This window comes from Strongylocentrotus purpuratus, unplaced genomic scaffold (assembly GCF_000002235.5).
Source record: "Strongylocentrotus purpuratus isolate Spur 01 unplaced genomic scaffold, Spur_5.0 spur5_scaffold_2, whole genome shotgun sequence".
NCBI lineage: Eukaryota > Metazoa > Echinodermata > Echinoidea > Camarodonta > Strongylocentrotidae > Strongylocentrotus > Strongylocentrotus purpuratus.
The window spans coordinates 3,508,961-3,581,049 of NW_022145605.1; the positions used below are offsets into that span (position 1 = coordinate 3,508,961).

The following is a 72,089-nucleotide window of genomic DNA, read 5'->3' on the forward strand; positions in this document are numbered from 1 at the left end:
TTTCTACATGACCTGTTGCACAAGCTTAACCCCTTTATGACTGAATTCTCTTATTAACATAGGCTTTCTACATGACCCGTTGCACAAGGTTAACCCATTGATGACTGGATTCTCTTATTTCACATAGTCCACCGAGTATTGAAAAATTAAGGCCGATATCTTTGACCGATCATTTTGCCAAAGTTATTGAAGGTTTTATGGCAAAATGGATATCTCAGGACATTGGACAACAAATTGACCCGTTTCAATTTGGTAATAGAAAATGTTTATCAACATCTCATTGTTTAATTAATATTCTTCATCATTTGTATTTAAATGCCGAAAACTCTAAAACGTCGTCAACAATTCTTTTAACTGACTTTAAGAAAGCTTTTGATCGAATTGACCACACTGTCGCTATAAGCAAGTTACATCTAATAGGGGTCCGATCCTCAGCAATCACTTGGATATGTGACTTCCTTTCTTGTCGTACTCAATGTGTTCGTTACCATGGTGTTTTATCTGATTCATGTACCATTAATGCTGGTGTCCCTCAGGGGACGAAACTGGGTCCTTTAATTTTCCTAGTTATGATTAATGACTTTCAATTAAATAATAACATTCACATTTTTAAATATGTTGATGACCTTACAATGATTGAGTGCCGCAAACTAGCCCAAGATTCTCAAATGCAGGAAGCTGCTGACAATCTATCTGTCTGGGCTAATGTTAATAACATGAAATTAAATCCTATAAAATGTTTGAAAATGGATATCTGTTTCTCTAGGGCACCCGTTAATCAAACTAGTATAATTTTAGAGAATTGTTTATTGGAAACAGTGAGTGGAATTAAATTGCTAGGAATTACTATACAGAATAATTTAAAGTGGGATGCTCACATAAAAGATATAGAAAAAAGGGCAAGTGCCAAACTATACATGCTACGTTCTCTGGTGAAATATGGTCTTCCAAAGGAAGACCTTATTACTGTTTTTGTGGGTTATATTCGCCCCTTACTTGAATATGCCAGTCCTGTGTGGAGTGGAGGACTCACGCAATACCAAAACGAGAGATTGGAGAGAGTTCAAAAGAGAGCGTTGCGGATAATTTTTCGGAGGGATTATGATAACTATACAATTTCACTCGCACAATCTCAATTACAAAGATTAGATGAAAGACGCCAATATTTATGTACTACTTTCTTTCAAAAAACATTATCACTCACTGATCAATTTAAACAATTTCTCCCACAAAAACATTGTACTAGAACACTTAGAAATTCAAAGAAAATTCCGGATTTTAAATGTAAAACCAGTCGCATGCAAAATAGTCCTATTCCAAATTTGATTCGCCTGTATAATAACAGTTAATTTGCTCATGTTTATATCTATTGTAATGATTTATCATTGAAATGACTCGATTCCTGTACATTCTTGTAATAATTTTGTATATCGTACCGGTATGTTTTAATGATATTGAATTGCTTTTTACTTTTAAATTTGAATAATTATTTCAAATATTACTAAATGTTCATACACCTGCTTTTGCCGCTATCATTGATTATTTTACCACCAAACCCACTACTGCAATATTGTAACATGACGAACTGTTGTATGATTTGTCTTAGTCCATGTTATGTTGGCATGTAATTATGTTTATACCTTTTTTCTTTTTTCTTTGGTAGAAATTATGTTTATTAAGTGTTTTTTAATTGTTTATGGTATTTAGGCAGTAGTAACGTGTCACGTTTTAATAATTTTTAACTAAATGTTATGTAAGTTTTTTTACAATGTATATATCCAATTCGTGTAACTCATGTGCAATTCAGTTGTGAAACTGCCATTCATGAAAGATGCAATAAAATACCATTTATCCATCTATCTATCTATCATAGGCTTTCTACATGACCTGTTGCACAAGGTTAACCCATTGATGACAGAATTCTCTTATTCCCATAGGCTTTCTACATGACCTGTTGCACAAGGTTAACCCATTGATGACTGAATTCTCTTATTCACATAGGCTTTCTACATGACCTGTTGCACAAGGTTAACCCATTGATGACAGAATTCTCTTATTCCCATAGGCTTTCTACATGACCTGTTGCACAAGGTTAACCCATTAATGACTGAATTCTCTTATTCACATAGGCTTTCTACATGACCTGTTGCACAAGGTTAACCCATTGATGACTGGATTCTCTTATTCACATAGGCTTTCTACATGACCTGTTGCACAAGGTTAACCCATTAATGACTGAATTCTCTTATTCACATAGGCTTTCTACATGACCTGTTGCACAAGGTTAACCCATTGATGACTGGATTCTCTTATTCACATAGGCTTTCTACATGACCTGTTGCACAAGGTTAACCCATTGATGACAGAATTCTCTTATTTACATAGGCTTTCTACATGACCTGTTGCACAAGGTTAACCCATTAATGACTGGATTCTCTTATTCCCATAGGCTTTCTACATGACCTGTTGCACAAGGTTAACCCATTAATGACTGGATTCTCTTATTCCCATAGGCTTTCTACATGACCTGTTGCACAAGGTTAACCCATTAATGACTGGATTCTCTTATTCACATAGGCTTTCTACATGACCTGTTGCACAAGGTTAACCCATTGACAGAATTCTCTTATTCACATATGCTTAACACAGGAAACACCCGGTACGCGTAGGCAATGGCTAACAAGGCTTGTTGCCCACACTTGCAACTTTGAAAAGAATCCTAATAATGGTTTGTATGAGAGTGATAGAATAATTAATATAAAATGAAGAATATATTCATTAATCTTTAATGTTTGTAACTTTATTCCCTGCATTTGCTATGATATATATACTAGGACTTGATAGACTGATTCTGGAATATAATACTCAAATTGAAAAGAAATTTAGGAAAAGACCATGTGATAGTCTTATCGAAAGCTATTAAAATTTTCCTCTGTCAAAAGAAATAGCCTAATGGGTGCTTAGAGGAAGTAAGAAAAATGATTGAAAATACAAAACAAGGGGAATAAGATGATGATAAAAGGGAATAAGAAAAAAATGAGGTTAAGAGAAAAAGTTGTACAGGTGAAAGTTGAGTTCTACATGTTATCTAAAATGCTTATTTCATCTTGGCAGAACCCAGTTTTAATGAAAATCCATTAGCTACAAGTTAACACAATTACGGCCTTTTTCCAAAGGAAACTGTTAACAAATTGTCCATTAGCAATAAACATTTACGATACAAGTGACAAGCAAAATGATATTGATATCTCTTGTAACAGGCAGAAGCACTAAATGTTCCAGTGGGAAATTAAAGGAAAACACTTAAAGCAACCTGGTTGTACAAAGCTTTATGACAGGCACAGCACACAAGGCCTTGAATCTAAATTGCAGTAACAACTAATTTTTATTATACATCTGCCTCTCCAAGAAAAGTCACTTAATATTTATAAGACATCTTTCAATAACAAAAGGAAACCTTTTAAAAGTAGACTGTACGCTAACCTGACTTCAGGAAGAAGTATTTGTTTATCTTCCCTCCCTCTTGGAAATGAATTCATCCAAATATAGGATTCAAGACAAGTTGAAACACACCATGAGGTATTACGTACAGCACAATTGTCACAGGCGATTTGGATGCGCAAAAAATTATACAAGGATTTTGAACAAAAACTCTATGGCTATGGGAAATTAAGTTTCTGTCTTGTATGAACAAGAAAATTGGATACAAGTTGGTGGACACCATAATGTCAGTATAATTCCCAGCCAATTAGACCCTTTTCCTAGTACTTACAAGGCTCATCTAGCACTCTGCTATTTCATTGATCCTATCTAACTAAGTAACTTCAAACATAGTCGCAAAGACTTCAGACGAAATCAACCCAAGATCAATATCAATACCCTATTGTATATCCCATATTTATAATTTCAGGGTGATATAACACTTCAGTGCAATGTTCCCACATTAAAAGAGGTGATGGAGGGGGCCACTGAGCATGGCTTGAATTGACTTTGATAGTATTTGCAATCGCGTTAAGAGTTATTACACTTTTAGTTCTTAAAAAATAGTATTTTAATTTTTAGCCGTCAATACAAAATATTAGACTATCTTCTGTAGATGTGAAAATATTAAGTTAACCCTTTCCAGACAGAATTTATTTTTAGGGCTAAATTGATCACATATTGCTCTTCAAATTGGCAACAATAACTTTTGTCTATTATAGATAGATTAAAATGCAATGTCTCTGAAAACACAGGCAAGAATGTTGTCAAAATGTTGAAAATGGTCATCTTTGATCGAAAAACAATTATTTTAATCTCTCAACCTGTTGCCAATTTAAGGTGTACTCCGTTTATGCATTCATACAGATACATTGTTCTGATGAATAGAAAAATAATTACTCAGTCAAGGTCAATGCACTCGTGACTCTGATGAAACAAGCAACCCTTTTTGAAATCTGCAATTCTAGCAAAATAATGAATGCAAGTTATTTCAGGAACAACAATTCAATGCACTATCTATCATCAATCAATGGCTTCTGTGTAACAAACACTGTGTGGGTGGTTAATTATTAATCTCTTTGATGGATTCTACTATGCTGTGTAAGGTGCTTTCAACCAGAAACAATGGCTCACTTCACATATGGTTTAAATATCACTGCACTTCTACTGAGCAAATACACCGGTTTCTTTTCATTACAAATCTCTAAGCCAGAGACATGTTTAGAACAGCTACAGACTTTTCATGCAAAAACCTTTCAGATGTTATTCTTTGACTATTTCCCCAAAGAGCAAACTACCAATTCAAATGAAAAGGAGCTGCTTCACACATTAATCCATGAAACCTGTTGAGCTGATATTCTTAAAGATTCACAAGGTACAGTTTCATGTAGTGGCTAAACCAAAACTTGTTTCAAAAGGGAGTAAACACCAAAGTCTTAAAACCGTGTTGCTTAACAAGCACCTCACATAAGGCGAAATATAGAGGATAAAATTTATTTACTTGTATCATACAAATGTGAATGGCCCAAACTGAAATTTAGCATCACTCACTGATGTTTGCATAAATGAATGATGATGTGTTGCTATAAAAGTCCCCTAGAGTGAAGACATCTTTCATAGTCCACAGAACAGCAACACATGAAATTATTAAACTTTGGTAGAACATTACATTTAAATAGGCCCCATCCCGAGAAAATATCAGATTCAGTCATCAACAGGTCAAAACATAATGACCATTTTAAAATTAGAAAATGGAAAGGTCCAACAGAAATTTTACCTCAAGTAAATGCTTGTAGAGCACTCTATGATCCTAAAATATTAAAGATGATGCACATCTGTCACTGGTATTGTGATCTTACACATCTCCTGTACTTAAGACGACATGTACATGCGTATGTTAGTTCGTGAAACCAGCAACGTATTTACAGGACAAGACAAAAATATAACCAGAGAAAACCAACACAGACACTTTGCGAAATCACTTTGCTAGATTTGAATTTTGATGAATTACTGCATGTTTCATTTTATATTATTTACCTCAATTTCATCTGCTGAGAACCAAAAGTGCATTGACCCTATGTAAAGTGCTAGTATGTGAAGGTTAACATCCTTCTTACTTTTAAAAGACAATTCGTCATTGTACAGAAAATCTAATATCATATCAATCATACACATACGTATCTATAAACGTTTTATTTTATACTATTTATGCACGAATACAGCAATAACTTCTTGGTCGCCATCTACTGTACTATTTATTTAATACCCCCTTTTTAAGTGGCTTTCCATGTTATTTCCAGCATTATGAAATATATTACCGTAATGTACAATTCACCACATGCTACATTAAAAATGTCAATTAGTTAATACCTTTTTGTTATCAATATATTCTTTGACATTACAAAGAGGATAGGAGTCTTCCACGGATAGATCATAATCCATAAAAATAGAAGATTTTCAATGAAGATTTCACCTAAAGGACATAAACAATGACTGTTATCCATAGCAACAGGTCTTAGGCTATGGAGTTTACACACAATCCAGAGATTCACTCATGCACTAAATCCCTTCCAACACGTACACCATTTAGATGCACTTACACAGCTATCAAAATTAAGAGTGAATCAACTTACATCCCGTGCTGTCACGATCTCCATGCATAAAACAATGAGCCATCAAATTCATTAAGCCTGCCAACACCACCAGCCAGACATTGTCATCCATGATCCAACTATCTGCTTTACTGCCTAATGCAGAGCACCTCGCGTGGAGGGGATGATTTGCCTTGTATTTACTCCATTGCCAGGCTGGAATACTCGTCAGTCATTAAATAAGAGTATGGAAGGTTAATAATTCTGTTAATGGTAGGAGGGAGAAGCAGGAGGCTGTGGACGGTCTATGCAGCGAGGAGAGTGATTTGATGCCGCCGTCCCTGCTAGCACTACAAGCATGTGCGCACTCATGGGCTTATACGCTGCTAACTGCGCTAATTGTGGTCGACGCTGGATTTACATGACATGCGGCACTCAATGAACAATATCATGCTGAATGAGATGTAAGATGTGGAAATGAGGAAGGGGAGGAGGAAGAGAGACAAAGAGAGAGAGAAAGAGAGAGACAGAGAGAGACAGAGAGACAGACAAAGACAAAGAGAGAGATGGAGGAGTGTAAGGGTGGTACAGATAGATAGAAAGATATACAAAGAGATGGAGAGAGAGGCAAAGAGAGACGGAGAGAGGCAGAGAGAGAGAGAGAGAGAGACAGAAATAAATATTTTGTTGTTAGATGAAGAATTATTATTCAAGTGTCTGTTGAGAGACGGAAGGGTGTGGCCTCATTGTAAAATTATACAAGTTAATGCATTTTTGACTATCACCGTATGAAATATAAATGTATCAATACTTTCAATGGAAATGATGCATTATCCAATGGATACAACTTGGCATCACAGGAGTATAAAGGACGGAAAGAAGAGCATTGCAAAAAGATGAAAAATGAGATATGAGATATTTAAGTATATACATGTAGATATAAAGAGAGAAGGAGAGAAGGAGAGGGGGAGGGGGAGAGAGAGAGAGAGAGAGTGTGTGTGACAGAGAGGGGAGAGATAGAGATAGATAGATAGAGAGAGAGAGAGAGAGAGAGAGAGTGTGTGTGTTTGTGTGACAGAGAGGGGAGGGATAGATATAGATAGATAGAGAGAGAGAGACATAGATAGAGAGATAGAGACAGAGAAGAAATAGATATGGGGAGTAGAACAGAGAAAAAAGAATAAGAAGAAGAAGAAAGAAGAGGAAAGGTAAATTTAGAATCAGAAAGGGAATATAATCATGGGAAAATATATATCATGTAACAGGACAACTGGTGGGGAGATGAGATTGAGGAAAACATCAGCAAGGAATACTTAGATGCAAGAAAGAGAAAAGCAGACATGTAATAGTCTGCATGTATAAGAATAACATTATGTTCAACAAATTGGAGAGGGAGGAGTGGGGGTCATGAAAAGAAGCATTGTAGGAGAATAAGAAATTAGGGGGAAGAGGAGAAACAAAGGGGAAGATAGAGATGATGAGAAAGAAAATTATACAGGCAGTAATATCATGGGATGAACTCAAGGTCAGAATGCAAAAATAAAAAGCAACAGTGTCAAACAGGCATGATAGTGGATAGAGAGATAGAAAAAAAGAGTACGAGGGAGAGACCAAGGTAGGAGGAGTAAGAGTTAAACTGACAAAAGGGAGGAGATGAATGGAGTAGGAGAGTATGAAAGACAGACAGGAGATGGAGAAAGAGGTTGAATGATGAGATTGTCCTTGGGAGGAGATGGGCGAAGATAAACGGAGAGAGAGAGAAAGAGAGAGAGAGAGAGAGAGAGAGATAGTGTGTGTGGGGGAGGGAATATAGGGTGTGTGTGTGTGTGTGTGGTACACACAGAGACAGAGACAGAGAGGTGGGGACATAGACAGAGAGAGAGAGAGAGAGAGAGAGAGAAAGAGATGGAGTAAGAGGGTGAGTTATGAGGGAGGAGGGAGATGGGAGAGGATATAAAGAGTAAGAAAGAGAGACAGGGAGAGAAAGAGGGAGAGAAAGAGAGAGATAGAGAGAGAGAGAGAGAGAGAGGCAAAAGAGAAAAAGACAAAGACAGAAACACTAAGATACCGTAGGGCATTGGTTGTTAGGCAATTAAACAGCAACACTGTATCCGTTGCGCAGAGGGTCAACTAAATAAGCAAATCAGAAAGCCCTCCTCATTCCTGCCTCGAGTGTCCGAGTGCCGGAGCGAACGAGCAATAAGCACTCCTGATGGACAAATCAATGAATGAGCCAGTGAAGTCGATGATGATGGAAAGAAAAAGAAAGAAGGAGAGAAAAAAAGGCCATTGAGATAGTTTGGTGAATTGTGTCAGCACAATATGGTGTGAGAGTGTGATGGTATTGCTTCAGATGTTATATCTCACACTATATGCATTAGATAGTGGCAGAGGTGTTTCATTGTGTTTGTGTTTTTCTTTTTTTTTCATTGCTATGGGCAATCAGAAAAGAAGAAATTTCTCTGGAAAATAAGAATAATGAGAACTCTAAAACTCTATAAAAAATCTAAAATTTTATCATAAATGTAATTTGGAAAAGAGCTCCATATCAACACTTGTATGTGCCTATTCTATTCTCTGATATTCATTGTCCGATAGATCAAGCAAATTATTCATGGAAATTTAGACATATTTTGATACTTTAATTTACCAGCAAAAATGTTTAAAATGCAGATGATCCATTCAGCAGATTTAATGGTTGACTAACTCAATATGATTTGAATGATGGTTGTTTACACCTTTATATACCTCCCTCCAAATACTCTACATAATATCTTTTCAAGATATCTTCAGAATCTTGTACGTCATAGCTGGCTTGTAACAATAATCACATTATCACATTTTTAGCACTTTCGTAGAACACTTTGGGATTTGAGCTACGCGGCCTAACAGTTTGTTGAAATACCATTGTAAAACACGATTAGTGATGGTACTTGAACTTGAAGCAGATGTTAACAAAATAAATGTAAAAGGTCACTGAGAAGAAACTAACACAAAAAAAATCATGCATGGTTCTTTGGCCATGATTTTCAGTGCCTTCATATAGGCATCTGTAAAAAAAAATTAAAAAATTCAAGTGGTAAAATGCAGGGTTAAGTACGTCACATACTCACAAAGCGTGAGTATTTGTGATTTACTGGCCTGTAAAATAACTAAGTGTCAACCCCACATATCGTAGATTAGAAAGCTTGTATCTACGAAGGGACTCATGCCTCTTTCGTCATAGCTGGTGAAATATTTGGCCTTCTCCTTATAACTTTTTAATCTCTTTCATCCTAATACAAGACATACCATGCCCTTTACTCTTACATACATTTCTCTCTGTCTCCCTAGCTTGCCCCTCATCTCTCTCTCTCTCCCTCTCTTTATCTCTCTCTCTCTCTCTCTCTTTATCTCTCTCTCTCTCTCTCTCTCTCTCTTGTATGTTTCCCTTCTCCATGTTCCTTTCACTCTTAAAATATAGCAGGAATCATTTGACATCACTCTCCTTTAATGTCAATCATCATTCAATTTCTTTCTCTTTTCCCAACTGTCTTTTGCCCCCCCCCCCCCCCACCCCCTCATGTGCTCTCACTGTCCCATTAATTGTCACTGTTGGTACACAAACACAATCTAGTATACCCACAACCTGATCATATCTGTGACGACGCCCTTCCACATGATATTCTTAAATCTACTCTGAGAAAGAAGCCACGGGATGCAATTCAATCTTATGTGGCTGCAAGAGAAATTTGAAAGAGGTAGAGAGAGAGAGAGAGAGAGAGGGGAAAAGAGAGAAAGAGGGGAAGGGGAGAGAGATGAAGAGAGAGAGAGAGAGAGAGACACACACACACACCAGACAGACAGAAACAGAGAAGGAGAGAAGAGAGTGACGGGGGGAGAAAGAGCAAAAGAGAGAGAATGGAATAGAGACAGAGACAGAGACAAAGACTGAGAGACAGAGATAGTGAGGGGATAAGAGAAAGAGAGAGAGGGGAGAGAGAGAGGGAGAGAGAAAGGGTAGAGGGTGTGTGAGAGAGCAAACAAGGGGAAGAGAAAGGAGAGATGAGAAACAGAGAGAAGATGAGTGAGAGAGAGAGAGAGAGAGAGAGCTAGAGGAGGCACCAGTGATGATGCCATTAGGTGTTGTCATGACAATGACCATAGCATCCACTTTCCATTCAAATACCTGTTTAGGTGTGATAAGAGGAAATAAGGAGGTCACTCCCTCTCTTACCAAATGTTCACGGTTGATCTATTTCATCCATCCTGTTTTCCCCTCTTTCCAATGTTTTACTTTAAAAAGGTTCACAGTTTTTATTGTAATCTAATATATTCTTAATCTTTTTTTGTCTTAAATTTTCACACTCTATCTATTTCATCCATCCTGTCTTCCCCTCTTTCAGCTAGATTTGACAATAACCCTGATACATAGATCAGTTTAAACATGATTATTACCTTAATGACATATCTATAATTATGTGGAACAATGTACCCCTTTGTTCCTTCATCTGTTTACTAGTACTATTAATGCTTAATCCAATATTTACGGGAGGAAAAACACACACACTTTATACTTAGAATTTGAAATGGATTCAGAGTTAGTGACTTTTGATTATCTCTTAATATCAAGGTGGACTTCCCCTCTGTATCAAGATACAGGAAAACAGTGACTTGATTGGAATGTCATCTCATGAATCCATATCTATGATCCATATTATGACTTGGCTGTGAAAGGGTTTGAGTAATTGAGAACATACAGTAATCATCATGGTTGGAAGCTGAGTCTTACCCCGTGTCCACACACAACATTTGTGATTAGTTATATCGTTTCGGGATAGTTATATGATGAAATTGTGTGTGTGGACGCTTACTAGTATAACTAGTCGAACTAGAACGGTATAACTCGGCGGGGCTTAACGTGACCTCGAGAGAAAGGAGACCTGACCTCTCATTCCTGCTTCCATTTCATGATCGCAGTAGCAAACTGCGCACCTATACGACATTTTGCTGTAGAGTTTCAGGATTACTTTCTTCTGTGTGTGGACATCCTGGGATTTATATGATGATTCTTTATACGACATTTCTTGTGTGTGGACACCCTATTAATATTACATCCTGAAGGCAAGATTAATAAATGGTCACCTTTTTAATGACTTTCATAAGACATGGGATTACTTTGTTGCTAGATTGAATATATTAAAGCTAATGAAATGAAAAGATCACATTGGTATACCTTAAAGGCTATTTCCATCATCTTGACTCTATCTCGATCACGCCAACTGATTATACCAAGCTGGTCTAACAAGACTTACAGATAGAGCCCGAAGGGTGTTAACTCATATCCAGGAACTAAGGTTTAACCTATATACTACTGAATTATGTCATATCCGTGGCATTAGTACAGGAAAAGCCAGGTTCCCATAGGCAATGTGTTAACTTACAAGTATGGATAATTTCTGAATATATTGAACTATTGAAACTATTTAATGTAAGCTGATGGCGTGTCTCAAGACCATACTTTGAAGCCATTTCAATTATTACTGTTTCTTCCTTCGCATACAGAGTAACCATACCACAATGACATATCTATATTCTATAAGTCTACACTCCAATCATAAACTCACAAGTGACACATTTGCAAGTAAGTGGATGGATTATGCACACATTTTGTAGATATAGTTGGGTGAAACACATTTGGAAAGTCTCAGGAAAATTATTTTGGTTAAAGGAGTAAAAGAGCAATCTGTCTTCTGTCTTCCACCTACCATATCAGGGTCTCAAACCTGACATCAACAACAAAGTATGAAAATTGCACTCTTTTCACATATTTTTAATATGTCAGTTCCTGGACTGCACCATATTATTTCAAAGAAAACATTTAACAGTCCCCTTAAGGCGAGATACACGAATGAAACAGTAGCAAGCTTCACTTGTTGAAGTACAAGGCTTCTTCACATCATTGATGCAAATAATAAATGATGCATGAAATTGATCTCATAAACAATTAAATGCCCTTGAATGCATCCGGACACATGCTTTATACTTGAAATTCAATTATTGTTTGCATGCTGTAATGTTTCTCTCATACATGTGCAAATAATAGATTATGACAGAGTGTACAAATTCTATCATGATATTTTATGTTTGAAATTGATTTCATGAACACATGCCTTTGACAGCATGCTGACATCTGACTGTCATGTAAGAATGAAAATAGTCCTGCGGCGGTTGACGAAAAAATAGACAAGTGAAGTAGAAATAATGAAACAACCGTGGAGATATACACATATACGTGTTTATGTTAAAAGCTATCTGCTTCTTCCATTTAAAACATTTTACTCATTAAAATGAAAATATAATTAATTAGTTCTTGGACATGATTCAAACCCAATGGTGTAGGATAAGTTAAGGGCCCACTCGAAGATGAATGTGCGAGACAGTCTATATGGTTCTCATCAGAGATAATTAGTATGGCATGACTGGCAGTTTATAAAAAACAAATTAAAAAACAAGGACCTTTGATAAGCCTACTTACATAATAAAGCCTCCTTATATGAACTAAGAGGATTGTGTGAAGATTATTAATGTTACAGTCATTTGAAGACAGATAAATAGAAAGATGAAACTGTTTGTCGCTGCTCTCAGTACATTTTTGTTGTTTCACAGAATTTATGTATTAATTGCATTATGAAAAGCTTAGAAATTGATTGAACAAAGTTATGATAATAAAAGAACAAAAGTTGTTTCCTGAAGGCAGAAAGTTGAATTCTTTTTGTATATTAGAAAGACGTTGTTTAAAGACATTTTTAACGACAATGTTCATGTTTTGTATAAGGGGGGGGGGGGGGACTAAAATCATGGTTTGGGAAAGGTACTCCAAGGTCACATTATTAACTAGAATTGTACGACTATGGTGGCTTAAAAATATACACCTCAAGAAAAGAAAAATGTGCTGAATGCAAAAAATTAAATTAAACATGATAAAATAAAACAACAAAAAAGCCTTAAGACAACCCATGTAACATGATAGTCTTCATACCAACAACCACTTCAGGAAATTTAGGAAAACAATCAACAAGAGTTCAGCTCCTCCTCAAGGCTAAATAGGGATTAGACCACCCAGCAAGGTCACTGACAGGTGGTTATCTCATCTATTCAGCTCTCAATTAACATAAAAAAAGAGGATCATGGGGGACCAACAGGCATCGCTTTGGCATTGTTTTCTATATAGAGGGAGCACGTAGCTACAAGTAGTACAGTGTGGCTTTAAAGCTTATGGATCCACATAAACATTTCTTATCTCACCAATAGACACATTCTGAAAAGGTGTGCTTGCATTTGAATCTTTTATCCAAAATCGTAAAAGCATACAACTATTGAATAAAAAACAATCAAACAATATACCTCTCATATTTACAACAGATATATCAATCACACAAGATAACAATCCATCTCAAAATCACAAACTATCACCAGGGGGGTATTTAGCAAAATTATAATAAAGCTAATAACCTCAATGCTATTCTATATTTTTACAGTGCTGTAAACTCTTTAATTTCTTTTTATCCATGTTATTAACCCCAAAATATAGTCTAACAAACATTTTTTTTAAAGCTTGTGTCTATCAATGATTATTGATTAATTTATCTATATACCCCTTTACCAAAATGTTGTAGTGATACAAACATAGATTAGTCCAAAGAGCCTTTCATCAAAATGTGACTTGGCAATAATCATTAATGATTTTGAGATGGACGGTTGGATATAAAAAAAATGTTTTTTCACTCACTTGTCAAATGGTCCGAATCCTTGTCTTCATCCAGTGATCTCCCTCTCCTCCTATGGATACCACGTTGCTATGCTCCATCCATCCACACAGAGCCGGTAGTAGACGTGATCTCATAAGAAGGTTTCTTGCTCCGTTATTGTGATGACGTCTGCTTTCTCCTCCGTGTTTCATCCAAATGACATCATTAAGAAGTGGATTCCTCGTTGAGGATTTATTTTTGATACTCTTCTCTGTCTCAAGTCTCCACCTTCATTTGAAGCATACTAGTCACTTGGCTGATGTAATTACAGCCAAGGGCTTTACACATATGGTATCTAGCTAAGAAATCAACTCAAATATAAACTGAAGACTTTGGAAGAAGACCTAGTATTTTGTTACCACCCACTTACCTTTTCACCTGTCGTTCATTATTTTTGTCAAAAGAGTCACACTAATGGATGCAATTTAAATTTCAACATCTGCAACTTAAGTAAAGAAATATTCTTTCTAAAGATTATGATTCATAGAGCTTCACCAAGAGAATTTCTCAGTGCTTCTGCTTTGTACTGATTTATGCATACAAGTATATCTATATTCATTGTGTTCTGAGGGGTTCAATATCCAGTTTCCCAAGAAGTATTGATTCTGATAAACCACTCAAAAACAACTTAACATTTTCTTAAACTCATCATACATCATTTTATTTTGTGCCCCCCATCATATTAATTTCATCTTCATTACATCTTAATGAATTGATGTCGCCCTAATTCATCTACTTGCCCTGCCCCAAGAATTGGGAGAGCCTAGTTGAGATGTCTCCTATTTCACTGCTAGATCCTCGCGGGACTGGATATAACTCCATTACACCAGCAGAAGCTAGATGATCCCATGGAGACTCCTCACAAAGTGGAATGGTGTGGTGAATATGGAGGAGGATATAGTTTACAGGGAAAGTGTGAGAGACTGCCCGATGAAGAGCAAGTTTCCACTGGGGCTGCCGTTGCATTACGCTTTAATAATATCACCACCCACATGAAAGAGGGTTTGCTCTCGTATCATGAATTCGGATATAACTTATCTGCAGTCTCAATAATACACAAACAGCACGTCATTATGGGAACATTGATGAAAAACAATGCAGCAGATGGTGTATTAAATATTTTAAAACTGATGTAAAGATGATTTGTGAAAATTATTCAAGAAATGAGAAACTAATTACTACTGCTACTACCACTATTTTTATAATTAACACCACTTCTCCTTCTCTTCCTAATACTACTACTATTGTACTTCTACTACCGTACTACTCGACTTCTTCTATCGTTATCATTATTACCAGATTTACTTGAATTATTCCTTCAGCTTCTACTCTTTATAACCATCACAATCAAATTCATGAGTGTAGAATAAACATGTATATCAAACAAACAATGATACCGTAACACTCCTGCTGGAAGCAAGAGGAATCAATGCCATTAAGCAGAAACAGTGGAAAAAAACTAAATAGTACATGATAAAAATAAGCCTGCCTTGCAACCTTGTACTAATGGGCTTATCTGATTCGTTAGTAAGATCCATTAATGTAGAAACCTTAGAACCAGGGAAAGTGAAGGAGGTTTATACAAAGAACGGAGATGTCTCCATCAACCACCTACATCGATCAGTGGAGAAAGGTTTACAACATGTGACAATTTGTTTTGTTAGACTAAATTAAAACCACATCTGAAACCAAACAACAAATTCTGTTAAATTTCTAACCTTTGTACGTGTAAATAATCAGGACATTATAATCTTAAAGTAATTAGATAAATAACATAATCATGCTAAGGTGCACTTCGATGAGCAGGATAATATCAAGCCAATTAGTAAATGTACAGACAAAAATTAAATCTAACAAAAAAGGCCCATGTAAGCTAATGAATGGCAATATCACATCTCAATTTTACTTGAACTAAACAGTACAGTTCATCACTTTAATAAAATTAGACTTTAAAAATCGTGCTCATTTTAAGAGTCCAGCCCTCATTGTCCTACCCTGTAAAAATAAAAATATCAAATAATAAATAGTATTTTTTGGATGAAGCCATTCTGCTCAGATCCAAACAGATTTCTAACGATAATTTTTAAAACATTTTATTGTCGTAAAAGGGATCTTTCTTTCTAGGGCCTCTCACGTTATCAACCATTCATGGCCCCATCCTCGGTACACTGACTTCCAAAATGTCAATGTAACCCGAAACTATGGAAATACTGCAGGTGTCGGGAAGAGAGACTTCAGGTCCGATTTGCCCTCTTGAATATTCTACTTGGACACCACATGACAACTGCAGCTTCTCCCTTTACAAAGAATGAATATTTTTGAGAGCAGAATTCCCTTCTTGTCATCTTCTGACTCGCAATCTAGATAAGCTTGAACATTTAAAAAGAAAAGACATCAATAAAAAGCACAGCACTTTCTTATGAACATACAAATTAGATAAAAAAATCAAACACATTTGTGGTGACATTAAATGAACTCTAAAGCATGAAGTTTCAAGTCACTACATACCTTTTTCTAAGTGGACTGGGCTGACTTTCTAAGTGGCTGACCCTGGGTGGACTCCTCCACTTGTCCCTTGGTGGGGGTGGTGCATAGGTCTGTGGCTGGACGGAGGGATGGCTATGCCCTGGTAATACAGCAGTGGAGAGGTTGGGCATACTTGAATGGTGTAGGGCAGGGGAAGTCAGATGCATTGTGGGATGGTGTGGATGCATGACCTGAGGATTACCTGAAAATCAATAGAAGTTTGTACTTCAAATGTTGGAATATGAAACCAGTCAACCTAAAATATATACATTTGAATACATTCAAAAGGCATCATAAATAAATTTTCAGAGCCAAATTTCCAATTTTACTGAGCAAGAATTATTGGAATAAACTTGAACAATGTATATCATTATAGTCTCAAAACATACTGAACAACATTTCACATCGTCAGCACTGACATATGACACCAAAGGAAAGGAGAAAACAACACTGTCATGGGATAATCGATCAATATCATTCAAGTTATAGACACAAAGCTAGCCATCCACCAACATACCACCATGTTGGTTAATAAATCTATTACCAGTGTTGATCAAATCTACAAACTGACTGATTTGTTCAAAAAGAAAAAAAAATCTCACCTTTCTTGGTTTGTTGCATTGTTGCTTTCATTTTGAGCAACTCTGAAGACTGACACTGGAGACTGCTTGACCGACTGCCCTTTGACCTATGTGACCTTGGTGTAACCTTTGACCTTTGAATATCCTCCTCTTCAATGCTGGAGGTACCTGAAACTAAAATTAATATCAACAAAATCAACAATGTCCCAATGGGGAACACATGAAATTTGAAGAGATACATGTCCATGTATGTATAATTTTGTTTGTAGTTAATTGGCTTGAAATCTATAAAGACAGTGAAAAATGCTATGAAAATCTAGAGAGTGGCAGCAATTCTTTATTTGGAGGGCTACACCTTGAGGAAACAACACTATGGTCAGGTGGAAACAGGCCATCATGGGAAGTTTGCAACTTCTAGTCTAAACTAAGACAATAGACCATTTTACTAACATATTCAACTTTATGTTATTATTAAATGAACTACACTACTTAGAATCAAGTATGCATACATTAGTTGTTGCTATGTCAGGCAGCCTCAGAGAAGCTTTCAGGTTGTCAAGAACCTTTGTTTAAAAAGTATGCATTTAATTTGACTATGTTAGTCAACCGGTCAATTGGATAAAGCCAACCAATAACCCTTTTATATGTCTCTATATCCATTTGATATGAAAACTATTTATTAATTGCCATCTGTTTTGGAAAGTTACAAACAGTGTAATTAACATGTTTGGTATATGTTTGATACATGTATGCTTGCATGCTTTGGATGGGCAACCAACTTGATTCATGCACACGGATGAGCTTGATGGTAATCTAAATGCTGCCCTCTATTGCAAGAGGTTGTACATGTATGTATCTGTCATGCATAGAGATTTCAGCTGGAGGTGGTACATCTTGCTAAGAATTCCTATTATCAATATGACAGAGCACAACTTCTGGGAGAATTTATTTGTGTAAGACTTCAGGAAGGTATATCTAAACCATAGACAATGAAACTGTCAGAGGTATTAAGATACATACCTTTCGGATGCGCAGACAAATAATAACTATAAACCTACTTCTCTGCCAACTTACTTTCATGTTTATGCATCGCCTTCCTGAATTTCTTCTTGATGTCCAGCGACTTGACCGAATCTAGGTCACTCTGGATGGTCACTGAGTCAAAGCTGCAAAGCGGTACACCGGCCAGACGTCTGACCATCATGGAATGGAACCGCTTCTCGTAGTCTTCGGTCTGGACCGACTCAGGGTCGCTCTGGGGCTGGGTCTGACGAGCTCTGGAGCTACCTTTCCTGCGAGAGCGGGATGGACTCTTCTTTGGAGTCACGCCAGGGTGCTCTACGTGATTAATGAAGGAGAAAGTATATATTATCTGTTCCTTAAGTTCATCACTCATACTGTAATCAAACATATAAAGTCGGGAGTGTCGTGGTCGAGTGGTTTAAGGCGCTTGACTTGGAGATGCGAAGGTCGAGGGTTCGAATCCCGACACGGCACTAATATCCTTTGGCAAGATATTAACCTGCACTTGCTACTCTCCACCCAGGTGTTAAATGGGTACCCGGTAGGATGCGACCGTCATTGTTGGTCAAACAGTTTTTGAGCGTCATGTAACGCCTGGCTGGAATGCTCCCCAGGGAGTGGAGATTGTGCACACATTGTGTGCGGGTAAGCACTGAATCCAATGACCGGGGTAATAATATATTTGTAAAGCGCTTAGAGACATTTGTATTTAGCGCTATATAAATTAAATTTATTATTATTATTATTATTTGTCTTACTTACTAACTTGACTTAGCATAGGACGGTAAAGTCATTTACATGCTATCTTTCTGTTTTGTTTTGTTTCACTTTTACAAGAATATATATGACAGCTTAGATTTAGTAGTCCTTAAATTAGTGTAAGTAAGAGTTTGCACCGCAAGTGTCTAAAGTGTCTATTGGAATGACAGTTATGTGACCCTTGATGAGTTCTATAAGATATGCCAAAGCATGTTATGAATGGACAGCTACAGCTACTTGCAGCTCCAGACCATCTACATGAACAGGTATCTAAAATGTAACTTGGTAGTATCATATAAAATATATATAAAATGCAAAAGCAGCAGACTAATAACTAAAATGATGCTTTTTGGGGGGGGGGGGCAGGGGATGACTGAGCAGTTGGGATTTAGACATATCATCCTCAAAATCTAAATTCAAGTTTATCAATGCTACCATCATCATCATCATCACCATCACCACCACCACCACCACCATCATCATCATCATCACCATCACCATCATCATCACCACCATCATCATCACAATCATCATCATCACCATCATCATCATCATTATCATCATCATCCCCATCCTCATCCTCATCATCACCATCGATCATGATCATCATCATCATCATCATCATCATCATCATCATCATCCCCATCCTCATCATCAACATCACCATCGATCATGATCATGATCATCATCATCATCATCACCATCACCTCCATCACCACCATCATCACCATCATCATCATCATTATCATCATCATCATCATCATCATCACCATCATCATTATCATCATTATCATCATCATCACCATCATCACCATCACCATCATTATCATCACCATCATTATCATCACCATCATCATCATCATCATCATCATCATCATCATCATCATCATCATCATCATCATCATCATACCATCATCATCATCATCATCATCATCATCATTATCCCAGCCATCATCATTATCTTCATCATTATTGACATTATGGGAATCATAACAGATCTGCAGCAAGATAGATAGTAGGTATACCTGTCTGAATATTCTTGAGAGGGATAGCTAGAAAATGAGCCTCATAATCCTCTGTAATCATGGAGTCTCCTCCAACGTCATTCTCTGATACCTCTTTGTGCATGTACATGTACTCTGGCAGACCACTCGGCTCAACAGGGGGCGCCGAAACAGTCCTTTTCATCTTTTTATCCTCTGATGTGCTCTTCTTCACTCTCTGAAGTTGCTGAGCGGCTGATTCATTGACTGGCTTTGAATTCTTTCCCTGCTTTAGATTTGCCTTCCCTTGTCTTTTACTTCGGTGGCTCCTCGCAGAGTCAGGCATGGCAAACTTCTGGAAGGCTGATTCAAAGTCTTCAGTAGCTACTGATTCTAAGTCGCTGATGTTCCGTACTCCAGCTGCTTGTGAGACTAGGTAATCCGTTGCCAGTGATGCTGCTTTCTCTGGTTCCTCACCGACATCACCATAATGGTTCAAGATATCTCTTAACCTCACGATGTGATTACTACCATCTCCTCGCGAACCAAAAGCACCAGAAACATCACTGACGGGAGACCCTTGCTGCAGCGTCGACGAGGCAGGTTCGCTGCTTGGAACCTTTCGGTTTGATTGCTTGCTGGAATTACTAGAAACACTGCTTCTCTTCTTTCTCCCTTCTTGAGTCTTTCCAACAGGTTTAGTCCTTCCCTTTTTCGTTTCCCCTGTCATCCTTTTCCGAGTTTCAACCTCATTGTTGTTGACTTCAGCAGTCTTAGCGTTTGGACTGTTGTCGGCAGTTGTTGGTGGACTTTGCAAAGGGCTACTGTTAATGTTGCTGTTGTGGTTAGTTGCTGGGGTGGTAGCTAAATGATACTCTTGGCTACATGTGAGTTGATTATGGGGTGGCAGGGAACTGCTTCTAGATTTTTCTGCAAAATGAGTGAGCGATAGGAAGAGGTTTAAGCATGATAGGAAAAGCAAACTATATGTTCTAAGTTGGTTTAATATAATCTCAAGTGGATCAGCTATGGAAATGTACCTAAAGTGATCTAAAGCTTTCTGCATATTTGTTGCTTTCTTGTAAAAGAAAAACGTTTTTTTCCAGCTGCATTATTGCAATGGTGTAGGTTAACACTCTGTTAGCTGCAGGTTATACAAGCTGCTAAAACTTTAATATGATTTTACATGAATAAAATATAAATACTGATCATTCGCAATAGTACTGTATCATAAATTAGCATAGCATCTCAACGTTTAGTTTAATGATTAGAGCACAATTTAGGGCATCAATCTCTTGGAAACTCAATTGAAATCCTTACCCATATCCTAAATATCTTATGAAATATAATCAAAAAGTCACAGGAGCAAATGTTTGGACACTTGATAATTTACCTTGTTGATGCAGAGATTGGACGACCCTCCTCCTGACCTCTTCTGCCGTGATGGAGTCTGCATCACTGTTGGTTCCAACTGAATCATCCATACCTGCAACAGGTGGTGGAATGCACAGGACCAAAGATGAGAAAAGGATTGCTATAGAAAGTATCTGATTATCTCTCTATTCACCATTGCTTGTAGCCCTAGACTGCCATATTATTAGGATTATACTATACCTGTACACAGTCCTTTGGCAAGATATTAATCTACATTTGCCACTCTCCACCCAGGTGTTAAATTGGTAATGGTAGGAAGAAATTCCTTGAATGCTCTGAGCACCGAAATCGACTGCCTAGCAGAGCAGGGGTAATAGTTGGAGCGCCTTGAGCACCATGCATGGTAGATATGTGCGCTATATATTAGTATGTGTGACAAACAGCGAATGTGGTAGAGCACTGTTTGTTACACAGGTCGCCAGAAGCTAGTAAAGGATCAATATGGATTGTGGAGCTATTCATTCACACAGCCCAGGCCTATGATCCCAGAAGCAGACCCATGTTAACCCATTGCTTATGGAAAATGGGTGGTCCCTGCATTTAGCATACAGTGTATAAGAGTATTCAGCAGTCAATGGATTAACTTAAGTCAACTTGGTCCACTGATTTAGAGAGTGCCAAGTGTCAACCTCTATGGCTAAAGAAAATTTCACGCAATCCTTCACTCTCTTGATATACAGTGCATCCCAAAAAAAATTATACACTTTTGAAATGGCTGCCGAATAAAAAATATAATATTCTTGAGGGAAAAGTTTCATATGTCTGGAAAGCTCATAAACTCAACTTTTATATGACACTAAAAGGTCCGAACATAATTCATGCTTGGGTGAGCACTGCTCACTTTTGTAAAGGGTATGAAAATTATGTTGCGCAGGAATTAGCCTTCCAATTTGTGAGAGGTAAATCCTTTGGAGCTTACGGAATTGAGGATGATATGACCAATTTATGATCAATTATGATGAGTTTGGGTTTGCTGAGTGAAATTTGTGGTTTATATGAAAGGCAATGATTGAGAAGTTGCCATTTCAAATTTTCAAATTTCTTCAAAAAACACACACATCGCTGTAACTCTCTCATTAACTCACTGAAATTGTTGATCCTTAATTTTGGAGGGGATGCTAAAGATGGCTGACTCCTTGTCTTCATCCTTCCTTTTCCCGTCTTCTTGGTTTTTTTTCTGACTGGAAGCATCCCGTATCTCCCGTTTGGCTGAACCTGGTGATCCTGAGATAGGGTGGTCTCCATCGTGGTGTTGGCTGATTGAGGCCCGTTTTGAAGTGCGCCCTCTACGCCACATACAAGGAAATTATGTTAACATTCTCATTTATTGTCAAAATGTGTTACTGACAATTAAGTAACTAATTCATTTAATAAGTATTGCCATGTTTGTCACAAGAGAAACTGTCTTCATCAGGAATAATAATAATAATAATGGTGGCTTCTTATATAGCCCCGATTATTACCCTGGCTTTAGCAAGGCGACCATTACGATGCTCTAGCATTTCAAGGAATTAATTCCTGCCAGGTACCCATTTACATCACCTGGGTTGAGTGTGGCAAATGTAGATCAATGTCTTGTCAAAGGACATTATTGCCGCAGCGGGACCCGAACCGCGGACCTTGTGATTGATAGTCCGGTGAAATATCCACTCGACCCCGACACCTCTACAGAATTATTTTTGTTCATCATCCCTACTCTGAGCTGAACCAAAACATGCACAGCTGACATTGTGACTTGGACAACTTACCGGTACACGTACTAAGTATTTTCTTCTTTCTGTTGTGGAGTGGTGTCTGAATCTCTACCGGTAAATTGTAAAATGAATATGGTTTAATTAAGTCATTCATACCAACCTGAGACTTTGATGGAACTTGTTTTCTTTTTTGTAAGATTCTTCTTCTTCCTCTCTTCTGGTGAACCACGGTCACTCTGTGAAAAGAAAATATACATGTAATAGTTGTAAAGACACAAGAAACAAAACACAAAGATGAATAGTCATTGCCTTGTATCTGTTTCTGTCTGTATCTTAAAAAGGTAGAGCATTGATAGTTCAGCAAAGCCTTTAATCTGGGGCACAGCACCAAAATGACCTTAACTGATCAATAATCAGCGAAATCTTAGCCACTCTCAATAATTTTTCTTCGGTCTACACATGTATTGTCTGTCTGGAGTCATTCTCATCAGTGTAACGTAGTATTAAAACTTATACAGACTATTTAAATCTTTGATACCATTCTATTATCTTCCCTTTAACTAGTTCATGTCCACTTTGCATTCCCTTCAATACTTGTTGAAATCTTTAAAAGGATGGTGAGTATGAGAGAACTAATTGATCACAGTAAATTACCTTGGTAATAAGATCACTGAGCTCTGCATCAATGCTATCCAAGATAAAGTCAACATGATCTATATGAAGAGGCCCAATAATACCAGGCTCAATCTCCTCTTCCTCCTCCTCCTCATCACCATCATCCTGCCTAGCAACCATGTTTCCATTCTGCTTCACTGGGACCGCATCCCGTTGCCTGGTTACAAAATGATGTTCCCTTGGTGATGAGGTCATCTTAGGGTTTCCTCCATGGATACCATTCTGAGGGATAGGGTTCTGTTGTACCTGTTTGCTCTGATAATCTTCTTTAACTCCAATATCTGCACCCTCCTCTTCACTGTCATCATCATCCTCCTCATCCTCATCTTCGTCATCCTCATCATGATCATTTTCATCATTGTTCCCATGACCATTGATGTGCATGTGAGGTGATGATTCAGATCTTGAGTTCTCTACTTCATCTTCCATCTCATCCTCTTCTTCAACCTCTTCTTCTTCAACCGAATAATCTTCCTCTATCTCAGAGCTAGTTTCATGTTCTAAAAGAAGGGAATAAGAATCAAATCAGATATCAATGATCATTCTTGAGTTGCAGAGGCATGTCAAACTGTTTAGTAGCTTTCAAGTTACAAGAAAATAAGATAGCTTGAGAATTCATGTTGTCTTCTTAAATCCCTGCATACATTGTGATAACAAATGTCAACACAAAAACACAACAAATCACAAACATTGTTAAGCTGTCTATTTCTATGGGGACCTCTGGCAAACATTTAAAAATTTACATTTTTTCCTGTAAAGTGCTCTCACCTTCTTCAGTTTCCTCCTCTTCCTCATCATCCATACTTCTATCATTCTGTCCATCTGGATTAGTCCATTCTCCACTCTCCTCGGAGGTATTCATCTTTGGTGCTCTCTATCTCTCTCTCTCTCTCTTCTTCTTTCTCTGTCTTTGTCGATCTTTGTTCAGATGAGAGTTACTTTGTCCCCATTACAGTTGGAAGCTTTCCTGTAGGCAGGGAAGATGCATGAATGATTAGAAGATTGTAGTGAATATCTTTTTATAAATAAAAACATTGAATACTACGAGGACCATTAAGTCACTGCTTGATATGCCATAGTCTCTGTCACTTTGTATGTGTCAATATCCTTTCCTTGCTCTTTCCTCCCCCTCTTCTCCCTCTCTCTCTCTCTCTCTCTCTCTCTCTCTCTCTCTCTCTCTCTCTCTAGATCTCTCTCCCTCCCTCCCTCCCTCTCTCTCTCGATCACTCTCCCGATCACTCTCCCTCTCTCCCTTGTGAATTTGTGCCCATTACAGTTGAAGCAGTCATGGAAGAGTCCACATCAAGAAAAATTGGCCATAATCTTTTCCAACTCTTTTGTATCTATCAAGAAATTAAAGCCCCCCCCCCCCCCAAAAAAAAAAAAAATTAAAATGTGACAACATACGTACTGTTGTACGTAGCCCTCTCAAGGAAATGATATTTACTTTTACTAAAATCACAAAATGTTATAAAAGTATTGAATAGCAGTTCAGAAGTAACACTAACTTTTGCCTAATCAGCACAATGTCGCTCCTCATTAAATACCTCTTTCCTTCCAAACCCGTAGCCCGGCTAGGTAAAACATTCCAGCATTGCAACATTAAATTCCACCTTGGAAACTGTATCCAGGCAGACATAGTTTGCAATGTGTGGGTCCAAACCCATGATCACGAGGGACTAGTGATCAAAGCGGCGCAACGGGACAATGATTAAACTATCTACAGTTGGATATTTTCAGCACTTTCTCAGATTATACTCAAAGAATCCGTCATCTGTGTTTTAGGGTGTCATGTTACTGGCTGGGAACATACTGACAGAAGTGATTACATGCCACCTACAATCACAGGCAAGGCTGGAATGTTATTGGTCTGAAGTTCAAGTTTAAAACATATTTAGGAAGCCTTACTCTCCCCCCCCCCCCCCCTCCCCTCTCTCTCTCTCTCTCTCTCTGTATCTCTCCTATTTGTTGATCATTCATGTGCAGTGTAAAGATAATAACCTACATAATTTATGCTTGAGAAAATTACACTAAAATTGAGGGACTCATAGCTCTAAGTCTTATCTGAGGATTAGGTACTTAAGGCCTCATTATAATATAAGTATCCAATCTATTAAAGAGCGCAAATTCTTTTGGATTTTTGGTGATTTAAAATACACTTCAATAAATTAGCATGATCTCAATTACAGGATACTAGGAGAGTCTTTCAAGCCCCTGCATAGCCCTTTCCGATTACAAAAAAATAGTAAAGTAATATACAACAGAATTAGAAGCAAATTTAATACTTTTCACAACTGCAGACATACTTAAAGCCCAATGCATAGTCCTTGTCCTTTAAATAAGATTAAAATAAAATGTCCTGTAGTTTGAACTGTGCATGTATCTATTCTAGAATGTAAAAAAAGATTTGCTTTAAAACATTCTTAAAATTTTATGTTGAACTTGAACACATTTCACAGGCATTAACCCCCATTTCCTTTTCTTAGTTTTATTTCTCACTGGCTGTATTTACATTGGGTCAATGGAACAGGAGGTATGGAGGTTTGAGCACCAGTCTTATCTTTCCTGGTTACCATGGCAGCGAGTAAACCTTTCTAGATTTTGAATGGCGGGGATATCTAGTTGTGTTTGGTTGCTAGGAATGAAATAAATCCTTAATCGCAGTAAATCGGTTTCAAAACAAGAAGGGATTAATTACCCTGGCACATTCTTTTTCCCAAGAGTGAGAGAAAGAAACCTTCAAGGACCTTCATGTGCAGATGGTTCATGTTCATGTGTGAACATGAATGTTAGAAATATTTCCTCTCTCTCTTTATAAGCACCATTTTATTATTATTATGTGCTCTGTACTGTGCAAGTTTTATGATGACAAAAGCAGCCAAGTGTTGCACTCAGTAGATTACTATTCATATATATATATATTATTGGGTCTATTGCTGTGTGCTCGTCATTTGTTGGCATTGCTCTATATTTTGTAAAATTACTGAATTAATAATTATAATAATAAGAACAAATATGAGGAATAAGAAATATAAGAGGAAAGAAACTAAATATAAGATATAGTATTCAATCATAATTATAGTATTCCTCAAATGCAGTTTACACAAGTGAATATTTGGATTTTTAGCTTGAATCAATTACTGCTTCTTCAATGAAAATGAAAGCAAGCAACAAAAAAAGAATATATATATATATATAAAACACTTTGAATTTGAATTTGCATAATCATTTCTAAGTTTATTCCGAAAGTATTTATCATACTAATTTTTACTATGTTCATGATAATAATAATAACAATATTTATAAAGCGCAACATATCCATCTCTAGAGATGCTCAAGGCGCATACAGATAATTTAAATTAATATTCAACATACTTAAGATTAAAGAAATATTAAAAAATGTTAACTTGCATTAGATCATACAAGTTCATGGTGCCAAGGTACATACAATGTGGCCCAGTGTTATTGTTAGTTTTGCATGATGATTGAGTGATATTAAGTTTGTATGCCATGTATATTTGTTCTTACAATGTATTTGTTTTTGTATTTGTTTTTGTATGTGTTTGCACTTCAGAACCTGAAGAAGGCCTCACAAGCCGAAAGCTCGTAATAAACTTGTAAAGTACAGCTACGTCTCATGTTCCTAGACCTTTTTCTTCACGCCTATATATATATATATATATATATATATATATATATATATATATATACATGTATATATTTTATCTGTCAAAGCATGACATGAATAAATTGACTTGTGGAATAAATACAATTATAACTGGAGTTCTTGACATTCTGTTCATCTTTAGAATAGGAGGAATCTATTATATACAAAGTCTGGAATAGGAATCTTTCAAATCTTTCAAAGGTAGCAATAGCATTGCTAAAGAAAAATACCCTAAAAACTACAAATAAATAACTGATATTACTTCAAATCATATATAAAGCTAAATATGCGCAATAACTGTATGGGTGATGTTTATTTTTTCAAGTATATTAAAGGTTTCTCAACCAACCCCCTCTGAAGCTACAGCTCAATGTATAAAAAAAAAAGATGCAAGGATCAAATGCTCAGAATTGAAATCTGATATAGTTCATGGTCATTTCAGTTTATTTGAGTTGGAATCAAGTTTCCTCTCTGAGGAATTCAGTGGCGCTGAGGAGCTATTACGCTAATAAAAAGTGAAACTGATTCCACTATTCTTTAAACAAATCTCCAAACCATTATACCATTAAGATTTGGGGCCTATATCAAAGGAGAGGAACAAGTGTAAGAGCGAAAGTAACTTTTAAATTCTCAAAAGTAATTTTTCATTTTCTTGCATGACAAACACTCAGTTGGGAGCTATGTAAAAAGAATAATTAGCATTGCAAGATATTATCCCATTTGCTTAATGGAACCGGGATGGGAATTAGAGAATTCAAACGTCAATAGATTATTATGAAATATCATTTCCAATATATTTGAGTTGCATAGATCTGGCAAACCTAAAAATCTTATTCAAAAATGATATCAGTCTGATTACCACAACCTATCATACGATCCCAGTCTATATAGATGTTGACAGAATATCAAAAGAACAGTATGGTTTCTGGGTATAAAATTTCAAAAATTGAAAGCAGTTCTATTTTACATATATTTAGGTAGGCATGCATTGAAGCATGTCATTTGATCCCTTCTAGCACTCCTATACAAATTGCTGTGTGCGATTTAATCCCTTCTGCCATTGAAAGAAGCCCAGTTTAAGCTTTTGAGGAAATGGTACCATTGTGTAAGATAAGTGGCAAGTCATTAGACTCTTTTCATAGTCAGGTATACATGACGTTTTTGGTGTATAAATCCCCTCAGGGACATTCAAAATTACTAACAGTTACAATAATGACAAAATAGGGGATGGTTTAACAGAGAAAGATCATAAGTGAGAGAAATAGATGGTAGGCAAACAGAGAAGAGAGAATGGAGAAGAAAGATATTGGGGAAAAGAGAGGAGGGGAGAGGGTGATGGGGATCAAAGCAGAGCAACAGAAAACATAAATAAAGTAAATTTGAAAGATAACTGTTCCCAAACAAAGCAGTTCCAAAATGCTAAAATATCAATCCATGATTGAAAACAAAAAAAAACATACGAGAGATAGAGAGAGAGAGAGAGAGAGAGAGAGGGGGGGAGAGAAAGAGAGAGTAAAATAGAGAGAGAGAGATACTAATATACTCTTTTCACACTGGTTTTGCTTAACCCCGTACTTTGCTTAGCCCCGTACTATCCTTAACCCCGGACTATTTTTTTGGCTTTTCACACTCGCTGTTTTTAGTCCCGTACTAGCGCCTATTCCGGAATAAGAAAATTCCCGCTGTTCTCACTGCATTTCGTTAACCCCGGATATCGTGTATGTTATGATTGGACATACCTCGCATCTGGCCAGCTGCGATACGCTCCATTGCGTAGTACCGGACTATTTTTTGTTTCTGTTCTCATTCATTTGCTTAGCACCGCAATTGCGGGGTTAGCAGGAGTTAGCACCACAATTGCGGAGTTAGCCCTGCTATTTTGCAGGGTTAGTTAACCCCGTACTATAGGTGGGGTTAGCCAACTTTAGCCCACTTTGGTAAAAACCAGTCTGAACAGAAAGTGGAATAGGCTTAACCCCGTACTATAGGTGGGGCTAAGACCCCCCCTTAACCCCACCTATAGTACGGGGTTAAGCAAAATATTGCCAGTGTGAAAACAGTAATAGAGATGTAGATAGATAGATAGAAAGATAGATAGACAGATAGAGAGGGGAGAGAGAGAGAGAGAGAGACAGCATAAAGAGATAAGCCCTTTTCCCATATTATGTTGTATAGGTTCTCTTCGATTTCTTTTCATTTCAGTAATCCTAAAATAGTCTAATCTTCATCACAAAAGATGTCAACAAAGTTTGTAGACTCTCCTGAATACTCTAAAACCCAAATCCTATTTGCCTGTTACCTGCAACCAAACAGCCAGTTAACTCTTATCGTGCCAAGAACACTGTTCTGTGCATGCGCTGGCGTGCCACGCACACATAATCGGGTTTCTGTTGACTTGCCATGCACACATAAACTCTCATCCGCTCGCGTGCCACGGACACATTTTCGTGCATAAGTACACAAGCTAATTGTTTATGCCTATTGTGCGATGCGCATTGCGTGCACGCATGAATGCTTACTGTATTTGTGGAGGGGGTTTATTGTTGTTTTGATTTTGCGTGCTTCACATATACCGTTACATTGGATTTTCCTGAGAAAATTGCGATATTTTATCATCAAATTTGTCAGTTTTGATCATGGCCCCTCAGATTGTGTGCGGGAAATGAGACAATGGATCGGTTTGATAACTCACTGATAGTGCTTATTTACTTTACCAAAATTACAGATTCATGAAATGACATTGGTATCAACAGAAAGAGGGTTAAATTTCTTACAACTTTAACGTACAATTCTTTTTTATACAAAATACAGATGAGATGTTATAGTGGATCAAACATAGTAACAATTTAAACTACACGCACTTGAACCTACCCTATATTAACTTGGCACACAGGAGATTAGTAGCGGGCACAATAGGGATTAGCACTGTGGCACTGGGTGAATTGCATAGGGGCAGCTTAAGAGTTAAAGGCATCTTCTTAGTTTTTAACAAAACATGAGAGAATGGGAAGTCCCAAGTTTAAACAGTATTTATTAAAGGCAGAACTCTTACTTGAAAAAGGAAAAAAATAATTGGAAGAGAAGTCAAATAAGGTATGAATTTAGCCCCTGATTGCACTATACTTTTAACCTAGAGCTTTTAACTTCATCCAATTTTCCCCACCACAAATTTGTCTATGGAGTAGTGTTCCAGATTGGTTTAGAATGGAACAAAAAACACCAAGTAGAATATTTTTTAGTTTTTTTAAACTAAATGATAAATTGAATGATATTTATTTAATTTATCATGAGGTATATAATTCTTCCATGAATTTTATACATCTTAAAGACAAAATATGATGTTGACGTTTTTTCAGTTGTTTTAAATGATATACCTTCAAATTTGGTAGGCTCATTTTTCATTATATAAAATAAACAAAAGACCTGTCAAGAAATCCATGCATTAGTGTAGCTGTGAATATCATGCAAATCTTTGTAAAATGGTTGGCAAAATAATGCAAATTCTAACAATATGCAACTTAAACAAATGATAAATGAGGTCTTTAGTTGAAATTTCCATCTGAATATTATATTGTTGGACAGCAAACGCACACATATTGATATCACTGTCCATACTATACAGATAGTGTAATGACCAATTAAAAATGTGGGTCAATATTGACTGATTTCATTCTTCTGATGGCACAATAGTGATCTTTGTTATTAAACCAGCACAGCACACAAAGACCTATGTATGGGACTGTAATTACCTCAAATTATCAATATTGACATCTATATTAGCACACAGCTATCATTGCCGGAATCCAAACATCATTGACAGAATATGCAAACAAAATCTTGCATTGCAGGTAAATGACCATAAGATCCCTAAGGGAAACATATCTGCCTCTTCTAAGTTTGGCATAAAAGGAACTAAATTTGAAGTCGTAAACACCGACTTCTTGTACACTTAGTGCAGAGTATATGTAGAAGTCTAATATCAACAGTATATATATATATATATATATATATATATATATATATATATATATATATATATATATATGTAACTTAACTTAGTAATCTTAAGAATACATATTTTTATTCACATTTACAATGCATTTTATTTAATAATCCTTTAATATAACTTTTAAAAGCACCAGAAAATGAAGTTTCTTTTATTTTATCAGTAATATTATGTAGGCTCATGTAACTGTGGGAGCAACATCTTAATTATATCTGTTTTACTGTTCACCATGTTTTGATAATTTTATTTTAAAATGTTCAATATACCATTTGCTTGATGATGGAGCTTTAAATTATTTTTTGGGGTGAGAAAGAAGTATAGAAATATACTTTGGAACTTAATCAACAGGAGTAAAATTAAGATACCAATTTGTTCAACAGTGATGGATCCACTGGGCACATACAAAATTTACCTTAATATACACATGGTTATATCCACGCTAAACATGCCCCCCACCCCCACCCTCCGTGGAAATTTGACAAGCCAATTTTACATTGGGGGGGGGGGTAGATGGAATATTGTATGATATTTAAACCTCTCTTTTCCATGTCAATATATTTTTGACCTATACTGGCGTGTCGGATTTTAATACATACTAACCCAGAAGTCTCCTGGATCTGCCACTCGCTATAACTAAAATGAGTCTTAAATCTTTAACTTACATGAACAGTAGGCTAGTTGGCTTTGTTTTATTCCAATGAAAGTCAAGTTTCCAAGATGTTTACATCCGAGGTATATCGTCCAAACAACTTGCTAGCTTCTTCAGCAACCACAAGCACATCTTCAGTTCAAAAGCTACTCAAAAAATATTCTCTCCACTCAACCAGCCATCCAATCACGGCTTGAGAACATAGATCATTCTCTATGGCATGCAGGAATTATTCTCAAGTGTTTACCCGGCTCAAGCAAAGAAAAATGAAGATTTACATACACTCCACATCTATTCTTGTCTCAAATATGTGGAGGAACAACTTGGAGTGGATGCAGTTGCAATTGTGAGACTTCTTGGCAGTTACTATCAATGGGGGAGGGAGGGATGGACGGTTAAACTCTGATCAATGGCGAGATGTGAAGCTCCTGTAGGGCGCATGAAGGGAACTTGTTTGCAAACCTGTTTGCTAACCGTCAAAACAGAGGTAATCCATCTCTCCAAGGATTCTTTGTAATGGAGAGGATCCTTACAGAAGCTACTATAGTGCCTCAGTTTGAAACTGACCGCCAAGAACATGGAGCTACCTGTTGATTGGATGATTGGTCGTAAATGACCACTGACAAGTTAATCTTTGACCACTGCTGTTATTCATATATAAATACATCACTATGACACTGTATAACATCTCCCTATCTGATATGGAAGTGGATATAAACTCTTGTCTTTTTATTGAGGCTTGATGTCTTTTTATTTATTCTGTTTAGGTAAGCTTGAAGAAGCCTTGTAGTAAGTACACATGTTTCTTTGCAGGAGTAGGCATGTGTTTGCTGGAGGGATTTAATGAGACAAAGGGCATCAATTGGGGTGCATCTTTTTTTTATATATAGGCTTTGTGATTAGATGTAGGCCTATACCTAAGCTGCAAGCTACACAGGTGCATGCTCTGTTATACTCCTACAAATACTTGTGAAAAAGTATGTACATTACTACTACTATACTATACTACTACTACTATTTTACTGCTACTACTAAACTATTACTCCTACTTCTAATTATACTACTACTCCTACCACCATTAATACTACTGCTGCTGTTGCTGTTACTACTACTACTACTACTACTACTACTACTACTACTACTACTACTACTACTACTATCACTTCTATTACTACAACCTCTACTACTCCTTCTTCTTCTATTACTTCTGCTATCACTATTAGTGCTTCTACTTCCTTTCCTGTACACTATCAATATACACATTATTTAGTGTTGGTAATGCTAAACTGCTTATTATTAAAGTATTCCCAATTATATGCTTTCAATAACTACTGCTACTACTTCTAAACTTCTTTCAAGTCCGATTACATCATAATGCAAATGTTGTAAACTTCATAATTACATACAGTATTCTTCTAAGGATCGTTTTTATCTTATTTTCCTTAGGAGGGGCTTTATAATCTCTAACATTGTAACCATTCTCTGGTTCTCCCAGGAGGAAACTCATAGAATGAAAAACACAAAATCTTCAAAATCATACTGCTTCACTAAGAAAAGAAGCAGTTCACTGCATTATACAGATCCCCTTTAGACCAAAGTCTTAAATACAAGTATTCAAATATATAACCCCTTGCTTATGAACATATCAACAATTCGAGTAACATCTTTGTGGGGTAGCTGGTGGAAGGAAAGGTGGGGGGGGGGGGGGGAGGTGCCAGAAGCTTGATAAATATTTGCCATCCTCTTAATCATACTAGTTTGCTACAGATACTGATAAACATTTTATCCCCTGCATAGATACATTGATTGAATATCACATGTACATGCTACTTGGTAAAACAAACCCTGATCAGTGTGTAAGATGTTTGCTTTGGTGAGCGGACTACTGGAAGTTTAAAGTCTAAAAGAGGACAACAAAATAACTAATATATTGCACACTACAGGCAGAGGGAACAGATGAGACAGGGCAGTGTTATGCGAAACATTTAATCTGGTTTTATTTTCTCAAAGTTAGCATACTAACACTGATTTATATAAAATCCTCATAGCTTCTTCATTTGTAATCTATATTCAAATTCTGAAGTATTAAATTCCCATTCAGGCATACATATTTGTTAACATGCAGTTGTTCCTTTCTTTGTATTTTTAAGACAATCTTATTATTTCATTTCAAAAATAATTGTTGAAAATTTGAACTTGGAAAACATGAAGGCATGAAAAAGTTGAGTTCTGGTCATGCGATTGCATTGTGAAAGAAACGGTGTGGAATCGACCAGAAAAGGTTGATCATCTAGCATTTAAGTATTGGTGTGTACTGTAAGGTTCTTGAATCATCAAAATGATAAGAAATTTGGCCAAGTCTCGGTAAAAATCTGTCCCGATTGTTATGCTGTTACATGCCATATTTATTAAGGCATTTGAAGATCCATGCTTTTCAGGTAACATTTTAAATCTTATGTTCTTCACACTTGTATAATAATAATGATAACGCTTACAATTTATTGTTCACCTATTTCCAGAACTCAACCTTTTCTTTGAATGATATGCATGTGCACAAATTAATGTCAAATAGTTATATAATGGTGAATTAATTGTAATGCATTATGAAGCAAGGCTCCCAATATCGTGCACACATTGAAAACACCTACCGGTACATTTTTTGTTTAAAAAAAGAAAATAGACAAACAGTAGACAAATAAGAGCTCTCAATGACTACACTTGATCTTTGAGCCGTTACTATTTATTCAATATCTTTTTTGATAATGAAACAAATGAATCTATAAGATATCACTATTCCTTATCACTTTCTGTTTCTCACCTTTGGTTTGTACTCATTTAAAAACAGACAAAGCAGATTGTATACGCTCTGTCATTAGTATATGTTTACCTACGTAATTAGTTCATACTTGATATCAAAGGTATCATGCAACACATTGGCTACTGTTTAATGTTGATAAAGTTTGGAGCTGTTCTTATGTGTGCAATAAATACTTCACAAATCTGCTGTATAACTGTCATACTAATAAAATATAACACATACATCATTAAAGCAATCAATGTCTTAATTAATGCCTTCATCAACCCAGAGTGTTTATATATCATTAATATTTAAAGGAAAGGACCAAATACCATCTCTTATAATAACTACCGGTATAGACAAATCTTTACAACAATGGCCTCATCAACATCAAAATCTGATTGAAAAAGGATTTGATATTTCTATGTCCAATTACTTTAACATGAATAAGGACACTTGCTTCCTCATAAAAACTGTGTAAAGAAAAAATGTTTAAAAAATAGCTATTATGAAAAAGTATCTAAATCCTGTGTCACATCAGAATTAAGATTAAAATATCAGTGGAATAAGGAATTGCTCCTAAATACATTCTGATTTTACTATCTCACTTATCATATATCTTGATCATTGTCAACTGAACATCATTGCCAATCCCCCTCAGATTAGAAAGAAGTATACCTCATAATAACTTCAGAGTTCAGACAGGTTGACAAAGGGCTTTTTGCTCTGACAAACACAGAATAAAATGTGCAAATAACCGGACAATATGATGTATGGAAAGCTAATTGACGGTCTGTCTAGGACGTGTTTGTACAGATAACTGTTATGATGGATTGACAAGAGGCGAAGTTTTGTGTTTCATCAGCTATAGTAGGAGACAGTGTGATATCTAATCATAAAATCAACATCTTTATGAATCCTATCTTATTGTCTATCATAAAGTGATCTACGTGAATTTGACCATAAAATAATCGACATCTGTATATATGAAACCCACATGAAGCGCATCCTATTTCAAAGGCTATCATAAGATGATCTATGTGAATTTGATCATAAAATCATCAAAATCTGTATGACACAAAAAGCAGTGAAATCATTACAATTATTTAATTTTTCTAACTAGTTTTTATTAGTAGTTTCATCTGCCCAAATGTGTATATTGTACTTTATATTTCTTCAAGTCCCACATATTTTTTTCTCAATAGTACATGAATTTAAGCAAGGCAAATTAAAAAAAATAAATGCAGGAACCCCACCCCCTCCCACCCCCCCCCCCCTCTCCCCTCCAGCCCCTCTACAATTATTGTTCTATAACTGTTCCTACATTAGATATAATGACAATATACTGTTCTATAAGTATATCCTCATTGCTTAACATCCAATGTTAGAGATTTGCAAGTATAAAAAAAAGTACATATATGCAGTCAGTGAGGTAATAGACATAATACATGGTGTTTGGGGATTAATTAAATTCTCAAATTGTCGATAACATGCCTGCTTTTCCACCGACATGTAAAAAATGCTCAAATAATGAGTGATAAGCGAGCACATATCAAATTCTAATTATGTGGGAACTGGTAATAGACCGTGTTATAATTTTCTTCGCACTGATGAATTTCAATTAATATTTCTAATAATTTCTAGGCATCCCTGTTTGATATGTTTTCACACTTAAAATTTGAGATGGACTCTTATTTCTCTTTCTCTCTATCTCTCTCTCTCTCTCTCTCTATCTCTCTCTCCCTCTACCCCCTCCCTCTCTCCCACACACACACACACACACACTCTCTCTCTCTCTCTCTCTCTCTCTCTCTTCCTCTCTGTCTGTCTGTCTCTCCCTCTCTACCTTTCCCCTTTCTCCCTTTCTCTCTGTCTCTGTCTATTCTGCTGATGATATTTAATATTGTAACTGCAATTTCTATTCTTGTGACAACCACCAATGATATTCATTAAAAAAAAATGAAACATCAAAATATATAAACCATCACAGTATGATGAATATTAAGATTATTTTGTAGCAATTATACACAAGGGCAAACAAGAGAGAACCTCAAAGCATAGTGCTCATGAATCTATCATAGTACAGTCCCTTACTCCACCATTATGGTACGTTCAACGTAGGCCTCCACACGTACGTTCAATCGCTATAATTCACCCATCTATGAAAGACAAGTCAGCCGTTCATCATAATATCCCAACAACCGTATCATAAAATGGTGGGAACTGCTAAATAATTCATGCTTCTTTTGTGAGCAGGCGTGAGCATATAAACCAGAATACCACGGCATATATTGGAAATGACAATTTACTATATTAGTTTGGTCTGAGTGAAAAGTAATAAATTGGAGCTGAATGGATTGTATAGTGACACTCTTGTGTCATACCATGGACTTACTAGTTGATGGTCATACTGAGCAGCCATTCACTGAAGCACACTGTATTACAAACACAGTAATTATAATATTTCATGAATTTTTCCAAGGACATAAAAAATACTTTTAATAACCTTGCGTTTCCAAAAGTGCATTTCTTTGCATGGGGTTTTCTCCATTTATCCAATTAATTTTGCAACATAAAGTGCCTGCAACAAAGACTTTGGAGACTATATTTGTGAGAGGGGGTGTCCCTGTGGAAGACTTAGTTACAAAATGGCAGAGTTGATGAATACAAGTCCTGTTTTTTGCTTTGCTAATATATTATGACATTCATTTACTTTTTAATTCTAGCCCACAAAATCTCATAATGCTTAAAAACAATAAATAAGTTTCAAGCGAAATATTTATCATTCTGAGTGTTAAAAGGGAAAATTCCAGCTCAGTTTTCTTTGACTTGCAAACACACTAATACATCTACAAAGAAATATCCATATCTTTCTACAAATTTATGTTTTTCCTACATCATCTTTCATTCATCACAGTTTGAAATATATTTTATGCAACATCCCCCCCTTCCCACTTAGAAAAAGTGAAGTAGTACTTCAATGTTTATTTCTCTAGGATTATTTTGTCCCCCAACTATTCATTGTTTTTCTTTGCTTAGGTTGAAAATACACCTAATTAATTTCCTCGTGAAAGAAATTTACTACTCTGTTTTCTTGATTATTAAAAACAGCTCAGAATACTTAATCCTGAATTTTATACCAAATCATTAATGCAGGTCTGCCTTTAAAGGGATCTGATAACTTTGTCTCAGATTCTGAAAAAAAATCCTGGATTTAGCTCATGCTGCAATGATAATTATAAACCTTTAGGTCAGTCAGGAACCCCACGACTTTTGCAAGCCGATCACCTGTCTGATTATCAAGATATTTATGATTGGAAAACAAGTATGGTAAAACCAGTCACTCAAAGATTTTTACTTTTTTGAGGCACTTCTTGATCATTTTGAAGCGCAATTTTTTGTAGGGTTTCAATATTACACCATATCCCAGACACTAATAACACGTAGGGCCGTGCATCTCAGATTTAACATTGTTTAATGATGCCTTTAACATAGCATACATAATACATGAAATGTTATTGTTTAGAGCACAGGTGGGTCTGGGAAGGGGGCGTTGGGGGAACACTGCAGGGGGTCAAATATGAAGCATTGGTGTCAGGTGATGAAGTTGTCATAATTGGGTCAGACTCTAACATGGTGGCCTTATGTTTCAAGGTGTAATAGTGGGTTTTATTCAAAGACGGTCTGCGACATAACAAATCATCTGTTCAATGCCAGAAAGGCATTAGGTCTATGTTAAAGTAAATTAACAGAAATATGTTCCCTGAAGAAAAGGGAAAGAAAAATTGTTTCCAACAAGTAAATTGCGCGAGGGTGGGGGAGGGGGAGAAGATTAAAGCTAAAGGGGAAAAGCAACATAAAAAGGAAATGATACAACTCAATGATCTCAAACATGTCATCCACAAAATATTTCTGACCCCCCCCCCCCCCCCCCCCACCTTGCATACAGTGCCTAATTTCAATGGCTCTTGATCAACATGCTTGGTTCTGTTTCCATAGGAATTAGATTCATCAGATTTCTTGCAAATAAAACTCTCGATGATCATACTTTATTTCTTTATCAGTGACACACAATAAACTCAATTTTTTTTTTCTTCAGAGATCTGCTTTAAACTATAATCACATTAATTATCTACTGAACCATTCAGGTGGAGATAGAGCCTATGTTTTTCTTCATTCCTACCCGTACACATAAACATGAAATAAAAAGATGTTGCATTTTGCAGTATAACAACTTTTTTGCATTCGTGTCTTCTTCAGTAAATTATATTTATCTTTTTCGCGAGGTGACTTGAAATTTTTTTTTTTTAAATAAGAGCACATTTATTCACACAGGCAAATCATAGTCTGATCTTAATATGCACAATTTTTCTTATTGGCAGCAGTAAAACACCATTAAAATAATAGAAAAAGATCAGGTTTTCCAAATTTCAGCTCTCTAATATTCACAGGGAGAGGTGTCCCCCCCCCCCCTCCTCCTCCTTAACTTGCTTACCATAAAGGGTCCTATTGGGAGTGCACATTGTATGGCACCTGTAAAACACAGGATTCTGAAGATCTCTGCTTTTGTGATACCTTCTACAATATGGTAATGTTTCAACACTAGTAAAGGCCCATGCGAAGCGACCAAGCAATACAATTGTTTCAGTTTAAATTCTGAAACTTCGCATTTTAGTTCAGAACCTGAAAGTGTGTTGTATGTGTCGCCTTTATTAATAATCTTTTGCTATATACTTTTGTTGCACCCTTCAAAATACCCAGGGGATGGGGTTTGGGGTGTCCCCCTGTTCCCAGGGATCGCCACCCCTGCAATCATTTATATTTATTCCTCAACTAGGTCTAAAGCCTAGTAGGCTAAATTGACCATGTCAAAATAGACATAACAGAACACTAAACAAAAAGTCTTCATGCTACTGTAAAGGTCTCTGTTTTTTTTTTTTTTTTTTTTACAGGGCTTGCCAAGCAGGGGTTGTATGATACGAACTGCCCCCCCCCCCCTCCCCGAGCCCAAGCTGTAACGAATCGCTTGAGCAATCACACACAGTCCACATGCAGTGCAACAATTGCAAACCCGACAAGGCCACAGCAGAGACATTCAAAACCAAATCCGCAGCTCAAAACGTGACATATCACAAAAGGTTTTCGACATGGACAAGGTTAATTGACTGATCAAGATATACTCACCTGTTTTCACCTGCAAATGATTGAAAAACTGTGCCATTTCATGAGTTGTAAACTGATAATTCCGACACCGCTAAGTCAGTGTACAGGACTGTCTATCTTATGTGTGCTCAAGCGTGATCACGTTCGAAACAGCAAATGGAGTACAGTGCACGTTTGCCTTGGTAGCAGACGACGCTTCGCCAGCGTTGGTGCACGTAGAGGGCTCAATTTGTGAAAGTGTAATGGGGAGAAAAGTTATCGAAGAGACGAAAACAAAAGACGATTGGAATAGGGAAAAGTAAAGTTCAGGTCCAGTCTTTAGCTGAAATTGAAGAAAAATCCAACTAAAACTGCCTCAGTTGGCTTGGCCTTTAAAGGGATAGTTGAGTTCTGTTTTCAGACCGCAAATGCCTTCAAGGTGCATGGTTATTGCTCTTATTCTTATCTGTGACATTTCTAGTGCCCTTTTAGAACATAAAATATAAAAGCTGTTCGAAAAAGACAAGACAAATTACTCAAATTTTAGTCATAAAAGTAAAAATACGTAATGCAAGTCTACCAAAAATGGTCTCGAATAAACGAGCAAAGGTAGATAAAAACCTTTTTGTTGTATCATTTTATAAATCCCCAAATATAATTCGATGGTATGAAAAAACGCTTTTCCAAAAAATAAGGTTTACCAATTTAAGCCACCAGTGAGATTTGAACGCACGACCCCTGGTTTACAAGACCAGTGCTCTACCACTGAGCTATGGTGGCTTAGGCAAATATTGGGTATCATTGGTAGGTCTTGTTTTTAACCCAATTATTTAGCTGTTCGAAAAATACAAGACAAATTACTCAAATTTGAGTCATAAAAGTAAAAATAAGTAATGCAATTCTACCAAAAATGGTCATGAATAAACGAGCAAAGGTAAGTAAAAACCTTTCTGTTGTATTATTTTGCAAATCCCCAAATATAATTCGAAGGTATGAAAAAACGCCTTTCAAAAAATAAGGATTACCAATTTAAAGGGATAGTTGAGTTCTGTTTTCAGACCGCAAATGCCTTCAAAGTGCATGGTTATTGCTCTTATTCTTATCAATGACATTTATAGTGCCCTTTTAGAACCTAAAATTGCTATGAAGATAGTTTTAGACCCCGACATGTGTGAAATTTAGCCAATACGATCATACCAATTCAGCTCCACTTTAAAAAAAACACGGTGACCGTTAATTAATTATTTAATTAAAAATAACAATGCATGGACCGGCTGGTTGTGCGTAATATAAGCAACACGAAAATGCCAACAAAAAAAAACATTGGCATTGGCTGAAATACGACGTAAAAGGCGTTATTTCGTTTTTTTCAACGGTTTTTTCAATTTTTTCAAATATTTAATACTTGTGATTGTACACAAGTATTAGAAATCGTTATACTTCAGCCGTCTCTGAACCGATTTTGTTCAAACAAAGATGATTTTGTCATTTAAATATCATATTCTTTCAAATTTTACACTCAGTTTTTCATTATCTCACAAAAAAATTATTTTTTGTAGCGCCCTCTGCAACAGAACTCGACTATCCCTTTAAGTTTAGTCGCAAAAAGTACACATATATTAGTTCTACGGAGGCTAGGCAGAGAGCAACACAAAATGTGAACAAATCAAACTATAGTATAGGTTTTCCCTACCAAATTTGTCAAAACATCAGTCGTTTTCATCGATATACATCCAAGTTACTGCAGCTTTTGACAACCTATTGCTCATGAACTTCAATTCAGATCTTTTTGTGACACTGAATTTTCTTATTTCTGTATTCAAATTATACCGGGAAATTATAACGAGTTTCTTTTAAGTTTGAAATACGTAAGCGGCATTCACTGCAGTCCATCCGGCGCGAATTCGAATGCTTCCATGCAAGCTCGTAATGGATTTTTGATGACATAAATTATTATGAAGTAGCATGCTCCTAAAATTAATAATCCAAGCCTTCAATTATTTTCAGACGAAATCGAATAAAAATAATGTTACTTTGGATGCATATTGTAAGAAAAAATATATTAAATACTCTCAAGTTAGGAAGTTATCACGATCGCAAACACTTTCCCCAAATCAACTTAAAGGAAAGTTCAGTCGCCATGGCCATCAACCTTTGAAACACGCAAACATGACAATGACAAATTATGTAATCCGAACGTGATAATATTATTTAGTCAACATAATAAGATTTATTTCTTGAAAGCTTTGTGATCCAGTTTTTAAACACACGAGTTCAAATAAGGTAAACATTGAACAGAGAACAGGAATCAATTAACAAATTGCTTTCTGTATTCTACTTTTAAAAGAAAAAAATTGTAGTGGAAGTGAATTAAACGCACGTTTGATAATTGACCTAAAGGGGCGTTGTAGCATTTACATGCCTGGGATAGTTTAGTGATCTAGATGTTTTGTTATGAAAGTAGAGACAGCATGGTAGCCGATAGGCATCTGTCTGGGCATGAATCCTTTGTGGAAGGGTCCCTAGTCCGAGTATACAGTGTAAGATACATATAAGTGGCATTCACACGCTCCCCCAAAATGAGATTCTTATCGCTCTCAGAATATCACTTTGTTCTTACATCGAAAAATATGCGATTTGCATTCTGACTATTGAAATGCAATTATTCGTAACAGATAAAAGAAATAATTCGTATCTAAGCACTGTACAGATACGAATGCGTTGAATAAGCCAGTTCACAGTTGCAGCCGTCTGAGCATGAGCAGATAAAGGTCACTGCAGACCAAATTGTGAAAAACACGGAGGAAAATACTGAATACGTGCTTATGGAAGTTTTGTAATCATTATTCATTTATGCACAAGCAGTGCACTCCATGATACCCAGGTGGAAAATATTCTTTGAAAAGGGAAAACAAAGGTTATTTATGTAGCACCTCCATGGCTGTAGGAGTGATAAGTTCAACATGTACAAAGTGGGACCTATTCATGTTTTGAAGATCTGTGGATATTAATAATAATAATAATAATAATAATAATAATAATAGCTAATAGTCCACTCCAAATTTTATAAAACCGAAACGGAAATTCTTTTTGCCCAATTGATCGTGAGCCCGGCAGCCACTGAGCAGCGCCAGATCGACGTTGCTCTATCCCTTATTGTTGAACGCCAAATAAGGTAGCAACAACTCCCATCTTTTAACGTCTTTTGGTATGACGCGGCCGGGGTTCGAACCCACAACCTCTCGGCTGTGAGGCGGACGCTCTACTGACAACACTCCGGTATATTCGGGGTCATTTTGATTACTTTACAAAAAGAAGCAATTATAATTTATTCATTCATTCATCAACATGCATTCCGTGATTCACAAGTGGAAATATTCTTTAAAAAGGGGGAAACAAAAACTATTTATGATCTTGGGAGATGTGAATTGGTCTAATGAAATTTGTCTCTAGATGTTCAATACCCAGTCATTATGCAACACCCTATCAACTTATGCAGGTCAAAGAAGTATTACTCTAACATCACTATTTTATAAAAATGGCAACTCCAGTGGGAGAATGGCTATAGCTATGAAACTGCAAAGTTTAAGAGAGATTGTTGTCTTTGCTAAATAGGCCTAATTAAATAAGGCTAATCTTAAGATAATTATGTTTAACTGACTCTCAATAGTTTCATCTTCCTTAAACTTAATCGCCTAGGAGCAGTGGAGCCCCGGTGGGGTCACTCCCCTGCAAAGAGTGACACGTATGACCGTTACCACCAATGCATATAACCCCCTTTTGCGGTCAATTTCAAGGACATTTTGTGAAATTTAACCCCCTTTTTTACGTCAAAACAAGGACAAAATCGTACTTTGGAATACCCCTATTTATAAGATTGTAAGGACACTTTCGAAAATTTACCCCTATTTTACCATATTTCAAGGACAAGACTCGGCTCCGAGAATTTTTCTTCCCGGTTTTCTCTTTTCCCTTCCCGGTTTTCTCTTTTCCCTTTTCCTGACCCCTATTTATCAATTTCGGGGACACCTGTGCCCCCCTATTTTCTTTATTTCGAGGAATATTTTGTCCGCGGACATTGCTTGAAATTGACCCCTTTTTCCGCGATTTTGGTAACGGTCATGCGGTCCGGAAGTCACATTGAGTGACCCCACCGGGGAGCACAATAGTCTGAAAGTTCTATTTCAAATAACGCAATGCTCTATCGGTCATCAGCTGAAGAGAATATTTAAGTCATGGCCTTTTCACCAAGCCATTAAGAATGTTATTTAGCACAAAGCAGTTCAGAATGTTTTTAATTTCTAAATAAATTAGTATTTTCGTCTCAAATTGGCAACATATTATTTTATTTGTTCACTCCTTCATAGTTTGAACAAAAACTAGTTATTTAATGAAACAATGTGAAAGGAAACAGCAAAATTTCATTTGAAAAATTGCCAATTTATACACGAAAAAAGAGATTTTATATTCTACATCGCATTGCCAATGTGGAGAGAGTCATTTACTTCAGGCTATGACGCTATGGTGCACGTAGAGGACTCAATTTGTGAAAATGTAATGGCGAGAAAAGTTATCGAAGAGGCGAAAACAAAAGACGATTGGAATAGGGAAAAGTCAAGTTTAGGTCCAGTATTTAGCTGAAATTGAAGAAAAATCCAACTAAAGTAGCGTCAGTTGGCTTGGCCTTTAAAGCACTGGCGTACCTATGGGGGGGGCAGGGGGGCAGAGTGCCCCCCTGACGGGCTCCAGGGGAAAAAAAGAAAAAGGGGAAAGAAAAGAAAAGAAAGGGAAAGGAAAGAAAAAGAAAAAAGGAAAAGGAAAGAAAAAAGGAAAGAAAGAGAAAAAAGGAAAAAAAGGAAAGAAAAAAGGAAGAAGAAGAGAAAAGGAAGAAAAAGGGAAAAGAAAAGGAAAGGAATAAAAATGGGGAAAAAAATAAAGAACATGGCCGTAAGCACCGGGGGGGGGGGGGGCAGTTGACCCCAGATATTTTGAAATCGTACAGTTTTTTTCCTGAAAATGTAGTGTAGGCCTATACCAAATCCTTCAATTCTACTTTTGAAAATGCAAAATTACCCTCATGACCAGTTCGGTCGCTCGAACTCCCTTCACTCCTTTTGCTTTTGAGATTCTTCGAAAACTTTTAACGCATCTTTCTCCCTTCCCCCATCAGAAAAATATTCCGCATACGGCCCTGAAAAATTAAAACAAATGAAAATAGGAAAATATAAGTGATATAACTAATTTGAAACTCTTCGCTGGCGCGAACTGCTTGCTAGCCTATTTTGTATTAAATGTTTTCACTTCCTCGTCCCCCTGAAAAAAGAAAAGGATTAGTATTGCCTAGAATACAATTGTGCCTGCCCCGACGGGCCCCGACCTGCAACCATGGCAACAATAACACACAATATATGTACCAAATGTTACTAAAAGAGACTAATTCATTTTTCTCGCTCGCTACACTCGCTCGCGAATAAAATGAATAGACATTGCTTTGGAAACAATTATTGTGCCCACCCTTGACCTGCAACAATATCATTAAAAATGGAAGAGTTTTTTCGCCCTCTCGCCAAAAAGGAATTGAATCGCGTTAAACGCGATTGCGTCCATCCTGACCTGCTCCAATAAAAACAAGTTTATTTATTAATTTCTATTAAAAGAAAAATTTTTTTTTTTGCTTGCTCGCTATGCTCGCTCGCCAAAATGGAATTGACACCGCTAACGTGCCCTCCCCAACCTGCAACAACCAGTTAATAATTATGTACGAAACGTTATTCAAAGAAGTTTTGGTGTGCTCGTGCTCGCCAAAACGGAATTAACATCACCTTAGACATGATTGTGTAAGCCCTGCCCTGCAACAAAAAAATCTGAAATTTATGAACCAATTATCATTACAAAAATTTTGCTCGCTCGCTACGCTCGCTCGCCAAAATAGAAATAACACCGCTGTTAATAATCACGTCCCTGACATGGAACAATTAAACCAAGTTTATATACCATATTTTCCCTATAAAAGAAAAGTGATTTTTTTTTTTCGCTCGCTACGCTCGCTAGCTCGTGGAATTATGTGCCCACCACTAACCTGCTACAATATCATTAAAAAGAGAAATGTAGGGGGTTGCCTGCCCGCCAAAATGGGATTGACATTGCCTTAAACACGATTGTGCCCGCCCCCTACCTGCAACAATGAAACAAATTTTATATAGCAATTCATTGAGAGAAAGATGTATTTTCGCTCGCTAGCTAAAATGGGTATAAAATCACCCTAAACACAATATTGTTCCCGCGCCCTGCATGGGACAATTGAACCAAGTTTAAGTGGCAATTATTAAAAAAGAAGTGATTTTTTTCTTGCTCGCTACACTAGTTTGCAAAAAAATGAAATTAACGTCGCTAACAAGTGAATGTTCCCACCCCCAACTTGCAACAATACCAGTTTATATACCAAACGTTACTTCAAGATTTTTTTTTGCTCGCTCGCTCGCTCGCTCGCCAGAAGTGAAAATTAGCATCGCCTTTTTTGTTTGTTTCGGTCGCTTGCCCCCCCCCCCCCCTGACGGAGTACCCCAGGTACGCCACTGCTTTAAAGGGATAGTTGAGTTCTGTTTTCAGACCGCAAATGCCTTCAAAGTGCATGGCTATTGCTCTTATTCTTATCCGTGACATTTCTAGTGTCCTTTTAAAACATAAAATATGTGAAATTTAGACAAACAGTGGGTATCACTGGTGGGTCTTATTTCAAACCAAATTATTAAGCTGTTCGAAAAAGACAAGACAAATTACTCAAATTTGAGTCATAAAAGTAAAAATAAGTAATGCAAGTCTACCAAAAATGGTCTCGAATAAACGAGCAAAGGTAGATAAAAACCTTTCTGTTGTATCATTCTATAAATCCCCCAATAATACAAACGCTTTTCAAAAAATAAGGTTTACCAATTTAAGCCACCAGTGAGATTTGAACGCACGACCCCTGGTTTACAAGACCAGTGCTCTACCACTGAGCTATGGTGGCTTAGGCAAACATTGGGTATCATTGGTAGGTCTTGTTTTTAACCTAATTATTTAGCTGTTCGAAAAAGACAAGACAAAATTACTCAAATTTGAGTCATAAAAGTAAAAATAAGTAATGCAATTCTACCAAAAATGGTCATGAATAAACGAGCAAAGGTAGGTAAAAACCTTTCTGTTGTATTATTTTGCAAATCCCCAAATATAATTCGAAGGTATGAAAAAACGCCTTTCAAAAAATAAGGATTACCAATTTAAAGGGATAGTTAAGTTCTGTTTCAGACCGCAAATGCCTTCAAAGTGCATGGTTATTGCTCTTATTCTTATCTATGACATTTATAGTGCCCTTGTAGAACCTAAAATTGCTATGAAGACAGAACTCGACTATCCCTTTAACTTTAGTCGCAAAAAGTACACATATATTAGTTCTACGGAGGCTGGGCAGAGAGCAACACAAAATGTGAACAAATCAAACTATAGTATAGGTTTTCCCTACCAAATTTGTCAAAACATCAGTCGTTTTCATCGATATACATCCAAGTTACTGCAGCTTTTGACAACCTATTGCTCATGAACTTCAATTCAGATCTTTTTGTGACACTGAATTTTCTTATTTCTGTATTCAAATTATACCGGGAAATTATAGCGAGTTTCTTTAAAGTTTGAAATACGTTAGCGGCATTCACTGCAGTCCATCCGGCGCGAATTCGAATGCTTCCAAAACTTTAAAAAAAATGTTTTAATGCAAGCTCGTGATAGATTTTTGATGACATAAATTATTATGAAGTCGCATGCTCCTAAAATTAAATTGAACTAGAAAAATAAATCGCCTTTTTGATAATAATCCAAGCCTTCAATTATTTTCAGACGAAATCGAAGAAAAAATAATGTTACTTTGGATGCATATTGTAAGAAAAAATATATTAAATACTCTCAAGTTAGGAAGTTATCACGATCGCAAACACTTTCCCCAAATCAACTTAAAGGAAAGTTCAGTCGCCATGGCCATTAACCTTTGAAACACGCAAACATGACAATGACAAATTATGTAATCCGAACGTGATAATATTGTCAACATAATAAGATTCATTTCTTGAAAGCCTTTGTGATCCAGTTTTTAAACACACGAGTTCAAATAAGGTAAACATTGAACAGAGAACAGGAATCAATTAACATATTGCTTTCTGTATTCTACTTTTAAAAGAAAAACATTGTAGTGGAAGTGAATTAAACGCACTTTTGATGATTGACCTAAGGAGGGCGTTACAGCATTTACTTGCCTGGGATAGTTTAGTGATCTAGATGTTTTGTTATGAAAGTAGAGACAGCATGGTAGCCGATAGGCATCTGTCTGAGCATGAATCCTTTGTGAAAGGGTCCATACACTATGAAAATGACGGACAAAGAAAGCGGACAAAATATACAGTTCCTCAGGTAGACAAAGGAACATCCCTTCACTGCTATTATGTAAAAGGGTGAATATGCATGTGACACCTGTTCTACACATTTTTACATAATAGCAGTGAAGGGATGTTCCTTTGTCTACCTGAGGAACTGTATATTTTGTCCGCTTTCTTTGTCAGTCATGTTCATAGTGATAGTCTGAGTATACAGTATACATATAAGTGGCATTCACACGCTCCCCCCAAATGAGATTCTTATCGCTTTCAGAATATCACTTTGTTCTTACATCGAAAAATATGCGATTTGCATTCTGACTTTTTATAGGCAATTATTCGTAACAGATAAAAGAAATAATTCGTATCTAAGCACTGTACAGATACAAATGCGTTGAATAAGCCAGTTCACAGCTGTAGCCGTCTGAGCATGAGCAGATAAAGGTCACTGCAGACCAAATTGTGAAAAACACGGAGGAAAATACTGGATACGTGCTCATGGAAGTTAAGTAATCATTATTCATTTATGCACAAGCAGTGAACTCCATGATACACAGGTGGAATATATTCTTTCAAAAGGGGAACAAAGGTTATTTTATGTAGCACCTCCTAGGAATGATAAGTTCAACATGTACAAAGTGGGACCTCTTCATGTTTTGAAGATCTGTGGATATTCGGGGTCATTTTGATTACTTTACGAAAAGAAGCAATTATAATTTATTCATTCATTCACCAGCATGCATTCTGTGATTCACAAGTGGAAGTATTCTTTAAAAGGGGAAAAAAGAAGCTATTTATGATCTTGGGAGATGTGAATTATGAAATTTGTCTCTAGATGTTCAATACCCAGTCGTTATGCAAATATTATCCGCTGTATGCAGGTTAAAGAAAATATACTACTCTGACATCACTATTTTATACAAATGGCAACTCCAATGGGAGAATGGCTAGCAATGAAACTGCAAGTTTAACCCTAATAAGGCCGGGCTATTTGAGGTCTTAAGTAAGGCCGGGGGGGGGGGGGGCATTATGCCCCCCCCCACTCAAGATCTCGGCCGTGAAATGACCGATCGCCGCAAAAATTTGCACACATGTCAAGTGAAGTGTATAGAATACTATGGTAAATACATTTTTTGAAAAATTCACTCATTTGCATATTTATGGTAATTTATGCTAATAAGGTCATAAAATTCACATTTTTACCCATACATCATATATTCTTCATATTAATACATTAGTTTTCATTACATATATTCTTTAGACCATTTGGAATAATATTATCAACAAAAAATTGGAAGAGCGGTGTTATTCCTTATGTTATCTATTGATTTGATAATTTCTTATGTATTTCCTTGTTTTTTAATTTATGTATTTTATTGTTTTTGTTGTTTTATTTTAATTCTAACTATAATTCAACTATTTTGAACCCCCAAATAAACACCCAAACTATAAACAAGACCAAACAACCATCTCTTTTTTGGAAAAATGAGATTTACACTGTTGGTCATAATGGTGGAATATTTATTTTTACTCCAGTTTAGGGAAGGATTTTAAAAAATCATTTATTTCTAATAGATCTAGATAATGGCATACATTCTCAGATTGTATTGAATATTAATTTGCGAGTGTTTGTTTTGCGTGACTGCTTAATCATATGTGTGCTACTATGCTAATCAGCTAAGGGACCTACGTCCTTAAGTCATAATTGACAGTACTGAGGATTAATGCCTCACAAAAGGGTACTAATATATAGCTGATCGACACGATTTTTATCCTGGGGCCTCACAGTAACGAGGCCATTGCTTAGCCCCTGAATCATGACTATACGCAGTGTTTGCTAGGGAACGCGGCCCCTTCCACAAATCCCCTAACACGAAGAAAATGCAATAAATTGTCAACAATTCATTGCATTTTCCCCCGGCCCCCAACAGGAAAGATTCCTCTGTAGGGCCATGCATTATGGTTCAAGGCATGACCACACAGAGGAAATTTTCCTGTTGGGGGCCGGGGGAAAATGCAATGAATTTTTGACAATGTATTGCATTTTCTTCGTTTTGGGGGATTTGTGGGGGCGGCCGCGTACCCTAGCAAACACTGCGTACAGTCATGATTCAGGGGCTAAGCAATGGCCTCGTTACTGTGAGGCCCCAGGATACAAATCGTGTCGATCAGCTATATTAGTGCCCTTTTGTGAGGCATTAATCCTCATTACTGTCAATTATGATTTAAGGACGTAGGTTCCCTAGCTGATTAGCATAGTAGCACACATATGATTTAGCTGTCACGCAAAACAAACACTCGCAAATTATTATTCAATAAAATCTGAGAATGTATGCCATTTTCTAGATCTATTAGAAATAAATATTTTTTTAAAATCCTTCCCTAAACTGGGGTAAAAATAATTATTCCACCATTATGACCAACAGTGTACATATGTTTTGTACACAAATCACGAAAATGAGCGATTTTCGGGCTGACATGCAAAGACAAAAGGTCACGTGACTTTGTAACGGTAGGGCCGATTTTCGAAAAATGTATTTCAAAAGATGCGCAAGACTCGGGAAAAAAAAAGTCAGCGAGCGGCGGGGCGCCATCCGTATGCGTTCAAAAAAATTGCGGAGGGGCATAATGCCCCCCCCCCCCGGGCCTTATTAGGGTTAAGAGAGATTTTTTGGGTGCTAAGTAGGCCTAATCAAATAGTACTAATCTTCAGATATGTTTAACTGACTCTCAATAGTTCCATCTTCCTTAAACTTTCACCAAGCCGTTAAGAGTGTTATTTAGCACAATGTAATTACTGACTGGGAGATGGTGACTTGTGAATGATGAGCCTACGGGGCTTGGTCCCTTAAACTGTGGGTAAACGGCACACACAGTCAGTTTCTTTTATACTTCTCTTTTATTTTAAGACATTATTATTGTATCTCTTTTTGGTATTCCTGGTGTTAGGTGTAGTTAAATTTACTGACTGGGAGATGGTGACCTGTGAATGATGAGCCTACGGGGCTTGGTCCCTTAAACTGTGGGTAAACGTCACACACAGTCAGTTTCTTTTATACTTTTCTTTTATTTTAAGACATTATTATTGTATCTCTTTTTGGTATTCCTGGTGTTAGGTGTAGTTAAATTTACTGACTGGGAGATGGTGACCTGTGAATGATGAGCCCAAGGGGCACTGTCCCTTAAACTGTGGGTAAACGGCACACACTATCAGGTTCTTTTAAACTTTTCTTTCATTCAAAGACATTAAATTGTATCTCTTTTAGGAATTCCTGGTGTTAGGTGTAGTTAGAATTACTGACTGGGAGATGCTGACCTGTGAATGATGAGCCCAAGGGGCACTGTCCCTTAAACTGTAGGAGAACGTCACGCCCAGCCAGGTTCTATTATACTTCTCTTTCATTTTTAGATATTAAATTGTATTTCGTTTTGGTATTCCTGGCGTAAGATGTAGTTAGAATTACTGACTGGGAGATGGTGACCTGTGAATGATGAGCCCACGGAGCACTGTTCCTTAAATTGTGGGTGAACGGCACGCCCAGTCAGGTGCTGTTTTCTTTTTCTCCCTGGTAACGCTTAAAATAGGTTTCCTAGGATTCCATGAAACCAGAGATACCATGTATTTACTTTGTGCATCCATGTACATAGTGTTATATTTAAGATCCATGATGTCTTCTTAGCATTTCAATACATCTATCTATATTTTCTTTTCTGCTATTGAAATTTCCCGAAAGAAGTTGCGATCGTGTTTTCCTGTTTTAATTTGTCTTTCTCTGTACATTTTTAATCTCGATTTGCTTGTTTGTATAATTAATGTCATATCCCCCTCTACCTCTGTTACTCGTTTAAGATGATCCCAATTTGCTCTTTGATTATTATCATGATGATAATAATAATAATAGCTCACATTTATAATGCGCCTAATACTTTGTTTCTAGGCGCGGAACATATTATTACCCCGGTCATCGGATTCAGGCTTACCCGCACACAAGGTATGCACATACTCCACTCCCTGGGGAGCATTCCAGCCTAAATAAGGAGAACTACAACAGTTGGATCGATGTACGAAGTTATATATATTTGTTTTAATACTTAGGAGCGATAAAGAGCCTCTTCTTATATTCATTGTGATCATACCAAAATGCGAAGGGGCTGCATCAATCCTAGGTTATCATTTATCTCTCCCTTGTTTTTGTGGGGGGGGGGGCTGACTAATTTGTATTCAACCTGATCTTAGTATTTTGTTTTGCCTTTGGGATAATAACTTTTATAATTTATATTTCACTTTCAATTCGTGTTTGTAAGTACATGTACTACTTATTTTATCAGGGCTCTGTTTCAAAATTCGATGACAAATTTGGTCACATGGAATTAGATGTTATTTCATTAGCTTATACCCGTCATTGTAATGTGTTATTTATAACAAGTTTTATGAAACAGGGCCCAGATTGATAACCAGCCTAAGCTTGCTTGTTAGCTTGCTCGGGTGTATTTACTTTAATCCATGGATGCATACGTGTGTCCCACTATGAGTTAGGAACTGTCACAAGTTTAGCTACACTGCAAATTTCATTCATTCTTTTAACCATGCCGTACAACTTCATGTTGTCACTTTGCAGTGAGAACATTTCAAACGCAGTATAGTCTGCTTTCTCTCACAGTTTTGTTAAGGGAGATTTCCTTTTTTTTGTATGTATCATGCAAGTTGCCTGTTCATATAAATTACATTTTGCCAACAGTCTTGACTTTATGATAGCCAACTCTTCAATATCTTTATTTGAAAACAAATCTTTAACATCACGAATGCTCAAATGGCCTCTTAAAACAGTGGTCATCCAAATGGTACAATAAATAACACTCTGGTGTTAAATATTTCCTAGTACAGCTACAGTGTCTACAAGCACTTCACAGCAACACGGTTTATGTGAAAACATAGTTACATAATTAATACATCCCCTAGAATAATGCTTTTTAAATAACAATCAAGATGCATCACTTTTGTTGGTTATAGCACTGGATGGATTAACAACATTGAAATACCTGCACTTTCCTTTTTTAAAATATTTTTATATAAATGTATTAATCCCCCCCCCCCCCCCCGTTTTTTTCTTCTTCCATTTTACTACAGGTGACAAGTAAGGTACACTGTGATTCTCTTTTGGAGCTGGTTAAACTGCTTTGGCCCATAGAGGGCTGTCCATTTGGTCATTTACTTTGTTTCGGAAAAATGCAAATGTCAGTTTATATTTGCATAAATTTCCCCTTACATAGGGATGTTTCTAAAATAATGGCAGATTTAAGCAGGAGGGGAAATTTTCCCGCCCTTTTCTGATTGTACATATTTTAATCTGTAACAATATCTCAATTAGGCCTTTAGTCGGGATTTTATGAAAAAGCTATTTGAAATTCAATTCCATTCAGGTCAATTCAATTTGGTATTTTACATTAATTTTTTGATCTTTATGATGTTCATTCCTCCCAGCAGTCATCCATAGTCTGTATTATTGTATGACAGTGCAGTTATTCGTTCAGATGTACTATAATTCCCACTTGTAACCATGGTAACCATTGGGTCGACACGACAGGTTGCTTGATGGCCAAAGGAGACATTTATCGAATGTCCTCAAGACATCTGTAATTACGCAGGGACGTCAATCCATCTCCAGCATTAGGGCAAACACAGCATTGCTTGGACTATATTATGTTATATACCCAGCTAATTCTGAAATGATGGGCGGGTTGGGGGTGGGGTGCTCGCCCTTTTGACGCCCCTGAGTAATAGCATTGTTTGTGCCGACTCAATACAATAATCATAATTGGGATTTAGTGTACCATATATAGATGCACTTATACTGCTAAACGAGACTTATTGTTTGAGAAATATGCCATTGAAATTACAAAAAATACAAACATAGGCGCCGGAAGTGGGGGGGCAGGGGGGGCAGTTGCCCCCCCAGTCAAAAAAGTGGGGGGGCAAAACGCATTTTTGCCCCCCCCAAAACGCCCCCCCCCCCCTCCAAAAAAAAAAAAAAAAACAGTAAAGGAGTAAACATGGTTTGTATTTTTAATCCAAAAGAACGTAACAATAATAAAAACCTGAATTAAATCACATATACAATTCCATTCAAAGAAAAAGGAAAGTTCACAGGAATTAAATTTCATAAACATTGCGCATGCCACCTATACGGTATTTATCAATGGAGGTCTCTATAATAGCGATACGCGCATATCGTGGACATATTGTGCGAGAATGGGAAAGCGTGTCCGTTTTTTTGTTATAGGGGTGAGAAGACATGAGCCCCTGAACGTTGGCGTACTGATGGGGGGGGGGGGGTGATGTATTTCTTATTCGAAACAAGTGATATACAAATGTTGATGTTGTGACATGATTTTCCGGCATTTTTTCTCCATTTTTTTTGTAAGTCATACCTTCTTATGCGTTTGTTGGAAAATAAGAAATTCCCAAATTACAGTCGGGCGAAATACGCTTATTTAGAAGCCTTTATGTCATGGTCTGCAAAGTGGCTGGGCTCGAGCCCCCCCCCCCCCTCCTTTTTGAAAAAGTATGTTAAAGAGAAAAAGAAAGAAAGACGGAGAAAAAAATAAGTGACCTGCCAATGTCACAAATAAGGTATAAAAAATGCTCATCTGACCGTAATTAAATGCTTAAAACCCCAGAGCTTACGGGGGCTCTGCCCCCGGACCCCACTTAGGGACCTAAGGCGGGCCCCTGGATGCTCATCTGACCGTATTTAAATACCTAAAACCCCCGAGCTTCCAGGGGCTCTGCCCCCTGGACCCCAACAAGGGCTCTAAGGCGGGCCCCTGGATGCTCATCTGACCGTAATTAAATACCTAAAACCCCTGAGCTTCCGGGGCTTTGCCCCTGGACCCCACCAAGGGCCCTAAGGCGGCCCCCTGGATGCTCATCTGACCTTAATTAAATACCTAAATCCCCTGAGCTTCCGGGGGCTCTGCCCCCTGGACCCCACCAAGGGCCCTAAGGCGGCCCCCTGGATGCTCATCTGACCTTAATTAAATACCTAAAACCCCTGAGCTTCCGGGGCTTTGCCCCCTGGACCCCACCACGGGCCCTAAGGCGGCCCCCTGGATGCTCATCTGACCGTAATTAAATACCTCAAACCCCTGAGCTTCCGGGGCTTTGCCCCTGGACCCCACCAAGGGCCCTAAGGCGGCCCCCTGGATGCTCATCTGACCGTATTTAAATACCTAAAACCCCTGAGCTTCTGGGGGCTCTGCCCCCTGGACCCCACCAAGGGCCCTGAGGCGGCCCCCTGGATGCTCATCTGACCGTAATTAAATACCTAAAACCCCTGAGCTTCCGGGGGCTCAGCCCCTTGACCCCCTGCCGAGGCTCATGCCCTGGACCCCACGCCAATTTACGCTCTACCTGATCGATAATACTCCACTTTGAAAAACGTTCCGCGGGACCTGCATGTAACGTGTAAGACTGGTGGTGATGCAGATTTTTCGTCTGCCCCCCCCCCCCCCTTCCGAACTTTTTTTCTCATTACGTCACTGCCCCTGGAATGTGAGCCCCCTGGAATGTTTGCCCCCCCAATCCCAAACTGCTTCCGGCGCGCCTGAATACAAATACATTCGATGCATAATGAGTAGAATATTTGGGTATTTTCACATGATACATTGCGATTGCGTCGCAATTAACATGATAAAAAGCTTTTTCATATTAACCACTTTGTTGTAATACAAAATATACTTCTGACTAAATCATTGAATTACTGTTCTACAATAATGATTTCCAATAAAATGAGTTTCTCCATTAGCAAATACATTATCCTAATGTCTTGTCATTAATGGTGTTCATCGTGAGTTCACGTGTGTATACGACAAACGTGTGTTTTTCCTGCATCTGTAACCATCCTACGTCTCGTACCTTTCGGGAGAGAGAGAGAGAGAGAGAGAGAGAGAGAGAGCCCCCTTCCCACTTTTCCCTTTCTCATTCTGTTTCCGTTCCCCTCATTTGTAAACTCTCTCTTCCATGTCCCTTCTTTCCATTTGTGACCCGTTCTCTCCCCCCCCCCCCCCCCCCCCTCTGGCCATTCTCCCTTCCTCATTCTGTATATATTCAGCCTCATCTCTTCATCTTTCTCTCAGTCTCTCATTTTTTTCTTTCTCTCTTTCTGTTTCTTTCACTTTATTTCTCTCTCTCTCCCTCCCCTTTTGCCCCCCTCTCTCTCTCTCTCTTTCTCTCTCATTTCTCTCTCTCTGTCATACACTCACCCTCGCTCTCTCTTTCCCACGTTCCCTTTTCATGTAGCCTTAACTCTACGAATACACAGGAAAATACTAATTCATGCGTAGCGTTCCGGTCATTCAAAACGTATCGACAAGACAATATCGAAAATCTCTATGATATGAACTATTATTCTACTTTCTGTACTTGCTATCGTTCTCCGGTGCATAACAATTCAGCTTGTTTAAAGGGCGATACTACTGCATTCGCGCCTATTTCCTGTCTGCACCAGACGTATGTTGTTGCTGTCTGCTCATCCAGCATTAAAGATCAGGGGAAACTGTTTTTATCCACATTAACAGTAAAGTGAGGTGAGCATTATTGTATATATACTTCAACTCGAATCATAATGTATATACATTGTAAGACTATATTAGGTTATGCATTAGTAATGCTTGGTAATGCACTAGTGATTATCGAGAAGCGCAGAGTGAATTTTGACCTATTTAAACGATTGTGTCACGTACATGTATTATACTCTTTGCCCTTCACACCCGACAAAAGGCAACAAGGTATTGTTGAGACTGCCCCCACTGTAAAGCTGATATTTTGAGTATAAAATATGAACTTGGCAACGTAACGGCCATGATAACCGTGGCTGTACATATGGACTGTGTATTGAAGGATATGTTTCCCATGGAGGCAGTCTGTGTCACTACTACTATCTAAGGGCCGATACAGAATGTACGTTAAAATCTCTCGCATAATGTGCAGTCACTATTTGCTGGGCATGGGTCGTATACATAGTCAATGTCTAGGCATGAACTTGGCAAATATGAATGTCCAAGTACGAACAAACAGTGTATTATCTCGATGTATGCTAGCATAAGCGAGCAAATACGACACAGTCGTGGCACCTGCTGAAGAAAGTCCAATAGCAATGCTTCTCTTCCTCAGTATTTAGTATCTAACCGACCCTGTTAGTGTGAAAATACATTAATCAGTGTTGTGTGACATAAATTTGGCAGCTTTGAATCGTATTTTGAGCATTAAACAGTAGGTAAGTATACTACCTTCGTCAAATGTGTATAGAGAAGCAATACATTAATGCAATGACTCGTGATTTTGCAAGTAAATTACTAGACGATGTTGCCTGACATCGGATCATTTATTCTCTTCCTTGCACTAATAATCCTTCAATCATGATTTCTTCGATTAGTGTGGTAAAGTCCCTATTGAAAGATTTTTGCATGGCATACCAACGATGTTAAATAATGGGTTCAGCACTACATGATAGCTACCCTGGACAACTAGAACACCTATCCCAATATGACAATGATATTACTACTACCACTTTAACTACGAGCACTTCTACTATTACCACTTCTACTATACTACATCGAATACTACTACTACTACTACTACTACTACTACTACTATACTGCTACTACTACTACTACTACTACTACTACTACTACTACTACTACTACTATACTGCTACTACTACTACTACTACTATACTGCTACTACTACTACTACTACTATACTGCTACTACTTCTACTACTATACTACTAAAAACTACTGCCACTACTACTGCTACTGCTAGTCTGCTACTATTACTACTAATGCTACTATACTACTACTAACTACTATATTACATCTACTACTATACTACTACTACTACTACTACTACTACTACTACTGCTACTATACTACTACTACTACTACTACTAACTACTACTTCTACTTCTACTACTATACTACTAAAAACTACTGCCACTGCTACTGCTAGTCTGCTACTATTACTACTAATGCTACTATACTACTACTAACTACTATATTACATCTACTACTACTATACTACTACTATACTACATCCATCGATTTTACTACTACTTCTACTATACCTACCACTTCTACTACTACCTCTTCTACCACTAAAAATACTACATCTACTACTACCACTTATACTACTACTAATTCTACTGATACTAATATTACTAGTACTACTACTACTACTACTACTACTACTACTACTACTACTATAAATACAACTATTGCTACTACTACTATTACCACTAATGCTACTACTACTACTACTACTACTACGACGACGACGACGACGACGACTACTACTACTACTACTTCTACCACTACCACTTCTACTACTACTAATTCTAATGATACTAATATTACTAGTACTACTACTACTACTACTACTACTACTACTATAAATAATACTAATGCTACTACTACTACTACTACTATAATGCTACTACTACTACTAATGCTACTACTACTACTACTATGACTACTACTACTACTACTACTACCACTACTATTATTACTACTATGATTATACTGTTATTATAAATTATACCATTATATCAAACAAATATTAAAAAAACACAATACACGTCCTCGAGCCAATAACAACTAGAACTAACGTCAAGCAGAAAATGGTAAAAACAAAGTAAGAGATGAAGAAAGAAAACAATATTTTAATATCAATTAATTTTATCAAATCATTAGTTTTAATATACCCTTTAGAACTCAAGAAACGGGTCCCCCATGATCCTCTTTTTTTATGTTAATTGGAGCCGAGTTGATGAGATAACCACCTGTCAGTGACCACGTTGGGTGGTCTTATCCCTCCTGGCTAAACTCCTACAGACGGGCTTTAAGACCCAGTCGTCTGGTTCAAATACAACCATATATTGTTTGATTACATATGTACATTGTTAATTATCATATTTTTTTATCTTACTTTTTATTCATCTAATCATATCACCAAGAGGAGCAATGTCTGCATCCAAAGATGATGCGAGTTCGTCAGTCCCAACTGGTCCAGTTCCATCTGAAGCAGAATGGGAGAAGACTTGGCTTGGAACGGATGAGAAGCCCTCGGCGCATGCCGATAGACCTGTCTCTGAGTAAGTATCTTCTTTCAGTAAGAAACTGTCCCAATAAGGCAACAAAATTAATTACCCCTAGCTACGTGGATACTGGGGAGCACTGGAGCACCTATCTCAATCAAATGACGAAAGGGGGGGGGTGTGAAAGAGAGGAAGGCAGAAAGAGATAGAGAGAGTGAGTGGTGTGTGAATGAGAGGGAGAGAAAGAGAGAAAGAGAGAGAGAGAGAGAAAGAAAGAAAGAAAGAGAAAGCGAAGGAAGGAATGAAGGATGATAAAGACAGTATTGCGTCGGTTGAATAAACGTATTTCACACTAGTCTACAATTAATATATATTGTCTAAGTAAAAAAAAAAAGAACAACTATACAGTACAATATATATCATTAACGATATACTATCTTTTCACTACGACGATACATATATGTATATATATATATATATATATATATATATATATATATATATATATATATATATAATTGCATTTATATAGACACACACCCACATACACAGAAAAGATGCTACGTCATTTGTTCCAACCTTGACTGTGTCATCTTAAATTCAATAAAATGATATACTTCATAATTTTTGTTCTGTCTTTTTGTTTCTCCAAATAAAACAGGAACCTTATAAAGTTTGTTGACAGAGTAACAAATGGAGAGTCAGGGTCTACTTTTTTTCTACCTCTGTGTGGGATGAGCAACGATATAAAGTGGTGAGTGATGATTTTTGGCTATCTGTTTCTTTTCTTATGAATCATTTATGCATTTGAAATTCGTAATTTCGTAAATTCGAAAATTATTTGACTTCCTGTAAAAGCTGGATAGCATTATTCATATTCTCAATTTTATTAGATGACCGGGGTACTAATGTTGCTATAAATCACTTTGAGACATGATGAATGTATTAGGCGCTCTATAAATCCATAATATTGTCATGACTATTCTTGTACTTTGAAATCGTTGTTCAATATCAGCGATTTTTCGTAGAAAACAGTAAGTTTTGGCTAAATATACTGTATAACGGTTTGTGATACCAAGCTGTCCAAACTTGACACCGTAATTCTGGAATGGTTCGTTTGTGAATAAATGCAGTTTTGACAGACCTAACATGGCTTTGTTTAAAAAAATGAATATATTAGATAGCTTAAACAGATACCGAGATATGACTGGTCCAGAGCTCGTCACGTGATATCAATTGATTTACTTGACTTCTGTCGTCCACGCAGGCCAGGGGCCTCTTGATGGCTTCTGTATGGTGATGGTATGCCAGCCAATCTTGATGCATCTGTCAGCCTTGGTATGGATCTTGCTCTGCAATCCTCTGAGATGCAGTCAAGCCATCTTTTGGGTGGACGGCCTCTGGGTCGATTTCCTGCGACGTTTCCTTCAACAGCAATTTTGGGGTATCTTGTGGATTTCATTCGTAGGACGTGACCACAATATTTGAGTCTTTTAGTCGAGACTTTGTCCATGACATCTCGTTCGAGGTTGAGGGATTCTTTGATGTGCATGTTTCGAAGCTTGTCTAGTCTTGTCATCCCCATTATGCGACGGAGGCATGCCATTTCAAATACTTGAAGCCTGTTGCTTTCTTCTTTCCTGACTGTCCAAGATTCTGTCCCGAACAGCAGTATTGAGAGGATAAGTGTTTGGTACAGTTGCATCTTTGTGTGGCTACTGATGCTTTTTGATGTCCAGATGTTGTTTAATCTTTGGAAAGCTCCCCCTGCTTTCTTGATACGGTTTTTGATGTCACTTGAACTTGAGCCGTTTTCAGCTATTCCCCCCCCCCCCAGGTACACACAATCTTCCATCTGTTTCAGTCTGTCGTTGGCTATGTCAATGTTTAGGTTGCACTTCCTTTTGCTAATAACTTGCACTTCTATCTTGGCTATGTTTACCTTGAGTCCAATCAATGGCGAGGATCTAAATTGTTATATTTCCCTGGCCGGTCAGTTTCAGTGTTATATTTTACCAGCTGGTGAAATGAATATATTTTAATCAATGCATGTAGTCCTCTTGAGGACTGTATGTCACCAATTACACAAATTTACCGATACCGACGGTTAATATTTGTTTATCGATATGTTTTGTTCTCGATTTGTTTTCCTCTTGAAATTATTTTTTCCACCCCCCCCCCCCCCCCAATGCTTTTTTTTTTTTAATAAGAATTTGTTGTTGTTGCAGATATTCTTTCTCTAATTATTTCGAAATATTTGTATTTCATCAATTTGTTTTCTCACATGTTTTCTGAAAAAAAAATTATCCTCGAAAAGGAAATGGAAAAAACTTCGGGCACACAAAAAATGAACTCCCCACCCTAAATTTTCAAACCAAGGCTATCTAATATAACATATATTGACTAGCAGGGGAGGGGGTATATAACATTTTTCGGACCTAGCGACCGCAGACGGCCGAAATTCTCCACTTCGGAAAATACAACGACCATTGACGGCAACGGCACTTGGGAAAATACAACTCCTATTAGCGGTCCATAGAATATTATATTACACCCCCTGCCAGCCAATATCTGTATAACAGTAAATCCGAAAGACGAAACACATGATTATATACAAAGTATTACAAATTTCGAAAATCCCTCACAGATTTTTGCCACCTCTCTCTCTATCTCTCTCTTATACAAACTGTTTTGTTTCTGTGAAGGTTGGTTGATCAGGGACATCGTGTTATCGGTCTTGATATCGTAGAGAAATCGTTTCGTCTGTTCTTCAAGAAGTACAACATGTCTTTCACGGTCAGTGACCTACCCAACGTTCCCAATGGAAAGGTGTTTGAGGTAAGCCTGCCAAGCTACTAGCACGAAGAGCTGACTTTCATTTTATCGGTATTTTCACAATATTCGAGAATATGTATAGGTATAAATTCTCAAATGTTCATCGGATGATTTATACTTCTTTGAAATCAATCATATATATCTAACATCCTGCCCTAACATAATTAGCCTGGGGTAAAAGAAAAACCCCAGATAAAACTGTAAAGGTGTAAAACTAGGTGTAAAAAGTATGACAAGTTCAGGTCGTTCCTTATGGGAAAATAGGTTATAGATTTATAGGTCAAATTCATATATTTAAAGTCTATAAAAAAGACGTTCTACTTTGCGTGCAGTGGAAGGATAACGCACTTCTCATGCATCTTCCACTTATCTTATTCAAACTAACCGCCACTAACACAGCGGAATCTAAGAATTCCGTGACGCATGCCTCTATGAGTGTTCTCACTTCGCTCCCCTCCCTTTATCCTACATTCAGACATTGAGTTATTGCGCCATCTGTCGGGGAAAGTCTTGTCTATATTCATGTTACGTGTATTAGCACTGTCAAAAACGTCCGATCTTCCGAAAACTTTTTGAAATGAAAACATATGAAATACAAAATATATTGTTGTGAACAATTCTGTTTTATGATTATATCGATTTTAATGTAACGACATAAACTAAACATAATATGATGACGGTACGTTTTGGGGGACTATGGTAAACCCACCTTGCCCACAAGGTGCAGTAACTATCGTAGAGGTAGTAGTGGACTTTATTTGATCATTATTTTAGCACACTAGTTGGAGAAAAAATTGGTATCAAATCAGCGTCCAAACTTCATTTGGTTCCGATTTTTGTTCATGACGATTTTTTTTTTCAGAACAAGGAAAAAACAATCAAGCTATTCAAGTGCAACCTATTCGATTTTGATATGTAAGTAATTTAGTATTTTACTAGCCGTTAGACCTATATGTTTAACATTTCACGCAATTTTCATCTATTTTTAATCTTATTCATTATAATTCTCGAAAACACGACACTGGCAACTAGACCTTTTCTTGTTGATAAGCCGCTGTCATAGGTCATACCATTTTTTTTTTATTATCTAAGTTTATCGTACTCGTCACTTTTCACTTATATAGATCTATACCAGTCTTTTTTTAATGCAATCAATAGCATTATGACGATATTACTGCGATCTTTTTTCGTAGACAGAAAATAAACGGGTGGATGATTTTTTTTCTACAATAAAACTAATAGTGTCAAATAAAATCTTGAAGGTTAAAATATTAATGGATAAGGCCGTCTGAAAATGATTAATTGTAAATTAATGATGAATATAACTCTTGTTTAAATGTCAAGTTATTAAATTTATTTCAAACCATTATCTTTTACAGATCATTGATGGAGAAAGTGGACGCAATTTGGGATTGCGGAGCTTTAATAGTTATCAGTACACCAGATAGACCAAAGTAAGTTAGTATGCATTTTCTTCCTTCATACCCTTTCTATTTCGGTTATTTCAATCAAAGCTAGCGCAAAATTCTCATATACTCACATCAAAATATGCATGACTGCCATAAACAATGATAACACAGTCATTCTTTGAATATCTCAAGGTATTATTTCTTTTCGTGTTTCAAATTACTTGATATATGCTTACTTACTTGCTTAAGTCGGGTCAACTGCCCGAGCTGTGATGGCCATCCACACATTCCTGTCCAGCATGGCTGCTTTTATCTCTGACAGTTCAAGTCCCGTATCCTTCTTGAGTAGGTCTGTATAAGTAAGATGAGGTCTTCCAGGTTTCTTCTTCCCGTGTTTAGGCTTCCAGAGTAAAAGCTGAGATATTGGTTCATTGATGTTCCTACAGCTGTGGCCTGCAAAACGTAGTCTTCTTTCCCTGATCTTTTCTGATACTTTTTTTTTTTTAATTATTAAGTAAGTATTGTGTGAAGGAATTGATATATGAAAGACCTGTATCATTTTGTACATGTTTCAACAAAGATGTCAATTTAATATTCTCGTTTTAACAAAAATATAAAAGTATGTATTCTATTTGAATTGATGCTTTGTATTATTAAGTAAGTATTGTGTAAAAGGAATCTAAAAACAGACAAATTATCAGGAAAATATAGGAACTCTTTGTAAAGCTTTATAGGGGTGCAATTTTGTAACTTTTTATAATAAAAAAATAAAATAATAACTGAAGGGGGAAAGGGGAACTCTTTATCCCTATATCATGATTTCTATGCTCCACATTCGCCACTATTGGTACGCCCTCTCTGTTAGCTTAATTTTCCAAAACCCTGGGTATTTTGGTTACATTTCAGGTACGGTCAATTGATGTTATCAGTTCTGAAGCCAGGTGGTCGGATCATGAACCAATCTTATGAATTCAAATGGGAAGACGAATCGAATGGTAAACATAAATTCATTATTGTTTTCAAGATGTGCATCCCTTTTTAAGATGTCATATTATATATAAATGTGCCAAAGTAAATATCAATAGTATGGCTTCTGCTGCTTTTCATGTAAAATATTTTAATTGGATGAATGAACCTTTATTGAGTTAAATTTAATTATACATAGGCCTACCGTAAAAGGGGTAAAATGGAACCTGAATTAAAACCAAAAAAAATAGAAAAGTGTTTTGACATCAACTTCTTTTTTGTTGTCAAGAATGATTCAGACGCTATTCATCTTTTCCTTCATGATAAATACATATTGGAAACGTATGAATTATTTCTACGAAAATTGACGCCACTCTTCCTGCCTTTGCTCCAATGTGTAATGCCTAATGGTACATAATTAAAAGACCGAGCATACATTAACAAGACCGATATTGGTCTTGGTTTGATTTGGAATTGGTACTGAAATTGATATTGAGATTCATGATGATATTGATACATCTTCATTGATATCAGAACTATTCTTGATATCAATACTGTCTTTAAAATTGATACTGCAAGGGCATAGGATTGTTACCATTGATAATGGAGCCGCAATATTAATACTATAAAATCGGTTATGGTATTGGAATTACTATTAGAATCAGTTTTGATAATGGCAGTGGAATAATAATAACAATATTCCGCTTTTATACAGCGCTTAATACAAATGTCTCTAAGCGCTTTACAGATAGATATACTATTACATCAGTCATTAGATTCAACGGTATTGATTGTTTTTTTATCACTGAAAAAATATATAACTTGTTTTTTTAATCGTTTTTTCTCTCCTCTTACCTCAGGTGCTGAAATGGAAGCAGGATCAATCTACGAGGATTACCCATGCCCCGATGTTGAGGAAAAAGACTACGAGCTTCTGTACGGTGGGTGTAGTAGTCCAGAATCTGCTAAGTCCTTTATAATTCTCTACACACTTGATTACAGCCGTCGAAGATGGCGTTATCAACAAACTCATAATTATGCTCAATAGCCCAATAGGCCATTTTCGTAATGTAACCAAATTTAATAATAATAATAATAATAATATTCATTTGTAAAGCGCAATAACTATGTGGATATATTCTATTGCGCTGCAAGAGCTCGTAAATGCTGTGCTATACATACTATTATGAACAAGTGAGTTTTCAGTTTTTATTTCAAATTCTTTAGTGATGGGGCTTTCCTTATTTCTAGTGGTAATTTATTCCATGATCTAGGGGCAGCACAGAGAAATGACCGGTCCCCGAGGGTTACTTTGGTTTTATATGGGGGTATTTGCAACATAAATGTGTCTTGTGTACTACGAAGGTTACGACCATGAGTTTAAGATTTGATATGCAACAATTCAGTAACGTAACTAGGAGTTTGACCATTTAGAGCTTTGAAGACTATCATTAATATTTTAAATGTAATTCTCTGGCGAATTGGCAACCAGTGTAGTTCCTTTAGAAGTGGGGTTATTCGAGAGAATTTTGGGAGGCTGCAAATTAGTCGTGCACATGTATTTTGGACCGGTTGCAACTTGGAAATTTGTGAATTTGGCAATCCATACAATAAACTATTACAGGAATCTAGTTTACTGGTAACACATGCATGCATGATAGTTTTCATGCTGTCCTGATTAAAGTATTTTCGAATGCGTCTCAAATTATAAATCATGAAATAGGCTGATTTGCATGTTTTAGTGATATGTAAATCCATATTCAGGTGGGTATCAAAAAACACACCTAAGTTTCTAACAGTATAAGATGGGATTATGGTGGAGTCACCAACTGATACACTACGGGACCTTAATTTAGAAACCTGGCGTGAAGTGCCTCAATACATATTATTTCATTCACCTGAAAAGAATAATAGTAATTCAATAGACAGAATCCGATCTGCATACATTAGTTGTTGCCAGGTTGGACAAACATAAGGGCCCGAATTCACAAAGAAGGTTTGTCGACAATTTTTTTGTTTTTTTGTTGAACCCCCCCCCCCTTTGGTATTTTTATGTGTGTAAACCCCCCCCCCCTAAAACCCCCTAACCCCCCCCCCCCTTTGATTTTTGTTCTTCTTTTTTTAATTATTAAAAAAAAAAAAAAAAAAAAAAAAAAATTATGCCCATAGCTGACCTAAAAAAAGGTGACCTAACCCCCCCCCCCCCCACGAAAAAAAAAATGTCAAATAACCAAATTTCAAGACCAAAAAAAAAAAGTGTCCTCTTACTACTTTTCATAATCAGATTCTCTGACCCTGAAAACCCCCATAAATGTATAAACTGTTATCATTCTAGCCCATTTCCTTTCGAAACCACACATATCTGTAACTATCAGATGGCGGCCATTTTGGATTAGACCAATATTTCATTTCATTTCATTTCATTTATTTTCCACATTAAAAACCAGAAAAATATACAAGTTAACAGATCACATTGTACACATTTGACACATAGAGCAAATGAAAAACAGATACAGAAGCATAAATCAGTTAACAAACATCAACATTAAAACATAAAAAGGTAAGTAATGTAGATGGGGCTAGAAAAAGCGAAGCTTATCAAGTCTAGCCCGGTAGCAATGAAGGGGAAGTCCACCCTGAGAATGTGTGTGGCCAAGTAAAGGCGGAGTAAACCAATCCGCAGGGTGGACTCTCCATTCAAATGTCTGGTTTTATAATTAGATTAAATTGACCCGATGATAACATAATTGCGAATTGAAACATAATAATAATTGTTTTTAAAATGATATGACTATTTAGAATTGCAAAGATATTGTTTATATTTATATTTATATTTATAATATTAAAATGACCAGTATGGCAGCCCCAAGGAGACCTAAAACCGATGAAAGAACCTCATAATCAGATTCTCTGACCCAGAAACCCATAAATATATCAACTTTTATCATACTAGCCTATATCCTTTCATAACTACATTTGACCTGTAACTCAGATGGCGGCCATTTTGGATTTGACCAATGTGACCAGTATGGCAGCCCCAAGGAGACCTCAAATCAATGAAAGAAGATTATAATCAGATTCTCTGACCCCCAAACCCTATAATTATATAAACTATTATCATACGAGCGCTTTGCCTTTTGGAACTACGCTTGACCTTTAACTTAGATGGCGGCCATTTTGGGTTTGCCCAATATGGCGCCCTTCTTGGCGTCAGGCAGAAATCGTAATCATCATCATCATCATCATCATCATCAACTTCAGGTAGCGCTGTAAAGCGCTCCTGTGGCCTTCACGAGAGCACGCCATGCAACTCTTTCACCTGCCATTTGTGTTGCACCTTTCATTCCTTGTCCAGACACTTTTTTGATATCATTAGTCCAAGATATTGGTGGACGACCTCTACCACGTTTTCCTTCGACTGCTCCTTGCAGTATTTGCTTCTCAACACCTTTAGATCTCCTAACAATTTGTCCAAAATAGTTGAGTTTTCTTTCCATGATTCCCCTTCTGATGGTCAAGTCTGCTCCAATCTTTTCCAGGACCCACACATTTGTCTTTTTATCTTTCCATGACACCTGCAACAGCCTCCTGTAGCACCACATTTCAAAGGCATCAACTGTCTTTCTGTCATTCTTTATCATGGCCCAGGACTCACTTCCGTAAGTAGCAATAGAGAAAGATGTTGCTTGAAGCAGACGAACCTTCAGACTGAGAGATAGGCCTCGGCTCTTCCAGATGTGAGACATATTCTGTACTGTTGATCTCGCCATTGCCATCCTTCTTCTTATCTCTGTGTTGCTCTCTCCTCTGTTAGTGATAATTGAACCCAAGTACTCAAACCAATTTACTACTTTAATCTTATTTCCAGCTACAGTGAAGTCAGTGTTATTATTATCTCTATCGACAACCATTATTTGAGTCTTTTTGGTATTTAGAAGAAGGTCTTTCTCTTCACTTGCCTGTTTGATGCGAATTAACAAATCAATCAGCTCTTCTCTGCTGTTGCAAACGAGAGTGGTGTCATCAGCATACCTTAGGTTCGTTTTCTTTTTACCTCCAAACTTAACTTCCCCCTTGAATCCTTCCAGAGCGTTTCTCATAATGTCCTCAGAGTAAATATTACAAAGGTTAGGAGACAGTATAAAGCCTTGACGAACTCCCCCTTGAATCCTTCCAGAGCATTTCTCATAATGTCCTCGGAGTAAATATTAAAAAGGTTAGGAGACAGTATACAGCCTTGACGTACTCCCCTGTCAATTCCAAACCACTCAGTATTACCGTTACTGGCTCTCACTGTTGCTTCTTGGTCATGATAGAGGTTTTTGATCAGTTCGATGATGTGACTTGGGAAACCCATCTTTGCCATTGTATTCCACAATTGAGAGTGGCTCACACAGTCAAATGCTTTACTATAATCTATAAAGCACAAATAGAGGGGATTTTTGTGTTCTCTGCATTTCTCTAATATGAAATCGTAATAGTATGGTATAATCTACCTCTGGGCCAAATTTGGTGCACCAAAATATCCCTTACAGCCCCCACTACGACAAATATCCCAATGTCTACAAATTTCACCCTACAAAGAGGCTAAATTGTTTTTCCTATGAACTATCTATAGTACTTGCGTATGCGCACATGGTGATTTTCCTCGAAATCATAAATATACGATTTATTTCGTCAACTTAGTCAGCATCGTAGCTATATATTTGAATGCAGTGCGCGTAGCTAGGATCTTATTTTAGGGGGGCGGTAGTGAGCACGCGAATCACCTAAAGAGCGCGCGGAGCGCTCCCTAGGGGGATGGGTGAAGAGAGAGGGGGGTGGGGGGGGGGGGGCTTAGACGATTCATTAAATTATTAGAAAAAGCAGACGATTCGTTGTTCCGTTCTCGACTCTTTATCTTTGTCTGAATTCAGTTTTTCCCCTCCTGCGCGAAGCGCGGAAGCTTTGACGTTTCCTTTAATTATTAGAGAAAGAAGACGATTCGTTGTACCGTTCTCGACTCTTAATCCTTGTCGAATTTAGTTTTCTCTGATTTCTTTTGCTGATATTATCGGAATGTGAAAATTCAAGAAAATACAAGTATTACAGTTCTAGTTTCTCTCGAAGTCGTTACAGCGGATAAAAAGTCACAGTTGGTAGGGGAAAAAATTGCCGGCCGACCGACATTATATTACATCTCACCGACTTCTGCATTGGTATAACCGAGGATCGAGCAAGAATACCGACACAGCTGACCGACACAGCAACATATCTATGCGTATCTTTCTTGCTCCCTCGACGAGACGACTCCACCCAACAATTCCCTCTCTCTTTTACTCCCACCAATCCTCTCTCAGGCTCTTACCCCCACCCTCTCTCTCCTCTCTTTCATCCCCGTTTCCTGTCTTCCTTTTGATGCAACCACAGAGAAGTCTGACATTCTCAATATTTGTCAAGACCACGTCATTTGGCAGCGAGGTGGTTTATTTTTATAATAATAAAAAAATAAATAAATCGAAACTTAAATATTTTTGTACTCGGTCAAGAGGCATCACACATCCCTGGTGAATTTCGCCTGATCATGCTCCTGATTGTAAATCTAAATCAAGACTTTTGAATATTATTTTCACACTACGACTATTAACTCTATGACATGTCCACCCCCCCCAAAAAAAAGTGATACCTGTCGATATTATTATTAGTATTTTTTTAAATACCCATAAAACAACGATGACCTGTAATGAACCCCCCCCCCAAAAAAAAAAAATAAAAAAATAAAAAATAATAATAATAATAATAATAATAATAAAATATTAAAAAACATGATAATAATAAATAAATGAATAAATAAATAAATATCCCTTTTTCCCCTTTCCTGCAGGTGCAAGATGCAGTATCGAGTATTTGGGCGAGGCGGATGTGACAAGCGAACCAGATTGGGCTGATATGGGGGTCATATATGCGAAGGAGAAAATACACCTTATGACTTTGAAATAGGTTCATTGTGGAGATAGGCCGGGCCCGTTATCCCCCTTTATCAACACGTCAGGAAATGAAAGGATTGTGATTTCTGGATAATGTATTTCCACGTGCTTTGTACTTAACACATTGTCCATGGGACCTGATGTTCCCTGTATTAAAATAAAGTATTCAGTTGTTAAACAAATATATTGATACTTTCAGGTGTTTAGAAATCCTGCAAAAAAAACAATTTTGGCGCATGGGCTAGGTGGAGTTTCGGAGTTTTGGACCTCTGGGTGCTAAACCCGACGACTAATGTTAGACTGACAACATTTAGGTCAATGACAATATTAGAAGGTTCTGTTTCAAGACAGGGTCTTATAGTCTATGTATGGTTCCAACACGTTTGGGGGAAAAGAATGTATCTAATGTGCCTTTGGAAACAAAGTTCAGTTACGATACAAAAAAAATTAGCACTGTGTCATATAAAGCGATTTCTTATTAAGTATTTGAGTATGAAGTTACTTGAAATATGTACATTATTTTATGCAAAAATGTTAATTTTGATGAACAGCTGAATCCAATATCTTTTATAACTTTTGAATGAAATTAAACTTGGCAGGGTCAAAAGCAGAATGTACTCTTTACACTTCTTGCGCATAGAATATTAATTTAAATAAAAAATGAATTTTAATTAAATTATTCATTAATTTAGACTTGATGCTTCTCTGAAGCGGGATAACCCCATCACTTGGTTTTTAGACTGTAGATATGTTTGTTATGTTGATATACATGTACATGTAATCTGTAATATCATATGTGATAATGACATATTATGTAGAGGAAGATATCTATCGATCAAACGTATCTCGGTATGAAAGAGAATGTAAACCTAGCAAAAGACTTAGGATACGAATTAGTCTGACAATCATTTAATTACATCGATACAGATTTGTTGTCCACTACCAAAATATAGCAATCTACCCGCAGCTAGTGACAGATGTAAAAAGCTACTGTTCCAACAACTACATGTACATGGTATTGAACTTGATTTTGAGTATTAAAATTCATTACAAGACGCCAATTATTTGATTACAATGTCATAGATTTGTACTCAAAAACTGCCGTCAATTTTGGGTAAACTTATACGTGTATAAGCACCAGCCCTTGCCGCAATATGATATGACTATGTTTACAATAACATTTGTTCTCATTATCGGATCTGTTATACTAATATACTTGTAAATAGACTGTGATGAAGTGCAAATGTTTAGAATTAATGATAACATTTCGCTACATACTGATAATACTGTTATTCAAATAAACTGATTAATTGAAGATACGTGACTACAGTATGATATTGACATAATACGTTATTGTTTCAATTGTGACATGTTGTTCTTGTTATTCTCTTTTATTTTATTCGTTTTGATTTTAACTCTGTCTGTTTGTCTCCTGTTCCTGCATTTGTGAATATTATATTTGTTACTGTATATTATTGTATTTGTGACCCTACCTCCTGTCAGTTAATGAGGACAATTGTTCTCTTCTTCTGGTAGATGACCAGGGTAATTTTCATGTACCTTCTTTTATTTTATTTGGAAATAAAGATGACCTGCATGTTTCTCGGAATGGTACGTGCATA

At 36.9% G+C, this 72,089-nt stretch overlaps 2 protein-coding genes and 2 non-coding genes across 6 annotated transcripts; 1 reads left to right on the top strand and 3 right to left on the bottom strand.

Moving 5' to 3' along the window:
- Positions 1-16,327: 16,327 nt before the first annotated feature.
- On the bottom strand, positions 16,328-39,968 carry LOC754321 (apoptotic chromatin condensation inducer in the nucleus). Of its 2 annotated transcripts, none has more exons than XM_030991445.1 (10): positions 39,840-39,968; positions 24,305-24,503; positions 23,516-24,036; positions 23,022-23,097; positions 22,253-22,453; positions 21,127-21,219; positions 19,776-20,663; positions 18,043-18,306; positions 16,990-17,136; positions 16,328-16,589 (listed from the first exon to the last, which is right to left on the bottom strand). In XM_030991445.1, exons 2-10 carry the CDS (start codon positions 24,396-24,398, stop codon positions 16,354-16,356), a joined length of 2,520 nt encoding a protein of 839 aa, XP_030847305.1. In that variant the 5' UTR covers positions 24,399-24,503; positions 39,840-39,968; the 3' UTR covers positions 16,328-16,353. The 2 variants fall into 2 exon arrangements, with proteins under 2 accessions (XP_030847305.1, XP_030847304.1); XM_030991444.1 differs by having other exon boundaries at positions 16,990-17,142.
- Positions 39,969-40,505: 537 nt separating this feature from the next.
- On the bottom strand, positions 40,506-40,577 carry TRNAT-UGU. Its single transcript has one exon. It is a non-coding gene; the product is annotated as a tRNA-Thr (tRNA).
- Positions 40,578-46,734: 6,157 nt separating this feature from the next.
- On the bottom strand, positions 46,735-46,806 carry TRNAT-UGU. The gene has a single exon. It is a non-coding gene; the product is annotated as a tRNA-Thr (tRNA).
- Positions 46,807-56,551: 9,745 nt separating this feature from the next.
- LOC754275 (thiopurine S-methyltransferase) lies at positions 56,552-71,815 on the top strand. Of its 2 annotated transcripts, none has more exons than XM_030991446.1 (9): positions 56,552-56,785; positions 59,211-59,348; positions 59,953-60,045; positions 61,997-62,129; positions 62,989-63,041; positions 63,506-63,580; positions 64,442-64,530; positions 65,362-65,442; positions 70,365-71,815. In XM_030991446.1, the coding sequence occupies exons 2-9, from the start codon at positions 59,218-59,220 to the stop codon at positions 70,478-70,480; spliced, it is 771 nt and encodes a 256-aa protein (XP_030847306.1). In that variant the 5' UTR covers positions 56,552-56,785; positions 59,211-59,217; the 3' UTR covers positions 70,481-71,815. The 2 variants fall into 2 exon arrangements, with proteins under 2 accessions (XP_030847306.1, XP_011670081.2); XM_011671779.2 differs by having other exon boundaries at positions 56,552-56,780; positions 59,213-59,348.
- The last annotated feature ends 274 nt before the right edge of the window (positions 71,816-72,089 follow it).

Bases quoted from the DNA above. Each gene is read 5' to 3' on its own strand.
- LOC754321 (XM_030991444.1), bottom strand. From the start codon at position 24,398: ATGAATACCTCCGAGGAGAGTGGAGAATGGACTAATCCAGATGGACAG. The intron at 20,664-21,126 runs GTAAATTATCAA...CTCATTTTGCAG, and splicing joins CCAATCTCTGCATCAACAAG to AAAAATCTAGAAGCAGTTCC. The intron at 18,307-19,775 runs GTATACCTACTA...TTAATCACGTAG, and splicing joins TCTCAAGAATATTCAGACAG to AGCACCCTGGCGTGACTCCA.
- LOC754275 (XM_030991446.1), top strand. From the start codon at position 59,218: ATGTCTGCATCCAAAGATGATGCGAGTTCGTCAGTCCCAACTGGTCCA. The intron at 63,581-64,441 runs GTAAGTTAGTAT...GTTACATTTCAG, and splicing joins AGTACACCAGATAGACCAAA to GTACGGTCAATTGATGTTAT. The intron at 64,531-65,361 runs GTAAACATAAAT...CTCTTACCTCAG, and splicing joins ATGGGAAGACGAATCGAATG to GTGCTGAAATGGAAGCAGGA.